The sequence below is a fragment of the Medicago sativa genome, chromosome 2, assembly GCF_051527215.1.
Source record: "Medicago sativa cultivar Bolivia chromosome 2, Bolivia_mono, whole genome shotgun sequence".
Classification (NCBI taxonomy): domain Eukaryota; kingdom Viridiplantae; phylum Streptophyta; class Magnoliopsida; order Fabales; family Fabaceae; genus Medicago; species Medicago sativa.
This window is the reverse complement of record NC_140750.1, coordinates 49,297,822-49,369,910: the sequence shown is the minus strand read 5'-3', so window position 1 is coordinate 49,369,910 and position 72,089 is coordinate 49,297,822. Positions and strand designations below refer to the sequence as shown.

General features: G+C 36.3%; 4 protein-coding genes and 3 pseudogenes across 4 annotated transcripts; 4 read left to right on the top strand and 3 right to left on the bottom strand.

Annotated features, from left to right (window-relative positions):
• The first annotated feature begins 26,930 nt into the window (after positions 1–26,930).
• LOC146947147 (uncharacterized) lies at positions 26,931–27,559 on the top strand (annotated as a pseudogene).
• Positions 27,560–28,071: 512 nt separating this feature from the next.
• On the top strand, positions 28,072–29,994 carry LOC146947146 (uncharacterized). The gene is made up of 3 exons (XM_085748395.1): positions 28,072–28,403; positions 28,749–29,736; positions 29,827–29,994. The coding sequence occupies exons 1-3, from the start codon at positions 28,072–28,074 to the stop codon at positions 29,992–29,994; spliced, it is 1,488 nt and encodes a 495-aa protein (XP_085604521.1).
• A 1,556-nt stretch (positions 29,995–31,550) lies between these two features.
• LOC146947145 (uncharacterized) lies at positions 31,551–35,094 on the top strand (annotated as a pseudogene).
• Positions 35,095–35,234: 140 nt separating this feature from the next.
• LOC146947144 (uncharacterized) lies at positions 35,235–36,979 on the top strand. Its single transcript, XM_085748394.1, has 3 exons — positions 35,235–36,193; positions 36,287–36,629; positions 36,734–36,979. The coding sequence occupies exons 1-3, from the start codon at positions 35,235–35,237 to the stop codon at positions 36,977–36,979; spliced, it is 1,548 nt and encodes a 515-aa protein (XP_085604520.1).
• Positions 36,980–37,693: 714 nt separating this feature from the next.
• Positions 37,694–38,212, bottom strand: LOC146947143 (zinc finger protein 6-like; annotated as a pseudogene).
• Positions 38,213–43,381: 5,169 nt separating this feature from the next.
• On the bottom strand, positions 43,382–44,119 carry LOC146947142 (uncharacterized). Its single transcript, XM_085748393.1, has one exon. It carries the CDS (start codon positions 44,117–44,119, stop codon positions 43,382–43,384), a length of 738 nt encoding a protein of 245 aa, XP_085604519.1.
• Positions 44,120–62,835: 18,716 nt separating this feature from the next.
• Positions 62,836–67,232, bottom strand: LOC146947141 (uncharacterized). Its single transcript, XM_085744802.1, has one exon. The coding sequence runs from the start codon at positions 65,167–65,169 to the stop codon at positions 63,757–63,759; it is 1,413 nt and encodes a 470-aa protein (XP_085600928.1). The 5' UTR covers positions 65,170–67,232; the 3' UTR covers positions 62,836–63,756.
• Positions 67,233–72,089: the final 4,857 nt, after the last annotated feature.

The following is a 72,089-nucleotide window of genomic DNA, read 5'->3' as shown; positions in this document are numbered from 1 at the left end:
ATAAGCAACGACTCCATTATTCCCATGATTAAGAAACCACAACCTAATGAACAAAGTATATAAACCTATAAACGCGTATAAAAGTGTGGCTTATGACCCCTTTAGGCAACGATTTTGCATATGTGGCCTAAAGTTTCGTTGCCTAATGTAAAAAATGTTGTAGTCAATAAAAAGGAACTCATTATGTTTAAGGTTGAGTTTGACAAATCTTCTGACTAAGTTGAATGGGAACACTTGGAAGTTGTCATGTTAAAAATGGGTTTTCCAGTTAAGTGGTGTAAGTGGATCATGGAGTATGTTAGATCAACAATAGCCTCAATTTTATTTAATGAAAGTCCAACTGATGAGTTTTGTTTAGGGAGGGGATTGCGTCAAGGAAATCAGTTATCCCCAATCTTGTTCCTTACTGTAGCAGATGGGTTGAACGTCACGTCAAATGCATCTATTCATGGGGGCATCCTTTCTGGGTATAATGTGGGGGCATATTCCATTTTTAGGATTTCCCACTTATATTTTGCGGATAATACGCTCCTTTTGGTCGAGAAAATCTGCGATAATATTAGAGCCATAAAGAAAAATTTGATCCTTTTTTAAAATCATCTTGGGTCTGAAGGTTAATTTTCACAAGAGTTTGTTCGTAGGCATTAATATGATGGAGTCAGATTATTAGAAGCATAAATGGTGTTGAATTGTAAAGTTGGTCAGCTTATGTTTACTTACTTGGGCCTTCATATTGGTGGAAACTCGCATCGGTTTTCCTTTTGGTACCATTTGTTGGACAACATTTGTAAAATATTATCTGGCCGGAAGGGAAAAAATATTTCAATGGGTGGTTGTCTTGTTTTACTTAAATATGTTTTGTCATTTATTCCGGTTTATTTGTATTCCTTCTTCAAGACTCCCACAAATATCATTTCTTTAGTTAAGTCTACTTTTAAATCATATTTTTTGGGTGGGAGTGAGGATGCTCACATAATTAATTGGATCTTTTGGAACTTAATTTGTTATGAGAAGGAGGTATGAGGTTTGGTGGGGTCAGTGATGACAAGTCATCTTACGTTATTCTTAGCATGTTTTTCTGTCATTTTTAGTAGGTTTTACAAGCAGAACAAAGGAGTATTAGAACAATTGCTTATGATTTCGGGACATCTGTAATATTTTCTATATTTGAATCTGTAATTATATTTCTCTCGAAACATAGAAATTTCAGAGTGTTTTGTTGTAATTCACGAAAAAACCATGCATATCAGCAAAGCAAGACATCTGAAGATTTGTGAAGTCCTTGGAAAGATGAAAGAATGAAGATGCAAGAGGCCTCAGAAGACGTTACCGAGGTAAGAATTATGTTGCAAAGTTCCAAGAAATCTTACATAGAAGAAAACACCCAAAAAGGCGAAGAAACATGCGTTTTCAACACTGGACAACAGACACACGTGCCCAACGTATAGAAGGAGGCATCAGACGCATGGTTCGAGGTGCCTGAGGCATGTTCCTTGCGGCCGAAGGCGTTGTTTTGTTACTTTTTGGTGCGAAAAGTCCGATATTAGCCGAAGTTCAGGTGGAAACTCTCCTTATAAATACCGCATTCCTCATTCATAATTTCTCATTCTTAACGAAGTGGTTCAAGAGGAAGGCAAGCACTATGAGTTTCAAGAGAGGAGTCTCTCTCCTTACTCAAGGTTTTTCTAGGGTATGTTTTACTTCTTTTTTAATTTGGTTTTAGTTACCATGGGTAACTAAATCTTATTAGGATATGGTTATAAGATAAACCACTATTTTGTTTGTTGGATAATTATTTAATTTAAAGTCTTTTATTCAGCTATTTTCAAGTTGCTATTTAGTGTTATTGTAGTGTGTAAGATTTGTCTCCTCTGAAGCATAACCCTGACTTAGGCACTTAGGTAGTGACATAGCCTAATATTGATATTTATATCTGTATAACCAGGAAGTAATTAATTAATAACTAGTGAAACAAACCGAAAGTGAGCGTATCCTGATAGTAAGTTCTTAGGGAGGTGACATACCTAATATTGATGAACATCTCCAGAAATCATGTAGTAACTAGTTAGTAATTAAGGAAACATGTGACTTCACGACTTAAACCAGCCTAGCAACTCCATTCTTCTTTCACCTTGATAAGGTAGACGTAGATAGGGCTTCCCATTTGTAGAACTACCGAGAGGGAGAGTGTGTAATATACTTCTAAGATTCATTGATGAGGGAACCTTTAGGAACACTAGGAAGTCATACCTTTTAAATTTTAGGAACTCTAATTTAAGTGTATGTTTCAATTACCCCTGAGCGAGTAAGACCCCCACGAACCGTCACGTGGATTAGCAGGTGCACCTAGACAAACAATGGGATAAACTTAGATCTCTGAGAGAGTAAGTCTCTACATGTGAAGATCACCGTGTCACCAGCAGGTGCAACTCGACAGCTGATTAGGTTATACCGTCCCAACGAACTAATCATTTAAATAGTCTACTTAGAATAATTGAACTAAATTTGACTGTTAATTAATTCCAACAAATAAATAGAGGGGATTCAAAGAGTCCTAACTGCTTCTAACATTCTGCAATCAAAACAGGTAAACTTTGCTCTGTTGCAAATAGATTAAATTGCAATATTCTAAACCCTTATCTCTTTTATTTTATTTTGTCCCCAAATAAGTAACGCGAATTGTTTGGTTGAAACGACAATCCATGCGGATACAATACTCTTCTTATACTTTATTACTTGGTAAACCATTTGATACACTTGCCTAATCCGACCATTAGTTAGGAAGATTAAGGAATTTAATTTGGCTTTGTTAGGAAAGTGGTGTTGAAGGTTACATATTGATAAAAGAGGGTTATGATACAAAGTTTTGGCGTTACAATATGTGGGGAAGAAGGGGAAGTATTAAAGGAGGGTTCAAAGGCATCGTGTTGATAGAAAAATTTATGTCGCATTCGTGAGGGTGCAGGTGGGCTTGAGAATGAGTGGTTTAAAAATGGGATGGGTAGTCGTTGGGGGAATAGTGAAAGCTCGTCCTTTTGGAACGATCCTTGGTAGGATGGAGAACGTTTACTAGTTACATTTTGTAGGCTTTATGATATTTTCATTGATACTAATATTTCAGTGACAGAGATGAGGAGGTTAAGATAGGTGGTTCAGGGAGATGGGTGAAGATAGAGATAAATGCTTTTTGTGTGGGAGGAGGATTCAGTTGTGGAATTTGCTCTTTATTAGATAATATTGTTTTGGAGGACTCTATGGCGGATACTTGGTTTTGGAAGCTTGACCCAATAGAAGCTTATTCGGTAAAAGGAGTGTACAAACTATTGATTTTTTTATTAACAACTACCTCAATCTTCTATAAAATACATCACATGGAATAAATATGTGCCTCTAAAAGTGTAATTTTTTGCTTGGCCTATGTTGAATAAAAGACTACCGACTAAGGATAATTTAGCTCGTCGCAAAATTATTTAACTTGGATCTCTATTATGTTTTGGGCGTTGTGGGAAGGAGGAGTTGACCAATCACTTGTTTTTAGGCTGTAATTTTTATGATAGTGTTTGGTATACATTATGTGGTAGATGAGAATTTATTCTATTTTTCCTTCAGATATAGGGTTGTTGGCTTCTCAGTTTGCAAGTGCCCATCTTTTAAGGAAGGATATTCGCATCTCTTTAGATATAACTAGATGATTGCTGTCTTTATTCTATTCGCACCTATTTAAACTAATCCGATACAAATATATGTGGTTTAATATGGATCGGTTTTTGGATATTCAAAATACAATATATATATATATATATATATATATTTACTTTTTTAAGAATATAATTTTTTTATTAAGATTAATATTACACAAACATAGTAAAATAATAAGTTTGATGCAAAATATATTAAAAAAATCAAATTACAATATGAAAATTATCGATTATTTTTGAAACATATGAAATAATAATAATATAGATTAAATTCATGCAATATACAAGATTAAAAACCAACAAGCAACCTAACAATGAAATATATAATACTTATAAAAGAATAAATAAGTATTAATATTTACTTTTGTGGTTCAGTTCGGGTTGGTTTGGTTTTGAAAAAGTGATCCGATCTGATCATCGAAGTTTTTTCAAAACAACATCCAAATACATACAAAAAATTCGAGTTTTTGCGGTTGATGGTTTTTGTTGGATCGGTTTGCGGCTTTATTTTGGATCGGTTTAGATTTAAACGTCCGTATTTAGGAGATAAGTAAAGTCTAACAAAAAATTGTTTCACTCATAAATTCAACTCGGGTTCTCTCAAATGAAGTTCATTATCTCAATCACTTGGTTTTTGGTACCTTTTATTGATAATGAACATCAATAACCATATATTAAACCATGTTAACCATATAATTTATTTTTAGGTTATGTTAGCCATATAATTTGTGTCACAATTTGTTATGAATTTTTTGTGTGTGAGCATCTGCACGAACTAATCTTTCCATATCATCACTTTTGCATTTCTAAAATTGGATTCAAACCACATATTTCTAGTTAAATTGAACCATCTTATCCGAGTGCTCTTTTGTGTGAAAATTTGTGTCAAAATAACCTAAACTTTTATTAAAAAATAGAATAAATCAATTTTGTCTTTAAGTTAATTGATTATTATTTTTTTGGTAGAGTGACAAAAGAAAAAGAAGAAAAGAAAAAAACCATAAAACTAGGCTCAGCCTGTGGCATCAAGCCTCAACACTGACTTCAACTCTGATGGGGAAGCATGCCAAAAAGTCACACCTAATCTTGAAGAGCGCCCGGGCTTGGCAAGAAATATGTGCAATGGTTGCCCTCTCGAAGCACATGTTGGAAAGAAATGTTAGGAATATGCTCCTTTAACCTAAAAATGTTCACAAACAAAGAAGTTTATACATGCATATGAGAGTGATCCGGATCTCGAAGAAGACAGATGACTTCTAAGGAATCTGTTTCTCAATTAACTCGTTGAATAGAGTTACTGATTACCAACATCAAACAATGGTAAACCCCAAAAAGATAAGCAAAAAGCGCATCCCCCTGCTCTCATTAGAAGAGAATTCAGCTATCCAATTTCCCTTGTTATCACGAAGAAAACCTTCAGAACCAATGTCACCGGAAGCACCACATGCATCCATCAATATTTATTTAAGTTAATTGATCAACAGCGAGAGGGGGAAGTGTTCCCGCCAATGTACTTAAATATACTTCTCCGCTTCCGACACACTTGAATTCACCATGAGTTCTTTTTTCATTACTTCTTCTTTCACCTTTTGCTCTATTGAACCATTAGAACCCTTTGTTGTAGCGCTCCGTTTGAATTTGTTGTCGTCTCCATACTTGCTTGAATCAAACCTATCTTGTCTTCTCAATCCTGGTTGAGCTGCTTTTCGATGTAGAGGTCTCATCACACACCAAGAACTCCCTCTCCTAGTGTTTCGCTCACCATAAAATCCCCATCCCTTCTGATGTATATCTCTTTCGGCAGCCAACGACGTGTCGGTGACCTGAGGCGTGACCGCCCTAGTTCGTCCACTCTCTCTCTCTCTCTCATGTTTTTCATCCCAAAAATTACTACGGAATAGTAGTACAAATATAATTAATCATCAATTAAACACAATTTATTATCATTTTCAATGTCATTGGCTACAATATTTAATGTTCGAATATATCTATAGGGAATCTACTATCATCCAAGTTATGTTAAATTATATGATTTTTAAGTATTTAAATATGGGAAATGTTAACGAGTGCCCCCAGACACTCTTTAAGCACTTTAAATGTTAAGTTTTTAATAAAAAGTTGTGTATTGAATGCATTGGAAATTGTAATAGTTGACTTTTTAAAAGAATAATTACTAAATTTGGAATGCTTAAAGAGTGCCCCTGGGGCACTCATTAACAAGACCCTTTAAATATACATCATATTGTGTATGTATATGGATTAGGAATTGCTACACTTCGATGTCTAAAATTTCACTTTTAATAAACAACAAATAAATATACGTTTAGTTAAAGGGAAATGTTAACTTGTGCCCTTGGGGCACAAGTTTAGAAACTATACATAGTAACTTTTTTTTGAAAAGTGTGCATTCAATGCATTTAAATTTTAAAGTTTTATCTTTTCAATGTAAAAGTTATCTTTTAATTCCTTTTTTAGCTTCTTAACTTGTGCCCTTAGGGCACAAGTTAACATGACCCTTAGTTAAAATATAAGTCAAATACCTCTTGTGATCATTTAAGTTAGATGTTTGTAATAAATTAGTTTAATGTTTTTTTTTTAAAGTTTTTTATACAACAAATTAGTCATTTGAATCATAAAATGTAAGCACCATACCCTTTTTCAATAAAGTCGGTTAAAAAGTGATATGTAGTCATTCAATTGGTAGTTTCAATTTTACCGCTCTCAAAACTGTGATTCATAAATGTATTATTCAGTCTTGATTTGAAACAAAATTGATTAATTACTTGATTTATAATGTTGTTAATAAACCTATTTATTATTGAAATTAGGTTTGGATTCAAAAAATATGAAGAAGAAAATGTGTGTAAGTAATATGTTTGTGTTATAAGCACTTTTTATACGTACCGCATCAATGTTAAATGGTCCACTAAGCACATTTTAACGGAGTTGAATGAAAAAAATGGTAGTAGTGTGGACATTTTATAACTTAAATAACCAATTCATTACATAAAAACAAAAAGGATCAATTTATTACAAATATTTAAACTTAAAAGATCGTGGGAGATATTTTACCAGTAATACAAAGAAAATCTACTTATTTTGAAGGATAAAGAAAATCTACTTAATCTATAAAAATATTAAAAATGTTAGAGTTAGTATCATGTTAGACAAAGATAATATTTCCCTAAATCATCCTGTTTTCATCATACTCACTCATCTCCTACATGCTATATTACTGGATTTTAACATCAAAGTGTCTCTTTCAATTACGTTTGAAAATTTGATTTAGGCTTAATGCGAGCCCAAACCTAAACTCTCTTTCTTACAATGCGACTTCCCTTGGTGCAATAAAATTATAATTTCAAAGATAAGGAACCAAATAAGCCTAAATTATGTTAGGAACCACCCAAATACCATGATGTCATATTTATGAAGAAAATTAGAATTCAACCACCAGCATATTTAATTAATAAGCTTGTAACCTTAAACTTACAAATCAAAGAAGGAAACCAAACTTTTGTTCCTACTCATATAGTATAGCCTTCAATTTTGTGAAAATAATATTCTACACGCAAACCCAAATTTAATAGTATGGCACCCACGTAGTTTCAATTTTGTGAAAATAATTTTCATATTACTATCTTCCTCTAGTTGATTATTGAAACCAGCAACTTTAAACTACAGTCTACAGTCATAAATAGAATGCACACGTAGTACAAATTTAATAGTATGGCTCCCACATAATTTCAATTTTGCAAAAATAATATTCCTCACGTAAACCCAACTTTAATTCATTGACTTCACATTTAGTTCTATAAATTGGAACAATTTAATTTGTAACCAATTCATTCCATGCAATCACACAAAATAAAAGAAAATCTCATTGATATAAGCTATGGCAAAATTCATCTCAGCTTCATTTGTTTTAGTTCTTCTTGTTATGGCAAAATCTCACCCAACTATGATGAATGGAACCTATAGTGCTGCAAGAGAGGATGATATGGAGCCGTTGCCGCCTACGGCTGTGGATAAACTTAAATTCTGTTATTTTTGGCATCAGATGTGTTTAGCTGATCCATGATCATTGTTAGTGAACATGGCGCGCAGGTGTGTCTTAATAATATATCTATATCTATATCAACTAGATCGTCTACCCATGCTACCGCACGGGTCATATATAGTTAAATGCCTACTTGCAACTCATTATAATATGTCAAACAAAATTATTACTTACTCTGACAAAACAATTCACAATCTCATGAAATATGAATTGGTCTTAATGTGATTTTTTTATAAAAGCAGTTAATAATCCATAAGTGGAAAATACACTTAGAAATATTATACATATGCAATCATTTTAGAAGTATATCCTATTTCATTTTCCATCTCATGAAATCAATTTCCAATCCGTGTCGTTCCGAATGGGTCATATAAAAATAATGACAGCAATATCCGCTAAACTACATAGTTTCCTTAAATCTATAACAATTATATATAGGACCTTTGATTTCATGTATCAGGAAAAAAGTAGATATTCTACTTCACTTAAACATAAGCTATTTAAAGAAAAAAATATTAACTTAACATTTGATCTTATAAAATGCATAACATTAAATCATAGTAAAGCCAATAGTAATTAAAGAAAAACATTAATGTGACTGCTAAACTCTACCAAGTCAACCTTAATATCTTGAACAGAGGAAGCATTTCCATTTTATACATGTGACTGAGAGCAACTACAGTGTCATTTTTGCTGCTATTTAACTCGACTGCATTGGCATATATGAAGCAATGCTTATTACATAGTATATGCTCGTCAACAATTATGTTCCACGGATGAAACTTATGTGGACCAACCCCAAATAACACCAGCTAGTTATAATACATTTTTCTTTGTGATCATCTAGTACTAATAATCATTGTATAATATATACTTACCACCATGGCACATCTTCAATAAAAAAACCATCACCTCCACTCACTGTCTTGATAAGCCAATTACTATTGATGGTTTGTTTCCTATTCAATTCAATTCCACACAAAAAGAGAAAATGTGTGTCAATCATGTAACCCAATAATTCGAAACTTGGTAAAACCATATGAAAGCTATAAAAACTCACATGTCACAACTATCTAATTCATCTCAACAACAAAACAAAAACGGATAAAATTATGATTTAGCGTAGAAAAAAATGGCTATAAGCCTACAAATGTAAATTGTTATCCGAACATCGCAACTAACAATGGATAAATAATTTTTTTAGGCAAGAAGACACATCCAGGAGTATCAATCACATTATTATTTATCTAACTAATTCATTAATAGTTGAATGTATTTCTTCCAGCAAAGTGAGACATATTACTTACCTACAATACTTCTCATCTAAAGAACATGTGAAGTTATTCAAACTATTTCAGCAACAGCTGAAAGCAAAAGAATTGTTCAATCTCATGTGCAAATATTAATACTTCAAACAAATAACCTTAAGTACAAAATATTTATCAAATGAACTACACCAAAATGGATTGAACTCAAGAGAAATGACAATGGAAATTTGGGTAGGAAAATAAACATTCAGTTTCGACTCAAATTTTGAATATACGATATATTGGAATGTCTATCCTTTCTCAGTCAAAATAGTGTTGAACAACCACGACAGCAACCCACACAAAAACACAGAGCACAAACAATCCTTAACCAAACACGGATGTGCGACAGAGGACAAACCTAATTACAGAGGCATGCCGATGACGAATCCAGAGAACCTGGTGAATGGAGAGATACACGACAAACCAACACAAAAGAAGGAGGATCAGACAAAAGCGACACAGTGTTGGGAGACCACCGTAGCTGCCACCGGCTAACAACCCTAAATCGGGTTACTATTCACAGAAGTCGTAGCCTGAAGAGAAACATAGAGGTCAAACATTAGCATTGTTTCTTTGGTAGATGAGAAACACAGAGATTGCCTTGGAAAGTTTGTAGCGAAACATAATTGCAATTGGTTCCTTGGAAAATAGAGGTGCGCCATTTTTAAGGTTTAGGTTATATAATCCATGCAGCCATACCTTGTGGGGAATATAAGCACATTTAATTCTTAGTTGAAAGCTGGATAGTGCTACAGGCGTGGCAATTAATCTGTAATGGAGGGATATTTGAATTTCAAATATGTGTTGTGACTTGTGCATATTTGGTTTGCCAAAGTAAACCTAATTAGGTGGTCCCAAAATTAAATAGTGTTTTGGCGCCTTTGAGATTAGGATTAGGGTTGTGCAATTAGGCTAACAATGTATGTTAGGATTAGATATAAGTAAGATAATAAAGTTGTGTGAGAGAGAGTACTATAATATCAAAATTATATAGCTAAATAACCTTTATGGGCAGGGCCTATTTGTATTACAGTGTCATGTTATAAATTACGTATATGCAATATTGAAATAAATTGTTATACTTTCTTGTGGAGAAATAATTTGGAATATATCTTATCTTATATTTTTTTTAGCTTATATTAAATTTCTTTTTGTACCGATATAATATTTCTTTTCCCATCCATTAATTAGAGAATGAAAGATCACAATTAGAACAAAAAAAAAAAAATAGATAAAGAAAGATGAGTTAAACTAGAGGTGGACTTGTGTTAGACATTTATGGTTTATATACAGATTACATATATTTTATATAAGTGCTATTTTCTTACAACATATTTTATTCCATAGAATTTAAGCCGTCAATATAGGTTGAATTGAATATGCTACTTTGTAAACTTGTATCGGCGGTTTTTTGTCAGTTTTAATTTTATACAAGTGTTGGATAGAATTTAACCCGTCAATCTAGGCTGGATATGCTAATTTGTAACTTGTATTAGTGGTTTTTGACCAGTTTTATTTTGTGTTTGATACTTTGTTCTTCTTCCTGTTAGACAAACATTATGCAATTGATAGAGATTTTTTTAATAAATTTTGTATTTGGTTGCTTCAAAAAAAAAATAGTAACGATACAATCCGACAACAAATCAAAAACTTGAGGATTAACCGTGTATATAACCGTTTGTAACTAAATATTCATGTCATGGGCTACCTTATTGGCCGTCCTTCTAGAGAATTCAACTAACGAGTTTGAACGTAAATGATGATAAATGTTGAAACTATCCACTATTGATTTTGCATCAAATATAACACTCTTAAGCCTCAATTCACCAATATATTTTGATAGTTTACACTAACCAAAGGTCACCAATATATCAAATTACTTTTTTTACCGATATAATATTTTTTTCCCCATCCATTAATTAGAGAAAGAAAGATCACAACTAGAACAAAAAAAAAAAATAGATAAAGAAAGATGAGTTAAACTAGAGAGAGTTGGTCAAGAGGAGGACTTGTATTAGACATATATGGTTTAGATTTCTTTTTTTTTTTAGGGAATATATGGTTTAGACTTAAATGCCCACTACTTTTTCCTTTTAATATACAGATTACATATATTTTATAAAGGTGGTATTTTCTTACAACCTATTTTATATTAGTGCTAGATAGAATTTAACCCGTCAATGTAGGTTGAATATACAACTTTGTAACTTGTATCGGCGGTTTTTGGCCATTTTTAATTTTATATAAGTGCCGGATAGAATTTAACCCGTAAATCTAAGTTGGATATGCTACTTTGTAACTTGTATGGTGGTTTTCTGCCAATTTGATTTTCTGTTCTTCTTCTTGTTAAACACACCGTATGTTTGATAGGAATTGTTAAATATATTTTGTCTTTGGTTGCTTCAAAAAATAAATAAATAGCGGCAATACAATCTGACATCAAATAAAAAACTTAGGGTGTGTTTGGTTGAGGAATGAAAGTGAAGGGAAAGATAGTGAAAGGAAAGATTGTATGAGGAAAGAAAAAGAATAGAAAGTGAGGGGATTGTTTATTTGTTTGATATAATAGAAAGTGGAGTAGAAAGTTGAAGGAAAGAAAGATCTATATATAATAATTGACATAAATACCCTTGATCCCTTGAATATAAATAATACATTATATATATATATATATATATATATAAACACGTTTCTGGAAGAAGAAAAAAAAAGTGAGGCTAGTTTAATTGCACGCCATAGACATAGAAACGGCACAAAAAAAAATTAGAAAATGAATGAATAGTGAAATAAATAAATTAGACCATGTGCAATGAGGGTGTTGAGATTGAGTTTCAACATGTTCAACCATTGCAAGACCATGTTGAAAATGAGTGGAAATATGATGTGGAGGAAAGAGGTGATGAATATCTTCAACTAGCTGAATGCTGCAAAAAGCTAGGGAGAGCAGGCCACTTGACGCGTTTTGGTTGGCTGTCTGAATTTATCTCATTTTAATAATTTGAACTCAATTATTTCATTGCAAATTATTTTTTTTTCAATTTTTTTTTACCAAAATTCATGATTTTTTTTTTGTCTATAAATAGAGACTTGGTTCATTTGATTTGGACACAGAAAAAAAAGAAAATTTTCAACTATCTTAATATTATTATCTTTCTAGTAGTTTTTATTTTGAAGTTTTAATCTTCTTTTAAGAATATAAAAATAAAGTATTTAAAAAAATTTGTTTTTACAAAAAACCGAAAAATAAATTGTTAAGTGTTTATTATTTTAATTTAATTATAATCGATAATTGTAATTTTATGTAATTATAAAAACAAAAATATAAAATTAAACAAGAATAAGAAATAAAAGGTGGTGGGGTAGAGTGTTGAATGAAAAACCATTGGAGAAGGTAAAAGTTGAATGAGTGTTGAATAAGAGAGAGAAAATGATGTGGAGTGTTGGGAATTGAAAAAGTGGGTGTTGAGTGTTGTTGAATGTTTTTCACCATTGTAAATGATCTTAGTAAAAAAAAAAAAGTGAAATAAATAAAAGTAACAAGAGTTGGGGGTGTTTTCCTTTCAAAAAAAAAAAAAGAGTTGGGGGTGTTTTGGACTTTTCCTACTGTATATGGGTGTTTCCCCATCCTTTCCGTCCACATATGGGGAAAGGTTTTCAATGTGGGTCCCACGAAATCCTTTCTTTCCTTTGCCTTTTAAATGAGTTTCAAACGAAGGAAAGTATTTCTTTCCCTCATCTTTCTCTCCTCACAATCTTTCCATAGAAACAAACAAAGTCTTAAGGAATAATCGTGCATATAGACACTTTAGCTAATTCATAGACTACTTTATTGAACTTCCTTCTAGAGCATTCAACCAACGAGTTTGAACATAAATTTGAAAAATGAAAGAAAACAAAACAATTTCTAATGATGAAACCATTGAAAAAAAATATTTCTAATGATGAAACCATTGAAAGCCAAATCCGGGCATAAGTTATTGAAGCTATTCACCATATTTTTTTTTGAAAAACTCAAAATAGGATATATTAACAACGGTATTGGGAACTCCTCAGTACAAGGTGTACTAGAGGGTCCAACCTGGAAAACCAACAATTACTAAGTATAATTACAAAAATAAGGTCAGTCGATACCCAAACAAGCTAAAGGGTTCGACCACCATCTCTGAGAACCGTACACAAAAGTGGTTTTATTGGCTTTCAGCCACCACATCGAATGAAATTTGATTTTATCTAAAAGCTGCTCAATAGGAGTTTCAGTGTTATTGAACTGACTGTTATTTCGTTCATTCCACACCAGCCATACACAAAAGGAGCCAGATTAATTGTAAGAACGATCGACGTGCCTTTGTGAAACCTGTATAGTGAATAAATTGGTGAAAATGCTCACCAATGTTATGTGGATCAACTCCCGAAACACCAATCCAAGATCTGATATGCTGCCATAACGAACCAAAAACATCACAATGAAGGAACAAATGAGACGCGAACTCATGTTTGCCGCACCCCGAAACGCACATGGTGTGATCTGCGGCCTGTATAATGCCACGTATTTGGAGGTTGACTTTAGTTGGTAATTTGTCCTTCAGAAGACGCCAAGCAACAATGGACTCTTTCAAAGGAACTTGCTTATGCCAGATAAGGTTTTCAGTAGCATCAATAGTGAGGGGAGGTCATGTATGTCAGATCATGATAAGCTCCTCTCACTGTATATCCGTCATGAATGTCTGGATCCCATTGCCACCTGTCAAAAACATTAGGCTGAACCACAATATTTTTTTTTTACACATATTACCTAGCATAGCTAGTCATCATATTCACGAAGAGAAAATATTAATATGGTGAATTGATTTAAAAATATAATATTTTAATACAAGAATGAAAATGATAAGTGGAGACGAAAAAATATGACACGATAAGAATGCCATATTTTATTTGGGTGGCACTTTTGACGTTTCAATCTTAAAGCAGGGGCAATTTCATAATTACCATTGAAGTATAGGCGCATAATTGGGAGAGAACTTCGGCGAGAGATAGAACTCATACAAGATAGAGACCTCAGATCCGTCCTCACCATCACCTCACCACCACTTAGACACTCTCACCACCAGGGGCGGACCTGGACTCCCAATATTGGTGAGGCACAACTTTTTATCAAATAATTAAATACCGAGCATGAGTTAACTACCGTTTGCAACGAGCAACAGATAACTTGCATCACAGTTATTAGAGTAAATTTTGGGTGTTAATGAGCAATTTTCAAAGTGAGAAGATTAATTTTCAATAACATGTGCAAATATGAGGCCCAAGCCCATAACAACAAACACATTTCTGCTTCTGCTTCTTTCTGCTTTCTGCTTCTTTCTGCTTTCTGCTTTCTTCAAACAGAGTGGCTGTGCTGCTTTCTGCTTCTTCTTCAACACATTTCTTCATCCTTTTCCTTTCTTACTTGAAGGTTCCATGGTTTCTGCAAGTGATTTCTTCTTCTTTTCCACTAGTACTTTGCTTGTGATTGAGGGATTTAGTTTCAGTTTATTGTTTCAATTCATTGTCTTCATATATTAAAAAAAAAATCAGCTTCGTTTGGTGTGGCACTTGCCACACCAGGACCTGTTCAGGTCCGCCGCTGCACTTTGTGTCCTCACCACCACCACACTGTCCTCATTACCACTACGCCATTTCTAATAACCACCATCATGCCTTTCCAATCCACCCCCGCCTCATCCCCATATGTTCATCATACTCACTCATCTGATATCTGCGAGCACACTATCTGATTTTGTCATCAAAGTGGTAAGTAATACTATTTTGTTGATAAAATTAGAGAGAAAGACCAAAACAATTATTTTGAAACTATTTTTGCTTTTTTAAAAATATCAATTATATCAAAATGGAGAGAGCCACAAAACAAACAAGAACTGATATGTTATTTAAACACACAAAGGTTGACATTACGTCTCAACTCCAAATAAAAATGAGTGTGGACTTCGGACATCATGAAAAAGAAAAGAATTACAAGTTAGAGGAAAAATTAGTGTTTATGAAAAGTTTCAGATTTTTTTGAATTTTTAGACGAAATGACAATTACTCCATAAAATATACATATAAAACTGAAGTCTCAAGTTCAAACTCAGATCAAAGCATCCGGTTTAACAATATCAACGTTTGACCAAATTGTATTTAAGGTGGCACAACACATAGGGATCTTTTTGATTATCAGTTGATGAGGAGAATTTAGGACCCTAACCTTGAAAATCATTATTTCAAAGATGGGGAACCAGATAAGTCTATATTATGTTAGTAATCACCCAAATACCATGATGTCATCATATTTAGGAAGAAAATTATAATTCAACCACCAGCATCTTTGATATATATTTTTTTAGGAAAGCATCTTTCATATATGTCCACCACAAACCTCAAACGTACCCCTAATTTGAGTATGTCATTTATATTATACACCAAATTAATTTAACATGCTTGCCAACCTTAAACCACAAATCAGAAAAGGAAAGCAGACGTAATAAATACTATTATTGTTCCCACCCCACTCATACAGTCTTCAATTTTGTGAAAATAATTTTCCACATGCAAACCCTTAATTTCTATGTCAACCTTATATTACTATATATTTATCTTCTTTCTATTTGATTAATTAATGGGCAATACTATATTTCTAGAAAAAAAACATCAAGAATTCTTCAAGAATAAAGAACAACCAATCACAATGCACTAATTGCCACAATTCAAGGAGGTGTAGCTGAAAAATAGGAAGTAGACAATTAAATCATGCAATTAAAACTTGCCACATGTGTCTTGAAAAATTCTTGATGCTATTTTTCTAGATAAATAGCATTTTCCTTAATTAATATACCAGTCAACCTTAAATTACAACCATAAAAGGAATCCACACATAGTGAATATTTTTTTTTTTTGGTACAATGAAAATTTAATACTATGGTTCCCACATAGTTTCAATTTTGTAAAACTAATATTCCGAATTAAATCCATTCACTTCACATTTAAGGTAAACATCAGTTCTATAAATTGGAACAATTTTGCGACCAATTCATTCCATGCAATCACACAAAATAAAACAAAATATCATTGATATAAGCTATGGCAAAATTCATCTCAGTTTCATTTGTTTTAGTTCTCATTGTTGTGACAACAATGATCAATGGAGCCTATAGTGATGATGTGGAGCACTTACCGCCTGAATTGCAGAAATTATGTGATGCTTGGTATTGGAAGTGTAACGATGATCCAAATTCTGTCTATTGTCACTGGTACAACAAAAGGTTTTGCTTATCCGAACCTATTAGTTGTGATTCTCCTCCTAAACCTGAAAGTACTCTTCCATGATCATTGTTAGTGAACATGGCTGGCGTGTCTATAATGATCATTGTTAGATATACTATCTATATCTATAATAATGTTGTGTGAATGTGTGAGTATTATAATATCAATATTATGTAGCTAAATAACCTTTATGGGAGGCTTGTTTGGAGTTTGGGTACGTTTGCTCAAGATATATAGTTTTACTTTTATATATGCTATAAACTATTTGTATTACAGTGTGATCATGTTATAAATTACTACTATTATACGAAGTATTGAAATAAATTGGTGCACTTTCTTGTGTAGGGATAATCTGAATATTATATTGTCTTATCTTTATTTTAATTTATATGATCAAATTTCTTTTTTTGTACCGATATCAACACAGTCAAGGTGGTTTATTTTTAAACTTTAATGTAATAAAACGGATATATCGAAGATTATTTTCTTTTCATGATCAACCATAATGTCCATCCACCAAAATTCTTCTCATTTCTATATTCTCTTTTGATCTCTTCTGTAATTGCCGATGTTTGATTCATTTGGTGGTAAAAACAAATGTTGCTATCGTTTCTCCATTATGTGAAAAAAAACCTCATTTAACTTAACTGTGAAAAAAGAAAACAGATCCAAACAAAAAAAAAAACCTCATTTATCTTAATTGTAACCAAAAAAAAATTGTGAAAAGAGAAAACAGATACAAACAAACAAAAATGACTGAAATTAAATTGTATATTTACAAAGTTATTGAAATGGATAAAATGAGGGGAGATTGATGTGTTCGGAAAATTATACGGGGTGTTTGTGTTATTTCAGAACATCTTAAGGGAAGTCAAAGTAATTTGCCCATTTATCATTAACGTCGACTTTATCATTAGTTTTTTTTCAATTCATATAGCATTGCAATGCGCTTTGATGCATTGCCCCTCCACTTAGAATTATCTCGTGCAGAGCACGGGTTTGTTGCTAGTTTGTATTGAAAATTGATGACATTTTTTAAAAGAGAAAAAATCAACCCAAAAGAGGTAAAAGGAATTTTTTTATATATATAGTATAGATTAATCCTTTTTACTCTCTAATCTCTTTATGCCTTCCGTGTTGGATCTCCAATCTACAAAAGTTTCATTATCCAAGCATTGGCCAATCGATACTTTCTTTATTCATTTGTCTCATTTTATTTCAATTATAGTAATCATAATTGTTTTTATTTTAATCGATTTTCTATAAGAAAAAAGATTAAGTTTTTTTTTTTAAAATAGATGCAAAGAGTATCAATTCATTAGATTAAACAAAAAAAAGAGTACAAAATAGAAAAGGGGGATTGTACCAAAACCTTTTCAAAAGGTGTTGAACCTGAAATTAGGTATGCCCAACCTATTCATAATGTACTCTCCTCTAATGAAATCAAGGATAGAAAGAAAGAAAAGAAAGGCCAAGGTTTGCAAGAGTATCAGCATAAGCATTAACTTCCCTATATATGTGAGACACCACAAATCTCATGCTTCTTAATCTAACTAAAAAATTATTCTATATGTTCCTTAAGCACCATGTAACCCTTGAGTTTGACTTGAAGGCCAAGTTAATTAGCTGTGAATCTGATTCAAGCCAAACATTTTGGAAACCTCTAAGATAGGCTATTTCAATTGTAGTCATGGCAGCCAAAAACAAAGAAAAGCTCAAAGGGTCAACTCCAACTGGTTAACCAAAACTGTTGTCTCTAAAATGAAGTCAAGTGGTGAACATAAAGTTAAACAAATCATGAAAGACATGAGGAGCCAGTATTCTGTTGGGGTCTCTTTTCATACAACTTGGAGTTCAAAGAAGAAGGCCACTGAAATTATAGAGGGTGATGCCAAGAAACAACAAACTTTACAGTGGAGGTATGCAACTGAATTAAGGAGGGTGTGCAATAGAAATATTCTAAAGATTAATGTAGAAAGAACCATGTTAACTAATCAACCAAGATTCAATAAGTTTTACTTTTATTTTGATGGATTCTTGGCTGGTTGTAGGTCATTTATTGGAGTGGATGGGTGTCCCTTGAAAACTAAGTATGGAGGTATATTATTGGTTGATGTTGGAAGAGATGCAAATGACCAATATTTCCCTTTAGCATTTGGAGTGGTTGATAATGAAACTAAGGAAGCATGAAGGTGGTTTTTGACATTGCTGCTTGAAGATATTGGAACAAACAAAAGATGGGTGTTTATTTCATATCAACAAAAGGTATTTTAGTTATCTCTATATATGATTATGAAGATATTTGTGTTTTAATTATTACCATGAATCTTAATTTCTCTGTATGATCCAGGGATTGATACCTGTGTTTGAGGAATGGTCTGATGAAATTGAGAATATGTATTGTCTAAGGCATCTATATGCCAATTTTAAGATTTTTTTTTTGGAGGAGGAACTTTGATAAGGGATTTGATGATGGGTGCAGCAAAGGCTACCTATAGATAAGGTAAAAACATAACATTATTAAAACGTAATTTTTATTTTATTTTTTTGGTAATTTATATAGAGATTGACTATCTTTATGTTTGTATTTTATTGCATAGCTTGGGTTGCTAAGATGGATGAGTTGAAGAAGGTAGATGTTCCTGCATGGGAATGACTAATGGGTCATGATCCTAAATTATGGTGTAAGCATGCATTTTCATATTATCCAAAATGCGATCTCTTATTGAATAACATTTCTGAGGCTTTTAATGCAACTATATTACTAGATAGAGATAAGCCAATACTTACAATGGCTGAGTGGATTAGAACATACCTTATGAATAGGATGTTAAAGTTACGAATAAGTTGAGTAAATGGCAGTTTGATATCATGCCAATGCCAAGGAAAAGATTAAACATTGAGATTGAGAAATCTGGAAACTGGATAGCAACTTGGGGAATAGCTGATGAATTTGAGGTTGAAATGGTAGGTGGTGGATGTTATACCCTGATTTTGGACCTAAAAATACTAATCAATTTTTCTTTTCTTGCATTATAAGTCATTTGAACTGTCTCTGACCAATTGCATCTTTCTCTGCACTTTATTTCAATGTTATTTGCAAAATTCACATGCAAGGGTATTTTAGTCATTTCCTATGTCAAAAGCTATTTCAGTCTTTTAAAAATTTGTTTGAGTCCTTTCAAATAGGTTGAATAAGTCTTTGTTTCATTCTATGTCAAAATCCAGTTCAAAATTTGCATTCGAAGTCATTTTGAGTCTATTTTTGCCCCTAGGGGGCATTTTAGTCATTTCAAGTGTCAAGTTACTGCTTTAATCCTAAAAATTGTCTCTGAGTCTTTTAACTTTGTTTGTATAGGCTCTTGCTTCATTTTTCCTGTTAAAAATCCATTTTAAATTTGCATCTGAGTCATTTTTAGTCGTTTTAGCCCCCAGGGGCATTTTGGTCATTTCACACGAAATTTCGGCAGAGAGGTACTTTAAAGTACCTCATTTAGGCCATTGGTTCATTTTAGTCCGTTTTGTCAAATTTTAGTCGTTTCGCTTTACGTTTATTTCAAATTACGTTTTTTAAATCAATTTTATTATTTTTTTTAAGTCCTCAAAAGTCCCAAAAATTGCATTCAAGTCCTCTTTGCTAATTCCAAGTTTTATTCTTTAAGTTTTTGTCTATTTCGTTTTTTTCCCTTTTAGTCTTTTTAAAATTTTATTTCCAGTTTGGTCCATTAGTGTCTTTGCAGAAAAGTCCTTAAAGTATTTTGAGTCCAAGTCCAAGCTTAGGGAACACGTGGCAGCAGGTTATTGGGTCAGAGTGTACAAGTGTCAGCTATAAAACCCTGCCAACTCAAGTCAAAGTCAGATTTTTTCCCAATTATTCAAGGACACATCATCATCAGAGAAACTCTAACAGAATTTCTCTCTCCAATCACCACCGTAACAGAATTCAATCACCACCGTAACAGAATCCAAAACCGCCACAACAGAATCAAAACCACCGCACAAATTCTCAATTTCGTACCAGTTCCACCACATTCATCATCAAACATACAGAATCAATATGAACTTGTGGAAAATCAAAACGGAGGCGTAAAATTCAACGAAGTTCTTTTGAGTTTGGTTCGTTCTCAGAGATTTTCTACGAAAATCATCATCATTGAACGGTTTTCCTTCGCTTTCTTGCAATTCAAGTCCAAAGGACGATCACAAGAAAATTGGAGGAAGAGAAGAAGAGAGATTGAAGAAGAATCAAACCAGTTCGAAGAAGAAGAAGATTGAATACCGATTTATTTTCGGTTTCAAAGCTTACCAGAGGGATCAAAAGCTCGCAAGGATCCACTTGTTCAAATCTCCAAGTAATTCAGGTAAAAACACAAAGAAACTTTCTCATAATCATCATCGAAACTTTGTGTTGAAAGATGAACGGTGAATCCAATTGAAGCTTGAAAAGATTCGAACAAGTCGAAAATTGAAACCCTAAAAAACACAAAATCATGAAGATTCACCGTCTACCTTTCAATTCAGAAAGTAATTTCATCATTAACGAATCAAATTAGGGTTTCAGTTCCAAGAAAGCCTCAAAATCCAAAACGCTTCGAACTTGCGAAGAATTAGGATAGAATCTGTTCGAATCAGTATGGTGTGAAACGTTTCAATTCAATTTTCCGCAAAAAAACATCAAGTTTAAAGAGATTCAAACAATTTCCTTCGAAAAATCTGGATCGAAACGTTTTAAACGGTGTTCTTCAAGAAGACACCAAGTTTAAAGCATTTCGAGTGGTTTTCTTGAAAAGTATCCAAATCGAAGCATTTCAAAACGAAAAGTATCCAGATCGAACCATTTCAAATGATTTTCGTCAAAAAGTAGCAAGAATCGAAACGTTTCATACTGATTCCTTGGAAAGACGCTTAGATCGAAACGTTTCAAACGATTTCCTTCAAAAAGCAACAACATCGAAGCATTTCGAATGGATTCTCTTCGAAAAAGTACCAAGATTCGTAAACGTTTTGGCCAGGCTATGTAGGTGTGTGGTTTTGTTCATTACACGTGTTTGGATCCATGAGTGATAGGAAGAAGATGAACGGCGCCGTTAGGGTTAGGATGAGAGAATGAGAGAACGAAGAGAAGAAGGAGAGATAGGGTTTAGAAATGAATTGAACCGGTTGAGCTTGCTTTTATACGGATGTGAACCGGTCTGGTTCATAGAAACCGGTTTGGTTCATTTCTAGACTTTATGTCAACCGTTGATCTTGCATTCAGATTAGATGTGTGGTCCTGATTCGTTCTTGCTGTGTGTCTATCTGAGCTTATCATGCGCTGCTTGTCCTGGACCCTCAGATCTAGGGCTTTGATGGATCTGGATCAATCCAACGCTCCTGATGCGTTTGGATATTCCATATCCATCAAGACTTTGGGCCTGGGCTTGTGTTTCTGCAGATTTCGTTTTTCTCATGCATTTTCGCTATTTCCTAACACTGTTTTGCTTTTTACACCTCTGTTTATGATCAAAATTACTTGAAAAATTCTACAAATTTTTGTACATGTTCTTGTTAATTTTTGTGATGTTTTTATTCATTTTGTTTACTGAAAATCTTGATGAAAAATACTATTGCATTTTCTTGCTTTACTTCTTTGTTTTTTTGTGAAAATCCATGAAAATCTTGTCTAATTCTATTTCAAATTCTTGATAATTGTTTGTGATACATGTTATATGATTTTGTGGGTTTATTGCTACTGTTTGTGTTTGATTTTACTGCATGTATGTGAATCTTGAGTAATTACTTAGCTTACAAATCATTGTGTAGTTAAATGATGCAAATATGCTTAAAATTTGTCTTAAATTGCCAAGTAAATCATGTTGCCTTAATTCCCATTCCAAGACTTGATTCTAAACCTTTAAAAATGTATTGGAATGTGAGAATTATAGGTCACTTGGTTCTTGCATTTTATGAACAAATTTTAGCCATATTTGCACTCATTTTGCCTTTATTTTCTATCCTTTGTGTTCTAGTGTTTCTCTTGCTTTATTTCCTTTGATATTGCCTTATGCTACTAACCTTTTCATTTCATATTTCATATTCATCATAAGCATCTCCATTTCATCCCATTTTCATCTCTATTCTTCTTGCAATTTAATTTGTACCAAAGTTAGAATGTAAACATCTAGGGGTTTTGTAATATTTTTTCCTTTATGCACTTTTAATTTGCTTGGCAAAGAGGCCATAGAATGTATCTAGGGTATGATGTAATAAGGACAATGGACTCTAATAATGTACACCGACACAAGCACCGACACATGCACACACACCACTTTAGATAAGTAGCTAGAATATGCATGTTTAGATGTATGTTTAGGATTGTATGTTTAGATGAATGCCTAGGATTTATATTTAGAAAAAACCAATTTTTCAAACAAATGTGAACAACTTCACTCAAATCTTTTCCAAATAAACCTTGGGATCCAACATCCCATTGTATTTTCTTTTCCATTTTCTTAATCAAATTTCAATGAAAATAATCAAACTTTGACTTCTTTTGCAAATCACTAATCAAACCTCACAATTTCCTAATCTCATGCCCTTGAGGCCTCTTTCTATTCTTCAAAATCCCATTTTCAAACTTAAAATCAACCAACAAAAACAAAAACATTTTTGAGAGAGAACTACGGTGGATTTGATCCCTTAAACGGGTACGTAGGCAAGGAACAAAATTCCTTCAATTCAACTAAAACAAAAATTCAAAAACATTCTTCTCCCTCCAATTCTTCACTTTGAAATTCTTAGGATTAAATAAACACTTTCAAATAGCATTTAAAAATAAAGCGCGCGCGTAGAAATTAAAGACGGTTCCTATAGGTTACTATAGTCGTTATGGGTGCCTAACACCTTCCCGTAGCGAAAACAACTCCCGGACCTCGATTCTCAAGGGTTTTGCTTACTTTTTCCCTTCCCAAGAAAAAATAAGATATCACCGGTTTAAAAGGTTCAAACGTAATCAATATTTGACACCCGAAAACCAAGATACTACAGTGGACATAGGTTTACTATGAACACTACAAAGAGGGCCCACAGTTGTAATTTTTGGGAGTTGGTAGGTATACCTTGTAGGCATATAGTTACAACCATGGGTAAGAGAGACCAAAACCCATAAGACTTTGTCCATTAGTGTTATTCTAGAAAGACTTATGAAGCTTGTTAAAGTTTTAATGTGAGTGTCATAAATGGTCAAGACATGTGGCCTGAGGTAGAATGTGAGGAGATGCTTCCACCAGTTTATAAAAAAGGGCCTGGGAAACCAAAGAAGCTGAGGAAGAGGAAGCCTGGTGAGGCCAGTCAAACACAAGGGAAGTATAACAGAGCAAGCACAAGATACAAATGCACAACTTGTAACAAATTTGGTCACAATGCTAGGGGATGCAAAAGTGAAACGGTTGAACCTGAAGCACAAAAGAGGAATGTAATATATTTCTTTGTTTGAATAATAATTGGTTTTTTAAACAACTACTTCATTTTATGATGCATTTTATGTTTCAATGATAGAGGAAACCACATAAAAAAACAGCAGACCAATAGCAAAATGAACGGCAAGAACAACAAATTCAAGGGCAAGCATGAGTTCAAAGTCAGGTTCAAAGTCAAGGGCAAGCATAAGTTTCTCAAGGCCAAACACAAGTTTCTCAAGGTCGAGCACAACATTCTCAAAGTCAAGCACAAGTTTCTCAAGTGCAAGCACAACATCAAAGCCAGACAACTCAAGTTCAAAGTTCTCAGGGTTCTGCAAGTTCTATGTTGGAGGGCGAGCAAGTTGAACCTGTCTAGAAGAAGAGAAAGCTTGTTAAGGCTCGTCTAGGCACTAATCGTAAATTCAACCCACCAAAACAGGCATACCCTCCAAAACAGCCACCCAAACCATCTGTTGCATTTATGAAAACCTTTGTTAAACCAACTTTATCCATACCCAGAACAAATACAAACAGACTTGCACCCCCCAAGCACAAACTGTCATTGAACCATCTGCATCAAATACACACCACAGTCCAAACTGGCAGGAACTCACAAACACTTGTAGCACCAGCTGCAAAAGTGCACACAGTTGTACAGGCTCATCCAAACACAGTTAACATTATTAAACCTAATGCAAAACTCTTAACCAATGTTAATACTAGAAACATCTCTCAAACAACTGTGAAACTAAAAGCTGATGTGAGTACAACAGTAAACACATCAACACACTCAAAAACTTATGTTAAATCATATACCATTGTGAAAACTATTTGTGAACTTGTGCTTAAATCTGTTCCACCCGAAACAAGCAAAGACAGAATCTAAGAAGCTTGACTTAGGTAAAGTGAGGAGAAGTGGTAGGGGTGGGAATAGGCTAGACTGAGATAGGCTTTGCAAGGCCTGAGCCTGACCTGCCAAATTTTTTGAAGGCCTAAATCTGGCCTGCAGCCTGTCATAAGCTTACTTTTTAAGCTTGATCTGACCTTCTAAAAGCCTGATATTGTCTGTTAGCCTGTTTAAAGGCCGATTTCATATGAACATCTTTAAATAAGAAATGTGATCTAAGTTTAAATAGACTAGTGAAATAATATATCAATTAGATTAAAATCTCTTTTCATAATCAACATGAGTTTTTAGGAAATTTGACTATATATTGTATCATATTTCAATTCTAGTTTATAATAATACATTTAAATATGTAAAAAATTAATAATACTAATAAGCATAAATTATTAAAAAAGTCAACAAATTTTTATTCAAAGTACAAAATATAATATAATAATAAATAAGAATATTCATATTAACTTAAATAGGCCTGTCTAATAGGCCTAAAAGTCTTTTTCAAAGGCTTATGGCCTGACCTTTTAAGCTAAATAGGCTTCTAAAAAAGTCTAGGGCTTCTCTATTTATGAAAAAAGTCTGTCCTGACCTGTCCTGTCCTGTCGTAGGCTAGGCCGTAGGCCCATGTAGGCTGGCCTGACCTATTCTCATCCCTAAGAAGTGGTAGGAATGTCTGGAGAGCCAATGCTAACAAGAAAGGGCTAGGAAAGAAGATGGATGACCCAATTGAGATAGATGATGATGCTCAGAAGGTTATTGGTCCCCCTGTCAAAGTTGTCCCAGAGGCAAAGCTTGGATCATGTCTAGGCCTCTTGAGAAAAGTTGACACAATCAAATATGTTTAATGTTTTGGTTTAGTGTGTTTTATCTGTGTATGAATCTTGAATGGAATTCTGCCTGGTTTAATGTTTTGGTTAAGTATTTTGGTTTAATGTTGGTTTAGTGTTTTGTTGCACCATCTGTTTAGCAATTTACTTTGACAGTTTATGGGTTACACCCTGCTATTATTATGTAATAGCTTGTCTATGCACAAGTTATGAACAAGTTATGTTGACATCATCTATTATTAATGTAAAATATTAATGCTTGCCTAATTCCATTTTATGTATATATGTTTTATGTATTTATGTTAACAAGTTCAATCACGATCACATTTAATTCATAAGATCAAATTTCATTCAACCAACACATTACATATTGTCACATTACAAATTGAAATACACTTTCATCACATTACATAAACATCACAAACATGGTACATATCCACAAACACATTACATTCACAATCAAATTACATTACTAATACGTTTCCTACTTTTCCACTTAATTCACTACTTCTTTGCATATGATACCCCAAAGATCACCCAGCTAACTATAAGAAACAACTTCAACCAGTCCACTTTCTTCTTCTCTGTTGACAGTTCGTCATATCACATTTTTAGAGTCTTTTTAATTAAGTTTTAATTCTATTTTTATTAGTTTAGTACTTAATTTAGAGTCCTTTTAAATAAAATGTCATGTCCTTATTTTTTGATTCAAGTAGTATATTAGTGCATATTATTATGATGGTCAATAGTTAGATGAGGTAATGAAGGTGTGACATACTTTGAAGAGCTGAACAGTGAAGAAAAATGACAATATCATAGTTGAATTATTCATTTGCTACATGACAATTATTGGGTGTGTGAATAGAAAGTCATGAGAGAAAAAATACATTGGGCTGAAGGAAAACAAAAGAAAGAAAAGCGTACAGACACCTGCTCTTTACCCAAATGATTTCGCTCATTCCCAAAGTCACGTGAGTTAAGTCACGCAGCGTGAGTTAAGTCACGCTAAGTGCAGTTTTTAGTTCAAAACTCAGCATGCAATCCCAAAACACCATTTTTTCTTTCCCTCCACCTCCAAAAACCCAAAAAGTGCGAATTTTTGGGTCATAATCTCAACTCCAAATCATTGCAAATCGTCAGGAAGCAAGTTTCTACGCTCATCAAGCATCAAAGAACAGGTAATGTATCACCAAAACTCATCCTATTTTCCTGGTTTTTCTGTCTGTCACGTCATTTTTGTCAGTAGGTGCTAGGGCTGAGCGTGAGTTAACTCACGCTAGTTGTGAGGTGTGCGCAAGTTAACTTGCGTAGGAAGATAACACTAGTGCAAGTTAACTCACGCTAGTGTGTTGCCCAGTCTGTTGCCCAAATTTTGAAATTTTGCGCCACTTTTTTTACTTGCTTTGCTTGCCGCACAAGTCATTTATTTATTTTTTCTTTGTATTTTTTTTATTGAGTAGACATTGAGTGGCATGGTGGAACATGTGGCAGAGGATGGCGTTGAGCCCAAACCGGGCAAAAACAAAGCTTTCGGTGAAGCTTCCGGCGTAGGCAAACCACCCAATGATGTCAAGTTTAAAGTGAAAATTCCTTTTCAAGTTGAAGCTCACATACTTCACAATCAAGCAAACCCGGTACCTACCGGTAACTTTGAAGAGAAGCCTAAACCGGTACCTACCGGTGTTCGTGTTATTGAAGAAAACACCAGTTCATTTTTTACAACAAACGAGAGATGGAAAGATTGAGAAGAATTGCATGGTTGGGTTCGTCGACAAGCGGCTAGGGCGGGATTTACTATTTCTATAGATAAATCTAGTACAATAGCGCGATACATGACGATGCAATGTGAGAGGAGTGGTGAATACAAGCCACCTAAGACGAGGAAGAAACCGAAGCTTGAAGGCACGGGATCAAGGAAGTGCAATTGTCCGTTTAGGTTGAAATGCTTCTTTGAAAAAAAAAACACAAGAATGGTGGATTGCAATGCTTTGTGGAGTTCACAACCATGAATTGGCGCCAAACTAATCCGGCCACCTTCTTGCGGGTCGACTAAAAGGGGAGGAGAAGCAAAAAGTTATCGACATGACAAAGAGCTTGGCAAAGCCTAGGAATATTCTCACGGATTTGAAGGAAAGAAACAAAGAAAGTGTGACAGGCATCAAGCAAGTGTATAATGCACGAACTAGATGGCGCAAGGGGCAAAGGGAGGACAAGACCGAGTTGCAATACTTGATTACAAAGTTGGAGAAGCATCGGTATGTCTATTTCACAAGAGCAAATAGCGAGGAAACCACTCTTGAAGATTTATTCTTTGCTCATCCGGATTCAATTGATATGCTCAACACTTTTCCCACCGTTGTGGTCATGGACTCCACTACAAAACCAATACATACCGAATGCCATTATTTGAGATTGTTGGTGTCACCTCTACCAAATTGACCTATTCGGATGCGTTTGCCTTTCTTTCCTTTGAAAGAGAGAATAACTTCATATGGACACTTGAGATGTTGGTTGGTCTTTTGACCTCAAAACAAAACATGCCTAAGGTGATTGTCACCGATAGGGACCCCACTTTGATCAAAGCCGTTGCCGAAGTTCTCCCTAAAACGGACCATGTACTTTGCTATTTTCATATTGAGAAGAATGTAAGATCTAGGTGCATCACGGATTGTAAAGTCAATGCCAATCCTTCGAAAGGAAAAGGAAAAGTTGTTGCCAAAGAAGCAAAGGAAGCGGATGATGACAAGCAATGTGAGCTTGTTAAGAAAATAGTGACTGCTTGGAGAGATGTGGTTAACTCTCCTACGGAGGATTCATTTGCAATTGCATGGTTGACATTCAAAGATGAGGTATGCAGACCGTTTCCATTGTATGTTAAATATGTTGAGGAAACCGTTTTGCCCCTTAAGAAGCATTTTGTGAGGGTATGGACGAATACATACTTGCATCTAGGGTGTAGGAGCACCAACATTGTTGAATCGACTCATGCACAATTGAAAAGATACTTGAGGAGTAGTGTGGGAGATTTGGCAACATGTTAGGATGAAATAGACAAAATGTTGAAAAACCAATTCGGTGAGATACATGGGAGTTTTGGGAGGAGCAAAACCGTCATGGTGCACAAATACAAAAAAAACAAGTTATTCTCCGAGTTGGAGGGGTATGTCTCTAAGGCCGCTTTGGGTTTCATCGATGAATAATATGAACGCTCTAGGAGATTCGGCTTTGCTAAAGAAGATTGTGGTTGTGTGCAAATGGCAATGTTCGGGTTGCCTTGTGCTTGTATTCTTCCCGAGAAGAGAAAGCAAAAAATGCCTATTCTTTTGGAAGAAATACACCCTCATTGGCGAAGGTTAAGTGTAATTGGAGAAGAGGTTGATGCCAATTTTTCCGTTACGGAGGAATGGGATGCCATTCAAGAACGTATCAAGAGGTCCCCTTACAAGATGAAACTCTTCATCAAATACAAGTTGCGTGAACTAGGATTTTCGGAGGAAACAATGTTGAAGCCACCTCCGAGAAAAGTGGCCACCAAGGGGGCACCTAAAAGGTTGAAGTCTACACCGAAAACGAGGTCCACCGGTCGAGTCCCCTCTAGGTGGGAGACTATTGATGCTCAAAATCCCGATAGTCAATGCACACATGGCAAGAGTAAGTCTCATAAGACTAAAGGTTCTCGTCTTGGCACTTGCTCTCGCTCACAAACTTCAACTTCTACTTCAAAAAAACAACCTTATTTGCAAATACCATACATGTCACAAATTCCAAATCTCATGAGACCATACGTTGAAGACATTGTGAATGTTAGAGGGGATGGTAATTGTGGTTTCCGGGTTGTAGCTAGGCACATGGGATTTCATGAGGATGATCATGTTTTGGTTTGTCATGCACTTATTAATGAGTTGAAAACTCACAAGAGTGACTACTTGCCAATATATGCTATCGAGAGCCGTTACAAACTTATCTTGGATGGTTTACACCCTCCAACAAGTAGAAGTGGTATTGCGCCTCCAGAGAAGTGGTTGACCACTCCGGATATGGGTCACATTATTGCTAATTGCTACAATAGAGCGGTTGTTCTATTGACTTTGCCTGAATTGGGTGGTTCATGTGAGACATATTTTCCAATCCGGAGTGCTCCACGACTTAATCCACATTCCAACATAATGTGCCTTTGCTTGATTCTGGACCACTTTCTTCATGTGAAGTTGAAATAAAATTGTCCGCTACCACCTCCTCCTAAGGAGTGGATAAATCACAAGATTGGTGAAGCGGAGCAATGGCTTTTTCAGTTTTTGGATAGAAACGTCGCCTTTGATGAGCTCATGTCAAAGGAGCCGAAGCCGCCAAAGAAACCAACAAATGAGCACAATCCTATTACTTTGGATACCCCGGAAAATCCAAAGCAAGAGAACGAAGTCATGGATGAAGATGGAGATTATGCACCATCACTAGTCTAGTTATATAGGTTATGACACTTTTGGGTCGGTGGGTGTTCGCCCTATTTTTTGGTGGTATTACACCCCGACATATTTTTTGGTGGCCTATTGTGTAATTTTGATATTTATGGCCAATATGTAACTAATATTATATAAATATATGAAAAGAATTATTTTGGATCGTTTACGTGTCATTAAGTGTGTTTAAATTATTACGGGTCATTACCGGCGTATTTGTAAAATTTGGACCGTTTGGATCGTTTATGTGTTATTATGTGATTGTGAGAAAAACGATGTTTTTAATTAATTTTGATCAATTATGTCGTATTATCCGATAAACTTCTTAAACTGGCGTAATTTGGTTAAGTTATGAATGTGGCGTGATTACAGGTCTTTCTAGACTTTTCAAAAGTCTGTTCTGTTACTGCATGCATGCATGCAGTTTCTGTTTCTGCTATGAACGTGAGTTAACTCACGCCAGTGCAAATGGCAGCGTGAGTTAACTCACGCACTCCATTACACTAACGCATGTTAACACGCGTTATTTTTTTTACTTATAACACCAGCGTATGTTAACATGCGCAGTGCTTTTCAACAAATAACACTAACGCATGTTAACCTACGTAGCGCATGTTAACATGCGTTAATATTTGTACTAGCGTAACTTAACATGCATAGGGGCAGTTTGGTCTTTTACTTTGGGAATGAGCAATACTGTTTGGGTAAAGAGCAGGATTCAAGCGTACATGCCATGAAGGCGAAATTGAAAAACTAGGTCACGCACCTATAAAAAGGACCAGACGAACAACACAAAGGAGAATCACGTTTTGGCAAGCAGTATCACACATTTTGGGGAACAAGAACAAAGAGTAGCACTTTGGAGATGGCATTTCTAGAGAAACATAAAGCAAGGTGTTAGGAGTAGATTCTTACCAAGATTTGTTGAGACATCATGAATCTTAGCATGAAATCTTCATCTTTTTTCATCCTTTGTCAAGATTGCATAGAAATATGTAGCTACATCTAATTTGACTTATTTACCCTTGCGTTACTTAAGTAACGCTACGCTACTTAAGTAACGCTGTGCTACTTAACTCACGCCGCGTGAGTTAAGTGACGCAGAGTTACTGTTTTCGTATAAAACCCATCAGTCCATACTCCAAGCACTATTTTCTTTCCCTCCACCTTCAAAAACCCAAAAATTGCGAATTTTTGGGTCAAAATTCTCATCCCAAATCATTGCAACTCGTCAGGAAGCAAGTTTCTACGCTCATCAAGCACCAAATATCAGGTATTGTATCATCAAAACTCATCTCATTTTGCTGGTTTTTGTGCTTGGTTCGTCTGGTTTACATAGGCAGTAGGGCTTGGTGCGCAAGTTAACTTGCGCAAGTGTTAAAGGTTGCGTGACTTAAGTCGTACACATGAGTTAATGTGTTGCGTGACTTAAGTCACGCCACTGTACAGTCCTGTTTTTTGAATATTTTGCGCCACTTTTGTTCTAGGTTAGCTTGCTCCACAAGTTATTTATTTATTCTTCCTTTGTTATTTTTTTTATTCAATAGATATATAGCGAGATGGTTGACAATGTCACGGGTGATTACGTTGAATCGAAATCGACCAAAAATGAAGTATCCGGCGAAGGTTCCGGCGATGTCAAACCAACCGTTAATGTGAAACCGTTTAAAGTCAAAATTCCATTTCAAGCTCACATTGGTAAAATTGAAGAACCTAAACTGGTACCTATCAGTGTTGTTTGCGAAGGTCGCGACACTGCCTCATTTTTTACAACAAATGCAAGATGGAGAGAGCGAGAAGAGTTACTTGGTTGGGTTCGTCGACAAGGGGTAAGGGCTGGATTTAGTGTTTGTATAGACAAATCCGTTTTAAAAAGACCATACTTGACGATGCAATGTGAAAGGATTGGGATATACAAGCCACCTAAGACGAGGAAGAAACCCAACCTTGAAGGCATCGACTCAAGGAAATGTAATTGTCTGTTTAGATTGAAAGGTTTCTTTGATAAGGATACAAATGCTTGGTGGCTTGCAATGCTTTGTGGAATGCACAACCATGACTTGGATGAAAAGTTATCCGGACACCTTATTGCGGGTAGACTTAGTGCGGAGGAGAAGAAAAAAGTTATCTGTAACACCCCGTTTTCCCAACGTAAAAATTTCATAACAATTATCAGAGTTTTTCATCACAAAACGGAATGTCACATTTCTTAAAAATCATAAATGGAATAAATTAATATTTATCTTTCAAAATTCAATCAACAATTAATTAATACTTTGCAGCGGAATTATTCATCATCTAAAATAGTCTTTGGCACGCAGGCCTCATCATAAAAGTCTCATAAATCTTAGTTCAAAAATAATTCTTAAACTTCAAAAGCAATACGTAAAGGAACAAAAAATAGTATTAAAATCCCCATCCCGTTACGTATCAGAGCACCTAAGGACACAATGAGAGATAGTCACCCACGACCGCAGCTAATCTTGATTACCTGCAAGTTACCCATACGAAGAGCAACATTTTCAAGCAGAAGGGGTGAGATTTCTCAAACAATAATATTAAGCTTATAAATCATAAATTACATTTAACAACTTAAATATCATCACATATCTTAACAATAATCATGTAACATCATAGGATTATCTAAACATAGTATTATCATACACATAACATTATCATAATCAACTTCATAATCAAATTCATAATCAATTTCATATTCGTTCAGCAACATCACTTGATAAATCGACTTAGCACTTGACTCGACAATGCAACTCAACTCGACTATGCAACTCTTACTCATCATAAATCATCTTGATATGCAAATGCATGTGGTACCAATCCAGGGCATCAAGCCCTCAACGTAATTGAGCGTGAAAAGGCTCCAGGGCATCAAGCCCCCAACATATTTGAGCGTAAAAAGGCTCCAGGGCATTAAGCCCCCAACATAATTGAGCAAAAGCTCTAGCGTATCAAGCCCCCAACGTATTTGAGCAAAAGCTCCAGGGCATCAAGCCCTCAACTTTGAATGAGTATGCATGGACTCAACATCTTACGTCTTAGAAACTTCATGAACATCTTACAACTCTTTGATTTAGACCGACATTTACAACTTAAATAAGATCAACAACAACATATGAAGCACTTATAAGTCACATCATATCAGCATCATAACATAACAGCATCAAACGATAAACATCAACATCTTAAACATCACATCAACATAAGCATCATAAATAACACATATAGTGCACATATAACAATGTCACATCATTAATAATCTTAGTCATCTTAACTTAGGCTTCCTGGACAGCTTCTAATAATCTAGGCATCCTTCCTTTCCTACTCCAAGTTCATCTTAAAACTACACAATCTTTAAATAGTAACACATCTTTATATAACACATCTTTAAAGCACACATCTTCAAATAGCACATTTCTATATAAACATCTTTAAAACACACATCTTTATATAAGACATTGTCAATCGACTCATTATTACACACCATCAATTAACACATAATAACACATAATTATTTATGCAAATTAAAAGAACTAACGAAATTAGTTATTCTCGGCTAATTAAATTAAGATGATTGGCTAAACAAACATGTTCCAAAAAACAATAATTTATCACGTGACTATTTTAGTTCATCAAAAGTAGCACTATCAATAATTTATTTAGAAAGAAATCATGTTTCCCTTTTTAATCCTCTAATCTAAAACTAATGGCTATTATCACGGTTGAAACAAAAGAGCAACAATTAAAATTCAATTATGATGAACTATTCTCCATTGAGTGTTTTTAAGTAACAAATCGAACAGCAAGTATTGGCCGTTTATAAATTAACAGAGTAGTGTATATATGGGTAAGCACAACACATACATCTAAATCAATAGGGAAGAAAACACAAAATGACACATTCCTCGGCAAAAGCGTTAACTAATAACAGTACTTGCTCAAACATTATTTGATTAAAATAAAGTAACTGATGTCATTATGGGTTTTCTCCCGTGGTAAAATATTTTGTCTCGTTCGTTTCAAGTTCAACAATTAAAAAAAATCTGCATCTAATGGATATAAGCTCAATCAACTACAAATCTAGCACATAAAAATAGTGAAGTCAGATATAAGGATATACCCAAAAGCACAATAAATTAGAGCATGAATTTAACATGAACTCATTAAAAGAAAAAAGATCATAAAAAAAAACAATGAAAAACAAAACCCTTCACTACCCATATGTTTATACAATCTTTATGATGAATATAGACTCCCCCTTACATCAATTCAACGGTTTTTCATCACCTAATCATCAATTCTCACTCAAACCCTAATTCTCATAATCTTACAAGACTCATCCTAAAACACGTTAGATGCAATCTAATGATCTACAGACTTAATATTAGTGAAAGATAGTCGCACCCTTACCTTAGATTGTTTTTCTGAAATCAAAAGCAGCGTTCTTCGTTCCTAGGGTTCTCTCTCTGAGTTATCCTCTTTCTCCTCTTTCTCCAAAAAGCGGTCTAACGTAAAAACTCTTTCTAACCTAACCTAAGCTTCCTTATTTATAATACTAATCGCTCTTCCTAAATCTATTTAGGCCCAATAACTTATTCTTCCTTCTATTCTAACCTCCAATTCTACTTACACTAATAATTCTCATATTCTAATAATTAATAGAATAATGCCACAAAATAAAATACTGACACCTCATATATATAAATAAATCACATAAATAGATTCTAACTTAATAAAAATAATTAAATAAAAGGAGGGCGTTACATTATCGATATGACAAAGAGCTTGACGGTGCCTCAGAATATTCTCACCAATTTGAAGCAAAAAAACAAAGAAGTGACAACTATCAAGCAAGTGTACAATGTGCGAACAAGACGGCGCAAGGGGGAAAGAGGTAACATGACGGAGTTGCAATACTTGATTTCGAAGTTGGTGGAGCATAAATATGTCTATTACACAAGATGTAATAGTGAGGAAACCACTCTTGAATACATATTTTTTGCTCATCCGGAGTCAATTAAATTGCTCAACACTTTTTCGACCGTTTTGATCATGGACTCCACTTACAAAACCAACAACTACTGAATGCCTTTGTTTGAGATAATTGGTTGAACCTCTACAAAAATGATGTATTACGTTGGTTTTGCCTTTCTTCACTTTGAACTAGAGGATAACTTTACTTGGGCACTTACAATGGTGAAAGGTTTTTGTCCTCAAAGGACAACATGCCTAAGGTGATTATCACTGACATATATGGTGCTTTGATGAATGCCATTGGCACAGTTTTCCCTGAAACATACACCATGCTTTGTTTTTTCCATATTGGGAAGAATGTAAGGGCCAAGTGCATCACGAATTGTAAAGTTCACCCAAAGCCTCCTAAGGGTACAAAAATTGACAAGAAAGAATTGAAGAAGAACAAGGTGAATAATAGAGAAGTTGTTGAGAAAGTCGTGATCACTTGGAGAGAGTTGGTCGAATCTCCTACGAAGGAATCATATGCAAGTAATTTATTGAAATTCAAAGAGGTATGCATGCCATTTCCGGAATTCATATCATATGTTGAAACCACGGTTTTGAACCTTAAGGAAAAATTTGTGAGGGCATGGACGAATAAAGTCTTGCATCTAGGGTGTAGAACCACCAACATTGTTGAATCGGCTCATGGAGTGTTGAAAAAATATTTGAGGGGTAGCGTGTGTGATTTGGCATCATGTTGGGATGAAATAGACAAGATGTTGGTCATGCAATTTGGTGAGATACAAGGAAGTTTTGGGAGGAACAAAACAGTCTTGGAACACAAATACAAAAACATCATGATGATGAGAGAGTTGGAGGGTTATGTATCTAGACTCACATTGAAATATATCTATGATGAATTGAAACGCTCAAAGACATACGCCTTTGATAAGGAAGATTGTGGTTGTGTGCAAAAGACATCGTACGGGTTACCTTGTGCGTGTATTATTGCCATGAAGAGCAAGCAAAAATTTCCTCTTGTCTTGGATGATATATACCCTCATTGGAAAAGGTTAAGCGTACAAGGAGAAGAGATTGATGATGATCTTTCCGTGGTGGAAGAGTGGAATGGTATTCAAGAACGTCTCAAGACAAGGCCTTACAATATGAAACTCTACATCAAAGAGATGATGCGTCAAATAGCTTTTCCGGAAACCACAAATTTGTGTCCACCTTAAAAAAAAGGTGGTAATCAAGGGATCACCTAAAAGGAAGAAGACTACACTCAAGTGTCATCAACGGGTTGAATCCCCTATAGGTGGGAGACTATTAATTTTCAAAATCCGGATAGTCAACCTTCACAACCCAAGAGGTCACTTCCAAAGAGGAAAGATGCACGCCTTGGCACTTACTCCCGCTCACAAGCTTCATCATCTACTTCAAAACCGTTTTGGAATATCCCATACATTTCACAAATTCTAAATATCATGAGGCCTTTTGTTGAAGAAATTATGAATGTTAAAGGGGATGGTCATTGTGGATTCCGGGTGGTAGCTAGGCACTTGGGGATGGATGCGGAAGATCATGTATTGGTTCGTCAAGCACTTATTCAAGAGTTGAGAATTCATAAAAGTGACTACATGCCGAAATGGGTGGTGTATGTGAGACATATTTCCCAATCCGAAGTGCTCTACCACTTAATTCACATTCCAATATCATGTGTCTTTGCTTAATTCCCGACCACTATCTTCATGTTATTTTGAAGGAAGGTTGTCTGTTACCACCGAGTTGTAAGGAGTGGATGAACAACAAGATTGGTGAGGTGGAGAATTGGCATTTTGCGTTTTTGGATAGACAACACGTCTTCAATGAGCTCATGTCTAAGGAGCTGAAGCCGCCAAAGAAACCAACAAATGAGCACAATCCTATTACTTTGGACCCTCCGGAAAGGGCAAAGCAAGAGATCGAAGTCATGGATGAAGACGAAGATTATGCACTATCACTAGTCTAGTTAGATAGGTTATGACACTTTTGGGTCGGTTGATGTTCGTCATTTTTTTTGTGGTTTTACTCCCCGACGTATTTTTTGGTGGCCGGTTATGTAATTTGGATATTTGTGGCATTATGTAACTAATATTATATATTATATAAATATATGAAATGAAATATTTTTTTGGTGGCCAGTTATGTCACACCAATTATTGCTCACATTACTTTGTCTCTAATCATTCAACTATTTATTTTATCTCATTTATCTCATATTTGTTTTTCATTATATTTTTGTGAAGTGAAACATGTCTGAAGATGCACAAGATCATAATTTCTTCAAACTGTATAAACCCAACAAATTGTTTTAGAATCTTCACCTCCTCTTCATAATTTTTTTTTATTGAAATAATTTTTTTAGTCGCATTTTCCGGAGCTTTTATACATAGCAAGAGGGAAAAAAGTACAATAGCAAGCCATATGATTTCCATCTTAAGTTCTCTTTAATTCAATCATCTCCAGAGGTTCCATTTATGAAAGTTTTAACGAACAATTATTTTCTTGATAACAAAATCAAATTTACAAATTTTACACAAACTTACATATAAGTAAATTAAAATCTAATTAAAAAACATACACAATTCACAACAACAAAATTAAGAGCAATTGCATATGTGGCAAGCTAGAGAGTAGGGCAAGTACTGAAAATGATATTATAATTTTTTGTCTAAATTCAACTTCATTCCCTTCCAAACTATTTGTCCGTAGCATTTAAAGGCACACAAGCTAGACTCAAATTAAGATCAACATCACCATCAATAATATTATTGTGTACTTGCATGGAAGCCTCATTATTTCTGGATGTAGCTGCATCAAAATGAACCTCATTAGGACCCTCTTCATAAGGTTGTGTCTCCCATGGTGATCCAGGTGGACAAAGTAACACTACTCTTGGTGCACCATGTTGTGCTATCATAGGATGATATGATGAAGATGGTACAAAGTGTTGATGATGGGGAAGAATAGAAAGAAAGTCTGCTCTTTGGCGTTCTCTCTTGTGCGCGTTTTGATGGCCTCCTAACGCTTGACAGTTGGTAAATTCACGACGACAAAAGTGGCATATGAATCTCTTGTTGTTAGAATGAAGAGTGTTGGATGGTGTTAATGAGAAACCAAATAGCTTTACTGGTGATGAGGGAGAAGATGAAGGTTTCTCCTCACTATTGTGCATAGGGTTTTTAGATGAACTACTACTCATGTTGATTTTTGTTTTTTAGGTTGATCTTTATAGTGTTAGCTGGATATCAATTTATATATGAATATGTGCACATATATAGCAATAAAATCACCATAAAGTTTAACATATTTTTCCATAACATAGTGTGAATGGATTTGACAATTTTCTAGCAAGCAAATCACATAAAACAAAGTGAGTGTAATAAACCCCCAACTAACTGTACACATAACGTTTAATGTAAACAATCTACACATGCACTCAATTATTTATTGGCATGTTATTTAACGAGTATACAAATCATGAAGGAGGGAAGTAGAAAATAATATTGATCCCTTTTTATTGAATTGAATTAAAAAAGGGAAAAAAATTAGTATACAAATCACATGTTTTTAAACTCGTTAAATGATATGACAATACATTATTAAATGTCCACACTCGTACTTTTTGTTTACATTGATAATATATATTTAGAAATATTGTTATAGATAGCTTATTTGATGAGTTAAGAGACGTTGAAGAGTTTAAATGAGGAGGTTTCATGCGCATTCCCGAAAACTAAAATCGTTAACATTTCTCTTTTAAAAAACTATATAGTTTTAAAAATATTCAAAAAGTTGTTTTTGTTTTGATAAAATAAAAATAAAAATTAGAATGAGGAGATGGTACCCGATCCAAAGCGGGGAATATCCTTAGGACTCAAATATAAAATATTCATCATTAACAATATATAGACAAAAAAAAAAAAAAACTTAAGTCATACATATAATTATTCATTTTCCATTGAACTAAGGACACCAACAACACTTTGGATCCTTGCCCGGGGTAAATAAACCTAACACCTCAACATACTGTCCGTGGTGGGTAAATGGTGTTGAAGCAATGAATATTACTCTCTCCGGTCTTATATATAAGAAACAATTGACCTTTTAGATTCATTGAATAATTTACGTATGTGGTCTATATTCTAGACCGGATACAACAATCAAATAATTTTTGGTATTAAGGCGAGTTGACAGAATTATGATGAACCACAACAATTATAAAAGATGTAAGTTTTGTCAAAAAGGAAAAAATAAATGTAATAGTATCATGTAAGTTTTGTAAAATAAATTAATGCATCATGTAGACATCTAATTATTACTTGTTCAAAATCTTACGATGCCGTTTTTGTTTTTTGTAGGAAAACTTTTTACATAAGTTTAGAATGATCATTTTTATGAGTAAATGACAAATTAGCTAATAGTTAGAATTTTTTTTTGTTACAAGGCTAAAATCAAAAACAAAAGGAGAGCAAAAACAGACAAAAGGAAAGAGGCTAGCGGCTCATAAAAAGAACTCCTAATTCATATGTCCTAAGCAGTGGCAGCAGGTCCTCTGGAGGAGAAGAGTGGAGAGACAAATCAACATCATTCGATGCTCCAAGCTTAGCCAAAAAGTCTGCACACTGGTTTCCCTCTCTGAGAGAGTGGTGAAGGTTGAAATTACGAGAACTCATGATGTCTTTGATGTTTTGGATGAGGACAACATAGACATGAAAATGATTTAAATCATCTTTAATGAGGTTGACAACAAGAAGGGAATCTGAGTAGTAAGCCAACTCTTCACAATTGAAGCTAAGCGCCAACCTTAACCCTTGATAGAGGGATGTGAGCTCTGCAAACAGAATGTCCTGAGAATGATTGATGTAGCCCGAATAGCCTGCTATGTAAGTTCCTTTGTTATTGCGAAAGACACCTCCAAAACCGGCGCGAATGGGATTGTAACAGCCCGATTTTTCGCTAGATTTATTTTATTATTTATTTAATTATTTTATTGTGTGTTATATGTGTTCTTATGTGATTAATTGCCTCTGTGTGTATTTTTGGTTGGGAATTGTAGAATTTGGTGTTAGAAGGGTAATTTAGTCATTTTGGACTCAGGGGTATTTTGGTCATTTTGTGAGTAGGGGTAATTTAGTAATTTTGATAAGGAATATTTTTAGTGCTTAGTGAGAGCTAGTATTATTTTACTAAGTGCTAGAGAGTTGTAGTGAATGGTTTTATTACCGGTAGGTAACCGTTAATATTACATTTTACCGTTAAGTGAGTAGTAACATTTTGGGTTAGATTAATAATGGGTTAGGCCCATTAAGGCATTGTGAGTTGAGCCCAATTAGTAAGAGCCTATATAACCACTATTCTTTGAGGAAAATAGGGTTTTACCAACATTTTTCACAATTGGGAAGAGATAGAGATAGAGAGAAGATAAGGGTTTGAAGAGGAAGATCTAGAGAGGGCTAGATGGAGCTAGAGATTCAAGCTTTGGGAGCTAAAGTGAAGCCCTAGTTGATTTTGTGAAGAATTAAGGTAAGGAGGTTAGACTTTAATCATAATTAATAGTTGTAGATTCTACCCTAATTCTTTCATCAAGTGGTTAATTTGAATTTAGTTGTAGAAATTCGTGCTTAATTGTGATGATATGATTATGTACATGAATTGAATGATAATTGTATTGTTGTTGTTGTTGAATTTGTATGTCAAAATGGGTATATATGAACATGCTGAGTTTTTGGTATGAAATTGATGATGAATAATGTTGTGGTTGTTAGATTGATGATGAATTTGAAGGTGAGAAAAACACAAGAAGGGGGGTTGAATTGTGTTTTGAAAAATTCTTCGTTTCTCCTAAACTGAACACACTGATCAGAAGCTAAGTGAGACAGCTTCTGAAGTGATAATCAAAATCCGAATGCATCGGATAAAAACAGAGAGAGAGAGAGAGAGAGAGAGAGAGAGAGAGAGAGAGAGAGAGAGAAGAAGAAGAAGAAGAAAGACACACAAGAATTATACAGGTTCCTTCCACAAATCGGAAGTAGTCCTGTCCCCCTTGCACTTCCAAGGAGAGTTCACTAGAATGTAATATCTGATTACAATTGCTCAAGCACACAGCAAGAGACTTCCTTTGCTCAAGCACACTTTGCAAGAGTCTTCCTATGCTCAAGAACACAATCAAGAGACTTCTATGCTCAAGCACAACTGCAAGAGACTTCTAAACAAACAAGATTACAAAGAAAAATGTTTGAAGTTGACCACTTGATATAAAATCAGAGGTGCTCACAATACAAATCAGATAAGACTCTAAGACTTAAGAATTTCTAGAATAGGACTTTGAGAAACAAAAATTCTAAGTGAATGCAGAACAATTTCAGCAGAGATTTGGCACTTGTAAAAATGTTGAGAGTCTTTCGTTCAGCATTACCAAATCTCTAAGTCTTCACTCCTTTATATAGAGGTGTGAAAGAGACGTTGTGAAATTGTCGGCACATCAAAAGAGTCGTTGTTGAAGTTTGATCAATCACCAATGATCTTTTGCCTGATTTGGTTGTTGTCCTATGAAGAACCAATTTGAAATCCATTCCCATTGTGAAGGAACATCTTTGCAGGCATAGCTGTTATTCTGGAGCTGTTTTCTTGTCTTGTAGCGTGGACACAAAACAGAGTAGTGGAGAAGGTGGTTGTACAGTTCGTACTTGTACAAAGTAAGATGTCTATGGGTGGTTGATCTAGAATTTCAAGGTCAGTGAGGTTGCTGGTTTGTCAGAAACACTAAGTGTTTGAATCTGATTGGGAGATGGGGGTTGAGTTTGTTCAGTTTCTAGGGTGGTTAGTTGTTGGGTAGGTAGTTCAGTTTCTGAGGCTTGAATGAAATTTGTTTGCTCAGGTGCAGTAAGTTCAGAAGCATCTGGGTCAGAAGTGGTTTGTTTAAGAACAGTAGGTTCAGAAACAGTTTGGCTAGAGTTTGTTGAGGGGGCCATTTGTGGGTTAATTTGTGTGTTTGGTGGTTGTTGTTGTGGTGATGAAGTCTTTTGTGGTTCAGGTGCTTGTTATTGGGGGTTTTCTAAAGCAACTTTCTCAGAAGCAACTGCTTCAGAAGCTGTTTCAGAGGCTTTCTCTGAGTTTGGGTTAACTTCATCAGGGACAATCATGTTAAGAGGTTGGATGACTTGTGGCTGAAGAGGATGATATAGTGGTAATCTTTCACAGATTTGGTTTCTTCTCTCAAACATTTCACCTATTTTTTGATAAATCAAATGACCAATAGGTTCATAAGAGCTTGTCTGAGAGGGCTTTTTGCTGATCTTGGTTGATGTTGATTGGCTTTTTGTAAGTTTTGGGAAACGTTGTCCTAGAGATATATCATCATCAGAATCATCAGATGATGATGATGATGATATGGATGAAGATGAGGATGAGAATGGGGAATCTGATGATACATTGACAACTTCTTCCGACTTGGCATCAGAGTCCTTCTGAACAGAACCGCTTGCTATCAACAATAAGTTCTCTGCTTCTGAGGTCACTTGGTGTTGAAGATCCTCAGTAGCTTGAATAACTTCTGTAGCAGCAGCAACTTCTTTACTGACAAAGCTAGATGCAGGAACTTCAATCTCTTTTGATAGATTCAAGGCCTTCTGAAGAGCCTGAGCAGCAGCTTCTTCCTCCTTTTTCTTCTTCAGTTCCCTTGTTACCAGATCAGTTGAGGCTTTCACACCTTCTACTTCCTCAACCACATAGGGAGATTCCTTAATTTTCCTTACTGCAGGCTTCCTCTTCTTCTTAGGCACTGGAGGTTGTTCAGGAGCTGTTACAGTTTCAGAAGCAGCAACTTTACCACTTCTGGTCTTCCTCTTCAGGACCACATTAGTGTCGAGATCCTGAACTTCTTCCTCAATTGATGGTAATCCAGAACCATCAATTTTTAGCTTGTCATAAGCTATATTCTTCTTTGACTTTCTGGAAGGTTTCTCTACTTCCAGATACTCTTCTTCTGACACTTCTTTTCTGTTCCTCTTTCTGCTTCTTTCAACAGGTAGCTTACTTCCTGGCATCTCTTCAGGAACTTCCTCTAAACCAATATACTCACCAGTTGTTGAAAAATGATCACTAAGAAGTGCCATTTGAACTGCAAGAGAGTCCTTCTTATAGATTGGGGGAAATCAACATTCAGTTGTGAGACTACCATGGATTCACTGATATCTGACTTCAGAGGTGTGAACTCCTGAATCAGGTTCATGCTCTTCAAGGTTCTTCCATTGATCACCTTGCCAACCACTGTATCCAGCATTGTATCAGTGTAGAACCTTCTTGAACTGAGTGCTGCAATTATTCCTCCTTGATGAAAGATTTCAGAAAGCAATCTTCCATAGGGTACCTAGAATCTGTTCTTGTTCTGACTCTTCCAAAGCTGATTCTCCATGAATTTGAAGATATACTTAGGCAGGTTGATTTTCTCCCCTTTGATAAGATGGTGAATGAAAACTTTATGAGCCAATAAAGGTTGTTCATTCCCACCACCCTTTGGTAGCAAGTTCTCATACTGGATTTTCAGAAGTATCTTCTTCACCATATCCAAGTCAGCATACTTATTTGGTTTTGTTGAGTTGAAGAGAGTCATGTTTACACTGTCATTCCAGAAGCTCTCTTTAGAACATGAAATCTTTATCCTAGAATATTTTCCAGACGCTTCTACACCAATCACTGAAGCAATCACCTCCTGAGTGATTTTTATGGGAACTCCCATCACCGTTGATCTGATTTCAGTTCTATTGAAGGGTTCCAGCATCATTTCTTCTCTTGTTTTCCCAGCAAGTTCTGGATAGCGTAGAACCAAATCCCTTTCTTCTGCATCTGCTGCTTTTCTGTCAAAAATAGATGCTCTTACCCAAAAATGCCTTACCAAGGCTTTGTACGTAGGACCATTCAGCATCCTAAAGTACTCCTGCCAGCCTTGAGTATTATAAAATCCCTTGATATTACACCCATGATGCAAAAGAGATGAGAAATCAACTGGATTTTCAACTTGTACGACCAATTGATACTTTTTAAGCTCCATGGTAGACCCAGCCATCAGATAAGCAACCCTTTCTGGTTGATTTTGATGTTGTTGCATGTTGGATGTAGATTCTGATAACATTTGTTGCGAGCTTGATGATGCCGTTGATGAAGATGATGATGATGATTTGGGTTCTAGGGTTGAGAATTATGCTTACTTCGCAAGAACAGGTTTGAAATAAGAAGTGTTTGTTGTGAAGTGACTAGTGTGTGGATGTTTTATCTTGGTTTTTCGGGTGTCAAACATTGATTAAGTTTGAACCTTTTTAACCTTTGATATCTCATTTTTTCTTGGGAAGGGAAAAATAAGAAAAACCCTTGAGAATCGAGGTCCGGGAGTTGTTTTCGTTACGAGAAGGTGTTAGGCACCCATAACGACTATAGTATCCTATAGGAACCGTCTTTACTTTCTACGCACGCGCTTTATTTTTAAATGCTATTTGAAAGTGTTATTTACACCTAAAGGTTTTGCTAGGTTAAGAATTGGAGGGAGAAGAATGTGTTTGAATTTTGTTTTATTGGACTTGGAGAAGTTTTGACTTCTTGCCTACATACCCTTTTAAGGGATCAAACTCCAAAATGTTTTTGTTTTTGTTGGTTGATTTTAATTTTGAAAATGGAATTTTGAAGAATAGGAGAGAGAGGCCTCAAGGGCATAAGATTTGGAAAATGTGAGGTGGAATTAGTTATTTTGCAAAGGAAGTCTAAGTATGATTAAAGTTCATTAGGGTTTTTGTTTAAGAAAATAAAGGGAAAATTCAATGGGTTCTTGATCCCAAGGTTTCTTTGGAAAATTATTTGAGTGAAGTTGTTCATATTTTTTTGGAAAAGAGAATTTTCTAAGTATCGTGATCCCTAAGCATAGATCTAAAGCATACACTCCCTAAACATACATCTAAAGTATCCATGTGATGTGTGTGCATGTGTCGGTGCTTGTGTCGGTGTACATCATTAGAGTCCATTGTCCTTTACATATGCCCTAGTTTACATTCTTTGGTCTTGCAAGAATTTAAATTGCATAAAAGAAATTACAAAATTCCTAGGTTATACATGCTAAGCCTTGGCATGGAAATTAAAGTGCAAGAAATAAAACTAAAGCTAAGGGATGGAAGGTGCTTATGGAATGCATGAAACGTGAAATGAGAGGGTTAGTAGCATAAGGCATAATAGAATAGAAATTATAAGCAAAAAGAAACACTAAAAAAGCTTTGACAAAAGGTCACAAAAATCTTAACATAAAAGTGGCAAAAATATGCCTAAAATTTATCATAAAGCCTAAACAAGTATATGACCTATAATCCCCATATCATGACAATTTTCAAAGGTTTTATTTCAGCCATAACATGAGAATCACAAAGAAATATCAAGCCAAGAGTTACGACATATTCATAGGCATATTTTTACACTTATTTTCACACTAGAATATTCATATAACTTGCAAAACAAGAAACTAACATTTAAACTCACAACACAATAGAAACAAGCACACATTCAGAGGTAAGAACATCAAGCAATCACATATCAAGTATCCATGTCACATAGCAAGGTATCATGACCAAAATATAGCAAGATTTCACAAAAGTTTTAACAAAGAAAATAAGCAAATGACAAGAGACATCACCTATATTTCTTACAGGTTATAACATGTAAAAACATCACAAAGATATCAAGAATGTATCAAGAAACACATAAAAATTTATTTAGAAATTTATCTTGAATTTTTAGGCAAGACAGGGGTGCAAACATCAAGCAGCAGTATGAAAATAGCAAGAAAATATCAAGGACGCAAGAAACAAATGGACCTAAGGCCCAAGCCCAAAGGAAAACGAATCTGGATCATCAGGGAAGCACAGAGACCGTTGGATTGATCCAATTGGATCAAACCTAGATCCAACGGTTGAGATGGAGAAGAGGTGAACCAGAAACAAACCGGACCGGTTCAGGCCTCTATATAAACACACAGAGGCCGGTCCAATTCATTTTTCCTCTTCTTCCTCTCTCTAAGACTCACCTTCCTCTCTAGCTTCAACGTTGCTCTCTTCTTCTCACCGGTTTCTGGAAGAAACTGGCCGGAGAAGATGAAGATCGGCCGGAATCTTCATGATTCCGCCGGAATCTTCATCAGATCCGCCGTGACTTCCAGATTCCGGCGAGGTCCATCTCTCGCCGTTTCAAACAAAACAAAACCCTAAACTAACATATTTTTCATGCTGATTTCAAATATGAGTTCAGATTTCGCAAATAAACGATGAATCTTCGTAGATCTACATGTTGAAGCTTCAGTTTCAAAGTTTTTTTTTAAGTTTTTTGAAGAAAACGATCTCAAGTTCACAGATCTACTTCGATTCACCGTTTAATTTTTCATACAAGTCTTCGATGAGGCCTTAAAACGAAAACGAAGAGGTTTTGTGATTTTTACCTGAGTTTAAACGGAGATTCGAGCGAAAAGATGAAGAAAGACTTCGTGAATCTTCTTTAAGCCTCTGGTAAGCGTTGAACCGAAAATAAATCGGTGATTTCCTCTTCTTCTTCTTCACTGGTTCAATTTTGCTTCGATCTTTCTTCTTCTCACCTCAAAACCTCTCTGTGATCGTCTAATTTGTTGCGTTTGTGATGAATTTGGACTTGAATTGCAGAGAGAGTGATTCGATGATGATGATTCAAGCTTGAATCTCTGAGAATCGCAATGAATTCATCAAATCGATGATGAATCTGATTTTTTGGAATTCTAGGGTTTGATATTTTTTCTTTGTGTTCTTGGAATTTTTGTGCTTTGATCGTAACTGAATGGAGAGAGAAAAAGTGGTTCTGTTTGTGATGATTTGGCACTGAATGATTGGGATGATTTGTGGCGGTGGCAGAGATGGCCTTATATAGGCTGCCATGTGTACTTGAGACCAATGATATGGTGACACCTGTACTGGGACCTATAACTAACTCGGCCTTGGACTTGTTTTAGTATTTGGGACCTTTTTTGCAATTTTTGGAAATTGAAGGACTGTTCTGCAATTAACAACAAAAAATGGACTGGACTGCAATTTTTAAGACTAAAGGACTAAAATGTAAATTGGAAAAGACCTAGAGGACTGAAATGAGAAAGGAAAAAAAGAGGACTAAAATGCAAATAATAAGACTTTAGGGACTAAAATGCAATTAAAAATAAAATTGGGTAAAAATGTAAATTGAAACCAACGTAAAGTGAAACCAATACTTCAAAGTAACCTCCCTCTGTCAAAATTTCATGTGAAATGACCAAAATTCCCCTAGGGACTAAACTGACTAAGAATATCTCAGATACAATTTTTGAAATGGATTTTGACATGGAATTAAAGCAAAGGTTTATACAAGCAAATTGAAAAGACTCAGAGACAATTTTTAGGGAAAAAAGAGTTTTAACACTGGAAATGACTAAAATGCTCCTTTTTTTTATGAATTTTGCAAATAATATTGAAATAACATGCAGAGAAATATGCAATTGATCAGAGACAATCTTCAAATAAATTGGAATGCAAGAAAGACCCTTTGGATGATTTGAAATGCAAGAAAACATAGACAATATTACAATTGAAAATTTTCCAAAACAAAGGCAGTAAAACATGCAGCTAAAACATAGTGAAATATCAGGGTAAACAATATCAAATTGGCAATCTCTCAAGAGTACTAGACACATATCAGAGATGAAAAAATATTTTGAGCAAATATTTTTAGGTCCAAAATTAGGGTATAACAGCTGCCCCTATTTAAGTTTCTTTGTCCGGAGGGTCAAGAGACGAAGTCTTTGATTTGACGGGACGAAGATACTTAAATATTAACATTTGCACTGTTTTTGGACATAAAAATACGCTCTCCCATTTTCAAAAACATGAATGCCATGCAACATTTCGATTATGAATGCATGACAAACAACTGGAGTCTACAAAGCATGTCATGTCATATCACTGGGGATATTGGTATACATTGACAGGGTAGACAAACCAGGGGAAAAAAGGTAGGTACAAGCTGTTCTTTGGATCGAACTAGCCACTTGACCATGTAATACAAACAGAAGATGAGTACAAGCTGTTCTTTCGATTGAACTCGCTGCTTGACTGGGAATAGAAATACAGGACAGGTACAAGTTGTTCTTTGGATCGAACTTGTCACTTGACCGGAAACATAGACATATAGGTAGATACAAGCTGTTCTTTGGATCAAACTTGCTACTCGATTGAAAACACAAACAGATAGGCAGGTACAAACTGTTCTTTGGATCGAACTTGCCGTTTGGCCTGGAGACATAGACAAAAGGCTAATACAAGCTGTTCTTTGGATCGAACTTGCTGCTTGATCACTATCACAACATATAGGCATGTGCAAACTGTTCTTTGGATCGAACTTGTTGTTTGACCGATAGCAAAACATAAGCCGGGTACAAACTGTTCTTTGGATCGAACTTGTCGTTTGACCGAAAACACAGGCATATAAGCAGGTACAAGCTGTTCTTTGGATCGAACTAGCCACTTGACCAATAACAAGACATATAGCAAGATACATTGGAGGTTTGATTTAACAAGATACAAATTGAGGGTAGACTGACATTGACTTAATTTGAAGATAGACATGACCATTATTGTTGGCCCAAAAGCAAATTGAGAGTGGATTAGCATTGATTTGAATTGAATTGAAAGTTGACATTGAAAGAGACATTGAAAGTTGAAAATAGTCAGAGACATAGGCATGGTATTGACATAGACATTGGATTGAGAGTTGAAATTGAATTGAATTGGAAATTGAGATTGAGTTGAATTGAAATCGAGATTGGAAATGCAACATGTATGTATGGTACAACAATATTATCAAATGTATGAGCACATAAAATGCATGATTATGCATGTATGAATGCTTGGAAGTGCATGATTGGTTTAGAGTTTGGCAGGAAAGTTTCACAGAGACAGACAAAATATTGGAATATTGGGCACTTAGTGGCTCGTGCTATAACATATACACACCAGAATCCTCTTTGGAGAGACCGTCGTTGAGACGAATCGAAACCATGGCTGAGGGCAATATCTCATATCACATACACAAAGCCTGCAGAAGAGGGAACCTTGGAAGATTCTTTGATACAGGTCGCCATTGTTAGGCGTGTCAGTGTTGGGTAAACATTGGATGTTCGCATCTGTGGTCAATGCTTTTCATTCTTTCATTCTTTCATTTTTCATTCTTCAATCCCATTTTTGCATGAACCGCCCTTTCGGGTTTTCGATTCACCGGGAATAAATTCTTTTCATTGCCCCATTTTTGCCTGAATTGCCTTCATAGGTTGTCAATTAGCGGGGTGCTCATTTTTGCCTAAGCCGCCCTTTCAGGTTTTCAACTTAGCGAGCTTTTCATTTTTATTTTCATTTTTCTTTCATTTTCATTCTGTTTTTTCATTCCTGCCATTGACCACAGATCATCCTGGGGAACCACCTGCTTGTAACATGTATTGAAATAGACATTGACACTCATTTATTCATGCATGTTTCACTGGAGTGTACCCAATTACTCAGGTTTGCTTTCAAAATAGACAGAAAAAGGTTTTTCAATTTTCAAAGATGTTTGCTTCAGACATTGACATTATCAAATAGAAAGAAAATATTATGTACACATCATTGAAAGTAGAAAGAAAATAGAGTTTCAAACAAAAGCACAGGCTCAAATTGATGTAGAAGAGTGAAAGTCAGCCAAAGACATAACTCCACGGATTTACAAAGCTTGGAAAATGGTAATTTTATTGGTTGGTGGTACATTGAGCACGATGACCACTATATTTCATAGAAATTTTGAATTCACAAGTACAGAAGCTTCTGATGAAGACGATCATTGACAGCTGCAGATGCCCCAAGGGGTGATGGTGATTTGCCAGATATAGTTACTTGTCTTTTATTATCAATCTCATTTTTGCATGAACCGCCCTTTCGGGTTTTCGGCTCATCGAGATGCTCATTCTTGCCTGAGTTGCATGCAATCTCAGCGAGCTTTTTCATATTCATTTTTTTTGTCCCTAACTTTTGCCTGGATCGCCCTTTCGGGTTTTCGATCCACCGGGAAGCGCATTTTTGCCTAGGCCGCCCTTTCGGGTTTTCGACCTACCACGTTGTTCTTTCCACATTTTTAGACAAAGTATTTCTTGACTATACCGGCATTTACAGGATTCGGAAGTTCAACACCATCCATGTGTGTGAGGATCAAAGCACCACCAGAGAAAGCCTTCTTGACAACATAAGGACCTTCGTAGTTAGGTGTCCACTTGCCCCTTGGGTCGGGTTGCTGACTTATCCTTCTTTTCAATACAAGTTCGCCATCCTTGAATTCACGAGGCCGGACTTTCTTGTCAAAAGCATTCTTCATTCGCACTTGATACAACTGTCCATGAGCCATAACATCCATGCGTTTCTCTTCAATTAAATTCAACTGATCATACCGACTTTGACACCATTCAGCCTCAATTAATTTTGCTTCCATAATCACTCGAAGAGATGGAATCTCCACTTCTAGAGGGAGAACTGCTTCCATGCCATATACCAGAGAAAAAGGCGTTGCCCCGGTTGAACTGCGCACCGTAGTACGGTAACCATGCAATGCGAAAGGTAGCATCTCATGCCAGTCTTTGTAAGTAGTTACCATCTTCTGAACAATCTTCTTGATATTCTTGTTAGCGGCCTCAACTGCACCATTCATCTGAGGTCTATAAGGAAAAGAGTTGTGATGTTCAATTTTGAATTCTTCACATAAAGCCTGCATCATGTTATTGTTCAGATTGGAACCGTTGTCAGTGATGATCTTGTTGGGAATACCATATCGACAGATGATGTTATTCTTGATAAACTTCACTACCACTTGCTTGGTCACATTTGCATAGGAAGCAGCATCAACCCATTTGGTGAAGTAGTCAATTGCCACTAAAATGAAACGATGACCATTTGAAGCTTTTGGTTCAATTCTTCCGATCATGTCGATGCCCCACATAGAGAAAGGCCATGGGGAAGATATAACATTGAGGGCATGTGGAGGCACATGAATCTTGTCAGCATAGACTTGACATTTGTGGCATCTCTTGGCATGTCTGTAGCAGTCACGCTCCATAGTCATCCAGTAATAGCCGGCTCTTAATAGTTTTCTTGACTTAGTGTGACTGTAGCATGGGTCCCAAAGGTGCCGTCATGTACATCGTGCATCAATTTCTCAGCTTCTTGTTCATCAACACATCTCAATAAGACCATATCATAGTTTCTCTTGTATAGGATTTCTCCGTCCAGAAGGAATCTACTAGCCCATCTCCTCAGGGTCTTTTTATCCCTATTGGAAGCACCAGGTGGATATTCATGATTATGCAAAAACTGTTTGATATTATAATACCAAGGTTTTCCATCATTCACATCTTCATTAGCCTGATCTGGCATATTTTCAATAGTAAACACGTGAACGGGTCTATCAAGACGATATACCTTGATTACGGGCACGCCATTCCAGTGATTCACACGAAACATGGAAGACAGCGTAGCAAGGGCATCAGCCATCTGGTTTTCATCCCGAGGGATATGGTGCAACTCAACCTTGGTAAAGTATGTCAACAGACGTCTTGCATAGTAACGGTAAGGGATCAGCTTCTCATGATGGGTCTCCCATTCACCTTTTATCTGATTAATGACAAGCGCGGAATCACCGTAGATATCAAGATGTTTGATTCTCATGTCAATGGCTTCTTCAATGCCCAAGATGCATGCTTCATATTCAGCCACGTTGTTCGTGCATTCAAAAGTTATTCGTGCAGTGAAAGGAATGTGGTGCCCCTGAGGAGTTACAATAATGGCCCCAATCCCTTTACCATAAGCATTGACAGCACCATCAAATACCAATCCCTATTTGCTATTGGGATCCAGCCCTTCATTGATCAGTGGTTCTTCACAGTCTTTTGCTTTTAGATACATAATCTCTTCATCAGGGAAATCAAACTTGATCGGCTGGTAATCATCAAGAGGTTGACAAGCAAGATGCTCAGCAAGGATACTTCCTTTGATTGCTTTCTGAGCTTTATACACAATATCATATTCAGACAACAACATTTGCCAACGTGCAATCTTTCCAGTAAGAACAGGCTTCTCAAAGATGTACTTGATTGGATCCATTCGGGATATCAACCAAGTTGTATGATTCACCATATAATTACGCAGGCGTTTGGAAGCCCAAGCTAAAGCACAACAAGTCTTTTCAAGCATTGTATACCGAGTCTCACAGTCGGTGAACTTCTTGCTCAGATAGTAGATAGCATGTTCCTTCTTTCCAGTCTCGTCTTGTTGACCGAGAACACAACCCATGGATTCATCTAACACTGATAGATACATAATCAAAGGCCTTCCTTCCATTGGCGGGACAAGGATAGGTGGTTCCAACAAGTATTCTTTAATGCTATCAAAAGCTTCCCTGCATTCATCATTCCATACAACAGGCTGATTCTTTCTGAGCAATTTGAAAATTGGTCCGCAGGTAGTAGTCATGTGAGATATAAATCTTGAAATATAATTCAGGCGTCCGAGGAAACCTTTGACTTGCTTTTCAGTTTGAGGGGCCGACATCTCTCTGATGGCTCGGACTTTGTCAGGATCAGCTTCAATGCCTCTTTGACTGACAATGAAGCCTAGCAACTTTCCAGATCCTACACCAAATGTGCATTTGTTGGGATTCAACCGCAGCTTGTATTTTCTCAATCTTTCAAACATCTTTTTCAAATACACGACATGTTGCTCTTCATGACTTGATTTCACAATCATGTCATTAACATATACTTCAATCTCTTTGTGAATCATATCATGAAACAGAGTAGTCATACCTCTTTGATAGGTAGCACCAACATTTATCAAGCCAAACAGCATCACTTTATAACAGAATGTTCCCCATGGAGTGATGAAGGACGTCTTTTCTCTATCTTCAGGCGACATTCGTATCTGGTTATAGCCAGAGAAACCATCCATAAAGGAGAACACTTTTGGATTGAGCAGTACTGTCAACGAGCACATCAATATGAGGCAATGGGAAGTTATCTTTCGGACTGGCTTTATTCAAATCTCTGTAATCAACACACATTCGAACTTTCCCATCTTTCTTTGGTACTGGTACAATGTTGGCAATCCACTCAGGATATTCAGCTGTCATGAGGAAACCCGCATCAATTTGCTTTTGCACCTCAGCCTTGATCTTAAGAGCCATGTCTGGACGAGACCTTCTCAATTTCTGTTTGACAGGAGGACATTCAGGTCTTGTCGGTATCCGATGCTCCACAATCTTGGGATCTAGACCCGGCATATCTTCATAGGACCATGCAAAGACATCTGGATAATCACGGAGAAGCTGAGTAATCTTCTTTTTCACTTCTGGCTCAAGTGCATCACCAACCTTGATCTCTCGCTTGTTCTCTTCAGTACCCAGATTGATAAGCTCAATTTCTTCCTGGTGAGGTTGAATGGCTCTTCTTTCTTGCTCAAGCAGTCGAGTGATCTCATACGGTATCTCTTCATCATCTTCCTCATCTTCAGCTTTATATACAGGGAATTCCAAAATTGGAGGAACCATAGGGTCACTGTGTTCAACGGGTTTATTATGGTTCAATCTGCATAATATGATTGGGATGATTTTAGAAAAATGTTTTTCATGCAGATTTTTGAAATTAATAAGAAAATACAGATGTTTTGGTTTTTTCTGGCATTACCATTATTTCCAAGAAAAAGGCACTAAAAAGTACAAAAACAAAGAGTCGCGGAAAAGACGACAACTTTTATTGATAACGGCAATGCCGAAACAAACATGCCCTTACAAGGTCATCACTTTCGCCTCGGGCAGAGCGAAAGGATTGTTATTTTGAAAACAAAGAAAAGCATGAGTAACAAGACACATTACATGGAAGCATGCATGACTAAAGGAACATCAATGGCCTCCCAATTTCTCACGGTGCCTCCTGGTACAACAAACGTAGGCACATAACTACTTTCAGCAGCATCTTCAGCAATAGCATTAATAAACCCAGCACTATGGAAAGTTCCTGTTGAAACGCCTGAGGTCGGGGATAACCCAAGGCCCTCTTTACGCTTGTTCTCCAAGATCTGTATCACTTTGCCCCAGCTAGCAACTTGCCCTTCTTGAACAGCTTTCTGGGCGTCTTTCAATGAAGCCATACTAGCACTAGCTCTCCGGGGCTCTGCACCTTCAACAGTCAAGCCTTGAAATGACGTCCCTTCAGCGGACTCTGCTTCAACACAAGAGAAAGATGACACTTGGCTAACCAGATACGCTTCTTCACCATGTATAGTGACAAGCTTACCATTCCTCACAAACTTGAGCTTCTGGTGCATAGTAGAAGTTACTGCCCCAGCGTCGTGAATCCAGGGTCTTCCGAGGAGACAACTGTAAGAAGCATTGATATCCATGACCTGAAAAGTGATCTGGAATGTCTCAGGACCAATGGTAATTGGCAGATCTACTTCTCCAAGAACATCCTTACGAGATCCGTCAAACGCCTTAACCAAGTAGCTGCTTCCCCTTAGAGAAAGTCCAGGATGACTCAACTGTCTTAGTGTAGACTCAGGCATTACATTTAAGGATGATCCAGTGTCCACCAACACATTGGATATCATGTCAGACTTACAGTGCACTGAGATATGCAAAGCTAAGTTGTGGTATTTCCTTTCTTCGGGGAGTTCATCATCACCAAACCCCAAGTTATTGCAAGTAGTAATGTTACCCACTATTCCATCGAATTGATCCACGGAGACTTCATGATCAACATAGGCCTGTTCCAGTACCTTCATTAACACTTTCCTGTGAGCTTCTGAGCTCAAGAGCAGAGACAAGATGGATATTTTTGACTTTGTTTGCAGCAGCTGGTCTACAATCTTATAATCGCTCTTTTTAATAAGCCTCAGAATTTCGTCCAGATTAGATTCTTCAATAGACTGGCCTGATGGGTCGGCGTTCTTGTCAACAGGAGGAGCAACTGGTGGAGTTACTGTGGCAACAGATGTAACCACCTTCTTTTGGAACAAGGGTGGACGGACCTTTCCGCTTCTCAGAGTTGTAATTTCTTCAGCAACGTTATCAACCGTAACTGGGGATACCAGAGGCACTTCTACCCCATTCTCAATCATAGTTGCATTATACTTGTAAGGGATTGCCTTAGTAGAAGCATAAGATACCGGGCCAGGTAACCTGATTACTAAGGGTTCAACATTCTTTGCCTGGGGCCCACTCACAGTAGGAGAATCATGAAACACTGGCACAATCACACAAACATCACTGGTAATCAAGTGTTTATCATCCATTAGGCTTTGTATATCATCCTGCACCACACAACAACCCATGGGATTTTGAAGACATTCTGGACAAGAAGCATGATCGTGATTAAACAAAGAAGCTTGGCAAAGTTTGACATGTAGCGGCACCAGAGGAGTAGCAACATTACAGACATCTAAAGTGGGAGCCTCTCGAGGGACACAAACTCCTTCGAAGGCCTCGATCATGTTAATGGCAGCATGGTTTGGAAGTGGATTGTCAAGAACATGAGGAACACTATTTTCAAAAGTCAACCGTCCCCTGTCTATCAAATCCTTTACAACGTACTTCAGAGCATATCAACCTTCCACATCGTGGCCTTGAGCGCCCTGATGGAATTCACATGTGAGATCCTGTCGGAACCTGGGAGGCAATGGCGTAGGCGGAGGCTTGCCTGGTCTAGTCACGCAGTGGCCCTTAGCGAGTAGATTTGGGAGCAGATCAGCATACCGCATTGGTATTGGTGGAAATAAGTCTTGGGCCGAGGACTCTGTTGTTACTGCTGTTGCTATTGAGCAGGAGGCTGTTGTTGTACCTGCTGAGCAATGGCATTAACGGGCACTGGTGGTTGACCTGGTGGCAGAGGATATTGCTGGTAGAATGGTGGGAAGAAAGGATGTTGAGAGTACTACATATATTGGTAGGGCAGAGGTAACTGAGCAGCAGCTGTAGCCTGGTTACCATATACCATCCCGACTTCGGATTCTTTCTTCTTATGGTGGCCATTACCATACTTCTTTGGCGTGCTAGCTGTGGACTCACCTTTTTCAAGAACAATGATACCTTCTCTGACAGCCTCCTCTAGACGAGTTCCCATAGTAACCAATGATTAAAAAAAAAAAGAAAATTGCTTTTCTGACAATGAAAACTTCATATTGACACAAGTAAAATACTAAAATGCCCCCAGTGGCAGTTAACAACCGTTGGGTAAAGCGCCGGCAGTTAACAACCGTTGGCCAATGTCGCGTCATTTTTCGGAGATCAAGGCTATTTGATTAGCTTTTGACTCACTAACTTATTTCACGACTGAACATTTAATTTTTTTAGAAAAGGGAAAAAAAGTTCAAACTACCCCATTTTGAAAAGATTTAGGGTTCGGGGGTTAGTTACATAAAGGGAAGGTATTAGCACCCTTTATGTCCGTAGTACTCTACGGGAACCTCTTGGTTTCATTTAATTAATGTGCTATAACTTGCTTGTTTTGAAAAAATATGGAGTTTGAAATGATAAAAATGAAAGACCTAATTATCTACATTTTATTGATTTGGAAGGACGAGTGTCCTCTGCCTACGTACCCGTGAGGGATCAAAACCTCGTAGTTCGGGGTAAAAATTGACGTTTGATTGGTTGAGTGTTTTTTATTAGTTTGAAAAAGGTTTTAAAATGAAAAGCCAAGTGGCAAATGAGTATTTGTTTGTGTTTTTTATATTAAAGAAAATGGACTCAAAATAAAATTAAATTGATTGATATTTGATTAAGAAAATAAAATAAAAAAGACGTCACTTGATGTAGGATCAAGGTTTATTTAAGAAAATATTTTTGTGATTTTTGGACTATTTGCATGTTTTTGTTGTTTTTGAATAACTAGAATAAAATTAAACTAACGGAGCATAAGGAAATAAAAGCGTAGGGACCTCATGGTGGCGTTGGACCACCATAAGGGCCTTTACCTAAACTACCAAGCATAAAAGTAAACATACACCCACTCACGCACACATGCACCTAATCTATTACAAAAAAACCTATTATACATGCTATGGTCTGCGAGAAAAATATAAATAAATTACATTAAGGCCTAATTTATACATTCTAAAATATGCGAAAAAATAAACATGCATGAATCATTTACATCGAGCCTACATATACATTCTAAGTTCCGTGTGGTAAGAAATAAACGACAAAAAAAACATGTATGCAATAAATAAATGAATTTTAAATACGTAACCTAACCTAATAGATATAAGAGTAATAAAAAGCAAAAGAAATTAAAAAATGCAAGAGAAATTAAAAATGCATGAATATAATACAAAATGATGCAAAAGGGGGGGTGCGTGCAGCAGGCAGGGGTGCAGAAACAGAACAAGAACGGAATTGGGCCTAGAGGACTACTGGGACGCTGGGCTGTCTGGACTGGCTTAGACCGGTCCGGTTCAAGCCTGGTTTGGGTCCAGGAGAACCGAACCGGTTCAGACGGAGTATATATATGTTGTGAAACCGGTTTTCACTCATTTCTCACATGCATATCTCTCTCTTCCTCCTCTTTTCTTATTTCTTCTCTGTTCTCTCTCCTCCCTCAATGTTTTCTTCTCCGACGAGATGGGATGGTCCGACGCGGCGGGCCGACCACCTTAGGTGGCGGCGCCGCCGCTAAAAACTTATTTTATTATTTTTTTCAAATTTTTTTGTTCCAATCTCCTCTACTCTTCTTCCTATACTCGTTTCCACACTCGAAATTCCCAAATACAAACCCTAAGTCCCTAGATCGAAAAAAAAGAAAGAGAATTACCTTTTGCTTGATGTTTTTCGAATTGGCCGCTGTATGGTACTGATGTGGCACCTTCGTTTCCTTCTCTTTGATTCTAGGTCGGCTCCGTCGTTGTTGTTGCGTTGATTGTTCGGTTCCGCTTCGGTTCAGTTCGGATTTGTCTCCTTTCTACCCTCTTCTGTGCGTGCTTTATCGTCTGTGTGTGTGTGTGATTGTTTGACTCTGATGAATCGGCTTGGAGAGAGGGTGTGGGTTTGGTATTCGGTTGTGTGAGTGACGATTGGAATGACGTTGTTGTCGTCGACGATCTGAAATTGGCTGCTGAGGATTTGATGTTGTGTCGATGGAATTGGGTTTTGAGTTATTAGGTTTGTACGATTGGGATTTTGATTGGTTTGGGGTTGTGTTTGTGTGAAAATGGGTTGATTGAAATTGTGTTTGAAATTGGGTGAATGGTGTATCGCAGTTCTGCTAGTTGTTTTTGTGCAGGTCTATGTGTTGCGATTGGCCGTGAATTGGTGTGATGTGAATTTCGGCCCCTCTGAATGTGTTATGCGTGCCTCTGTTGCAAGTGAATATGTTGTGAAACTGATGTGCGATGGGTTTTGGTTAATGGATGTGTGGCGGTTATGTGATTGTTTCGGTTGATGAGGATTGGATTTGAGGTAGTGTTAAGGTTTTTGTGATGTTATTGAATGGGATCGTTTTTGCTGTTTTGCAATTTGACTTTATGCAGGTTAATGGGTTCAATTTCGGTCCCCCTTGACTGTGTGTGCAGGTTCCAATTTATAGTGAAGATCCTGATGCTTGGGTTTGTTGAGAATGAGCAGAAATTCAGTAACTTGGGGAGGAAAGAAAGGAAACGCGCATGGATTGGGATGAGGAGCAAAACGTGAATGAACTTGGACATGGATTGAAGAAACGTTTTGGACTGGATTCGGATTGATTGATGAACGCGTATGAACTTGTGACAACTTGCATTTTTTGGACGATTTGAACTTATCACATAATAAAAAATAAATAATAATAATAATAATAATAATAATAATAAAGAAAAGATAACTATGCATATTTTTTTGGGATTTTTGACTTATCTTGAAAAAAGAAGTAATTAATTAAAAAAGAAATGAATGACTAATTAAAATAAAAATAGACTAATTGAAATTAATTGATTAAAAAAAGAAAATAAAAGATGGAAATAAGGACTAAAAAAGAAAAAGAGAGAAGAGGGCCCGACTCGGACAAAACATGAGGTATTTTAAAATACCTCTCTGTCGAATTTTTTTTACTGAAAAGTCGGAGATTACTCAGGGTTAAACGACGCGTGTCAGTGGTATCTTAGGTCAAAAATTGGGGTATGACAGATGCCCCTATTTAAGTTTCTTCGTCCGGAGATTTGAAGATGGAATCTTTGATTTGACGGAGCGAAGAGACTTAAATACAAAGTACACCAATTTTGGACCTAAGATGCTATGAATGCTCGTGAAATGCTTGTATGGATGTAGGACGACAAGGTTGACTTGACTGAGGCAAGAAACAACGACGGGATAACCAAATTCGTTGAAGAATGGGATCCGACTCCGCTAGGGAGAATGTAGTTTCACTGGGGAAAGATTGTATACTACCGTATTGGTTTGGTATGAAGACAAATGAAAGGAAACTTTTTAGTGACAACTCTTGACCAGACGTACTGAGGATGACACTGGAGAAAAATAAGATGTGATTCCAAACTAAAACATGACGAAAGGTAAACTCAAGCGGTCCGTTGTTTAGGACTGGCAGCTTGAAACAAGATAAAAAAGACTCAAGCTGTCTGTTGTTTAGGACTTGCCACTTGAAACAAGATAAAGGTAAACTCAAGCTGCCCGTTGTTTAGGACTCGCCACTTGAAACAAGATAAAGGTGGACTCAAGCTGTCCGTTGTTTAGGACTTGCCACTTGAAACAAGATAAAGGTGGACTCAAGCTGTCCGTTGTTTAGGACTTGCCACTTGAAACAAGGTAACGGTAAACTCAAGCTGTCCGTTGTTTAGGACTTGCCACTTGACATAAGATAAAGGTAGACTCAAGCTGTCCATTGTTTAGGACTTGCCACTTGAAACAAGATAAAGGTAAACTCAAGCTGTCCGTTGTTTAGGACTTGCCACTTGAAACAAGATAAAAATAGACTCAAGCTGTCCGTTGTTTAGGACTCGCCACTTGAAACATGATAAAAATAGACTCAAGCTGTCCGTTGTTTAGGACTTGCCACTTGACATTGGATAAAAATAGACTCAAGCTGTCCGTTGTTTAGGACTTGCCACTTGACACAAGATAAAGGTAGACTCAAGCTGTCCATTGTTTAGGACTTGCCACTTGAAACAAGATAAAGGTAAACTCAAGCTGTCCGTTGTTTAGGACTTGCCACTTGAAACAAGATAAAAATAGACTCAAGCAGACTCAAGCTGTCCGTTGTTTAGGACTTGCCACTTGACATTGGATAAAAATAGACTCAAGCTGTCCGTTGTTTAGGACTTGCCACTTGAAACATGATAAAAATAGACTCAAGCTGTCCGTTGTTTAGGACTTGCCACTTGAAACAAGATAAAGGTGGATTCAAGCTGTCCGTTGTTTAGGACTTGCCACTTGAAACAAGGTAACGGTAAACTCAAGCTGTCCGTTGTTTAGGACTTGCCACTTGACATAAGATAAAGGTAGACTCAAGCTGTCCATTGTTTAGGACTTGCCACTTGAAACAAGATAAAGGTAAACTCAAGCTGTCCGTTGTTTAGGACTTGCCACTTGACACTGACGGGTGACATCTCTTGACCAGACACATTGGGGATGACACTTTTGATGATGAGAAGGTAAACTTGCGGCTTGACACAATGATAAATAGAGACCAAATTGAAAAGACATGACCGAAACAAGATTTTGGTGACTAATGCAATCATGTATGAATTGATATGTATGAATGTATGAATAAGCGAAAGTATTTATGTATAATTGTATAAATGTATGATTGTATGGATGTATGAATGTAACTTGTATGATTGTATGAACTATATATGACAGACGACTCGATGAAACGAGATAAAATATGTAGGATGGGAGGCGGACTGACATCGCAGTACAAACACTCGGCAAACTTCCTTGGAGATGATATTATTGTGAACAAATTGAGCCATTGACGGTGTAAAACCTGACACAAGGTAGCAACTGATGAATAGCGACTGATGAATCTTGGGGAGAAAGCCCATTGTTTAACCAACAGCCTGGAAGAAGTCGCCATTTGTAAATCAGCGTGGAATGCTTTTCCCTTGTCATGCTTCGACAGTCATTTTTGTATTTTCTTTGAAAATCCCTAACTTTTGCCTGGACCGCCCTTTCGGGTTTTCAGTCCACCGGGAGTATATTCCTTTTTTGTGCCCCTAATTTTTGCCTGGACCGCCCTTTCGGGTTTTCAGTCCACCGGGACGCTCTCTATTGCCTAAGCCGCCTTTTCAGGTTTTCAACTTAGCGAGCATTTATTTTTGTATATTTTTTTTTTGTATTTTTTTTTGACTGTGAAAGCATCTTGCTCGAAGCAGAGGTCCTCTTCATTGTGCTTAGCCATGTTTCTCTTTCGGAATGTGACCGTTTTCGAGGGTGATGTTGATGTACGCTTCAACTACTCATGAGTTCAAAGAGAGTGTGTTTGTTGTTCACACTTTTCAAAAGATGTAAAAAAAAGTTTTTGTATTCTGAAAATTTTTGCTTCAAGTATTGCCATCAAAAATAGAAGAAATTTTGCAAATAGAATAAATGAGAGTTCCAAATAAATGGGCACAGGCTCGAATTTGATGAATTGAGTGGTGGCCTACCAATGGCATGGCTCCACGGATCTTTGAAAAATTTGGAAAATGGTAAATATATGGGAAGGTACATTGAACACAATAACCGTTATACTCCCTAACAACTTTGAATGCCCCAGTTCCGAGTCTTTGATCTGCAGATGCTTCGAATCAGAGGTTCTTTTGACGACTGGATGCCCCAAGTGGACTGTGCTGACTGATGCAGTTACCTGTCATGATCCTTAACTTTTGCATAGATTGCCCTTTTGGGTTTCAATCTATCAGGATAATCATTTTTGTTCATGTCTCTAATTTTGCCTGGACCGCCCTTTCGGGTTTTCAGTCCACCGAGACGCTCATTTTTGCCTAGGCCACTTTTTAAGATTTGCGACCTATCGAGCTGTTATTTTTTTGTATTTTTGACAAAGTATTTCTTGACTGCATCGGCGTTCGCAGGACGTGCTAGCTTGTCAACATCTGTAGTCACAAGAGTCATTGCACACGAGCCTTCATAGTCGTCCACTTGCCCCTTGGAGTCTGATTGGAAGGTAGTACAAAGTTCCATTCTTGAAATTCATGGGGACAAACCTTTTTGTTAGAAGCTTGTTTCAAACCTCTTTTGATATATTTGTACAAGGTCGTCATGCGTTTAAATTTGATCAAGCTTGGACTTTAGCAGAACTCTTATTAATGGGACTTTGACCTCCACGGGAAGCACGACCTCCATGTTGAATATTGGGGAAGGAGGGGGGGCTGCCCCTGTTAAAATGTGTACTGAAGTATGATATTTGAGCAAAGCGAATGGTAGCACGCCGATCCAGTCTTTGTAATTGAATGTCATCTTCTGGACAATCTCCTTGATATTTTGTTTGCAGCTTCAATGGCTAAGATGCCCCAATATGTGAGAGATCTCGTCGGGAATCTCTTCATTCCCTTCTTCAGCTTTGGACACAGGGAACTCAAAGTTGGAAGAGAGTACATGGTTAACGTGTTCAACGGGTTTATTAATGCATGATTTGATTATTGATTTTGACAAGTGTAAGTTATGATTATGCAGATATTTGAGAATGATTATATTTTTTTGGTTTTTTGTATTACCATTTTTCCAGAACAAAGCACAAAATAAAAAACAAAGTCGGGATCAAAACGACCTTTTTATTAATGATGAAAATGCTTAAAGCAAAAAGCCCTACACCAGTTCACTTTCGTCTCGGGCAGAACGAAAGGGTTTTTTTTGAAAAGCAGCAAACAACAAACCAACGCATTATTTGAACAGATAAGTAGTAGAAGGAACATCAAAAACGACCCAAATGTGGCTTGCAAGTCCGAATTCAATCTTCGAAGAGCAATATATTGGCTTCAATCAGCTTCTGGACTTCAATCTTCAAAGAGAGACAGTGCTCAATGTCATGGCCGGGTGCTCCTTGATGAAAGGCACAGGAGAGGTCAAGTTGATACCCAACCGGCAACTCGTCGGGCACTCGGGGAGGCTTTCTAGTTTGAACAAGGTTCTTCATTAGCAAGATGGGAAGCAGCTCCGCATACGTCATTGGGATTGGGTCAAACTGCATCTTTGGAGCCTGTTGTCGAGGCTGTTGTTGATGTTGGCGTTCGGGCCCTTGCTGGAACTGCGGCTGCTTTGATTCGGCCTGGAGCGTTGTGATCTCTTGTTCAAATTGATACGTTCACTCTTTTTGTTTGCACGAGTGTTGTAGCTGCGAGTCGACTTTGGATGAGAACAGTCGGACCACTTTGTGACACGGGTTGACCTTTTTATAAAAAAGGAAAATTTGTGAGACTCGGAATTGAGATTATGATATGCAAAATGATGCATGATGCTTATGCAAAAATAGACACTTTTTTTTTATCGAAGGACTTATAAAAGCAAATTTGTAAACATCATAATTGAAAAATTCATTGAGCAATTAAAGTATTATAAGATAATTCCCTTCTAACAAAACTGAGCCAAGGGATAGACTCCAAAGTTCATCACAAAAGCTAAAAAATAACATAAAGTGGTGAAACATCTGGGAAACTCTTGAGTTCTTGTAGTAGACTACTCCTCAAAATCTGGGTGCGCCCCTGCGAAGAAATCCATGCACTCCTTCTTGCTGATAAATTGCGCAAGCGTCGCACTTTGGGCTTGGATCTGAGCATTTTTCTCGATCAATTGTCGCTCTTTGTTAAGGAGCTCATGCTTGAGTTGCAGTATTTCCACATCTTTATCCCCTACTTCAGACATAGCTTCTTCATACTTCCTTTTCCAAGTAGTACACACACGGTTTAAGTCAGCCATTTTCTCCTGGTACTTCTCTTGGGTACTGAGGGGTAAGGGTAAAGGTAGTTCTGGGGTAGTTGATGACAAGTACCTCGGTAGAGGGTAAGGCATCCTATGCTTAGCAGCTCTGTCGATAACCCATTGGGTATAGGTTTCATAAGTGAGGTCTGACTTATCCCCTAATTGATTGCTGTTTTTTCTGCGGATGGTACGCCAAGCTTTCACGAACTGGTCTCTCATACCTTTACTATCGGTGAGGTTGAGATAGAATGTGCCCTCAAGTGCAATGTTGCAAGGCTTTTCTTTCATAGGATACCCGAACTGTCGTCTAGCTAGGATAGGGTTGTAGCTGATTCCCCCATGAATACCGAGGAGAGGCACATTACCGAAGTCTCCACATGAGTCAATGATGGTTCCGGTGTCGTAAGCTGGGTTGTACCAAACTACATCGGCTGGAGCAAGGGACATGATTTTCTCTGAGTATATAGCTTTGTCTTTGGAGAGGTAGAATTGAGGTAGGTGTGAGATGTACCACCTATAGAGTAAAGGTGCACAGCAAAGAATGGTTCCGCCCTGCTTATCGGTTCTATGGTGGATGGAGTGGTAAGTATCAGCAAGGAGAGTAGGGACAGGGTTTTTGGTGAGGAAAATTTGGATGGCATTAGCATCGACAAAACCATTAACGTTGGGGAAAAGCACAAGGCCATAGATGAGCAAGGCCAGGATAGATTCGAAAGCAAGGGTATTCTTTGATGTAGCAAAAATGTTGGCTTTACTGATTAGGAATTTGGAAGTTAGCCCCTGGATTTTCTCTTTCCCTTTGGTAGTGAGGTTATCAGTTATGTCGGATATCTTGAGGTGAAGGGCTTTTGCAATATCTGATGCCTTAGGGGCCCCCTCGAGACCGCTGAAAGGTATTTTGTCAAGTATTGGTAAGCCGACCAAGTAGGAATACTCTTCAAGGGTGGGGACAAGCTGGTAGTCCGGGAAGGTGAAGCAGTGGAGGAGAGGATCATAAAATTGGACCAAAGTCTTGAGGATCCCTTCGTCGAACTTTGTGTTGAGAATCTTGAGCAACTTCCCATGGTGAGACTGAAAACCTGCTGGATTGGTGATGACATCTCCTAAACTCCTCAAGCTTTCCAGATCTTGGCTTTGGAAGCTATACTTCTTAATACTCCTAGTAGTCATATCTACAATGTTTACAAAAAAACTTGTTTAAGTCCTTCGATATATTTTTTTTAATGAGAAAAAGAATTTGTTTTATGAATGAATGCATGTATGCATGATTATGCTAACACAAATGGTGAAATTATGGTGAGGTTAAGTCACATGTTGGAGTCAAGGGTAACAACGTCATTAGGTAAGGACTATGGTTTCATTTGTAATTGTAACAAAGGTTCTACCAAGTTCCCAAATTACAACTAATCTTATGAATATATCGGTGTATAGGAATGCTCCTAGTCCAATAACATCCATAAGGTAGTCTAGTTTGAGCGTAGTATCGCGTGACAACTAAAATCAAGAATGCTCTTGGTTTAGCCACCGCACTACGTCCTAAAAAGGCCAAGATGGGTTAAGGGTTACTAAGGTCCACGGCTTCGACGGACACTCACATTGAAAGTAATAACGTCGACATGAATGCTCATGACAACAAGAGTACTACCTTCCGCGAGGCCTCCACCGAGTAGGGTTACCACATGTGCACATGGTCCAAGAATGCTCTTGGTATGACACTATGATTATACCCCGTCCTATCTTATATTTCTCTCAAGTCCGGGTTAGGACTTATCTCACCACTCACGTTAAAAGAAGGGAGAAAGAAGGAGAAGGGAGAACATATATATACAGGTATTTCCATCTTATATTTTTGATTTTTTAAGCAAGTTATAGCACAAAAATTAAACAAGACCAAGTTAGGCTCAACCCTCTTAGGACATTCCCCAGTGAAGTCGCCATTTCTGTCGCGTCATTTTTCGGAGATCAAGGCTATTTGATTAGCTTTTGACTCACTAACTTATTTCACGACTGAACATTTAATTTTTTTAGAAAAGGGAAAAAAAGTTCAAACTACCCCATTTTGAAAAGATTTAGGGTTCGGGGGTTAGTTACATAAAGGGAAGGTATTAGCACCCTTTATGTCCGTAGTACTCTACGGGAACCTCTTGGTTTCATTTAATTAATGTGCTATAACTTGCTTGTTTTGAAAAAATATGGAGTTTGAAATGATAAAAATGAAAGACCTAATTATCTACATTTTATTGATTTGGAAGGACGAGTGTCCTCTGCCTACGTACCCGTGAGGGATCAAAACCTCGTAGTTCGGGGTAAAAATTGACGTTTGATTGGTTGAGTGTTTTTTATTAGTTTGAAAAAGGTTTTAAAATGAAAAGCCAAGTGGCAAATGAGTATTTGTTTGTGTTTTTTATATTAAAGAAAATGGACTCAAAATAAAATTAAATTGATTGATATTTGATTAAGAAAATAAAATAAAAAAGACGTCACTTGATGTAGGATCAAGGTTTATTTAAGAAAATATTTTTGTGATTTTTGGACTATTTGCATGTTTTTGTTGTTTTTGAATAACTAGAATAAAATTAAACTAACGGAGCATAAGGAAATAAAAGCGTAGGGACCTCATGGTGGCGTTGGACCACCATAAGGGCCTTTACCTAAACTACCAAGCATAAAAGTAAACATACACCCACTCACGCACACATGCACCTAATCTATTACAAAAAAACCTATTATACATGCTATGGTCTGCGAGAAAAATATAAATAAATTACATTAAGGCCTAATTTATACATTCTAAAATATGCGAAAAAATAAACATGCATGAATCATTTACATCGAGCCTACATATACATTCTAAGTTCCGTGTGGTAAGAAATAAACGACAAAAAAAACATGTATGCAATAAATAAATGAATTTTAAATACGTAACCTAACCTAATAGATATAAGAGTAATAAAAAGCAAAAGAAATTAAAAAATGCAAGAGAAATTAAAAATGCATGAATATAATACAAAATGATGCAAAAGGGGGGGTGCGTGCAGCAGGCAGGGGTGCAGAAACAGAACAAGAACGGAATTGGGCCTAGAGGACTACTGGGACGCTGGGCTGTCTGGACTGGCTTAGACCGGTCCGGTTCAAGCCTGGTTTGGGTCCAGGAGAACCGAACCGGTTCAGACGGAGTATATATATGTTGTGAAACCGGTTTTCACTCATTTCTCACATGCATATCTCTCTCTTCCTCCTCTTTTCTTATTTCTTCTCTGTTCTCTCTCCTCCCTCAATGTTTTCTTCTCCGACGAGATGGGATGGTCCGACGCGGCGGGCCGACCACCTTAGGTGGCGGCGCCGCCGCTAAAAACTTATTTTATTATTTTTTTCAAATTTTTTTGTTCCAATCTCCTCTACTCTTCTTCCTATACTCGTTTCCACACTCGAAATTCCCAAATACAAACCCTAAGTCCCTAGATCGAAAAAAAAGAAAGAGAATTACCTTTTGCTTGATGTTTTTCGAATTGGCCGCTGTATGGTACTGATGTGGCACCTTCGTTTCCTTCTCTTTGATTCTAGGTCGGCTCCGTCGTTGTTGTTGCGTTGATTGTTCGGTTCCGCTTCGGTTCAGTTCGGATTTGTCTCCTTTCTACCCTCTTCTGTGCGTGCTTTATCGTCTGTGTGTGTGTGTGATTGTTTGACTCTGATGAATCGGCTTGGAGAGAGGGTGTGGGTTTGGTATTCGGTTGTGTGAGTGACGATTGGAATGACGTTGTTGTCGTCGACGATCTGAAATTGGCTGCTGAGGATTTGATGTTGTGTCGATGGAATTGGGTTTTGAGTTATTAGGTTTGTACGATTGGGATTTTGATTGGTTTGGGGTTGTGTTTGTGTGAAAATGGGTTGATTGAAATTGTGTTTGAAATTGGGTGAATGGTGTATCGCAGTTCTGCTAGTTGTTTTTGTGCAGGTCTATGTGTTGCGATTGGCCGTGAATTGGTGTGATGTGAATTTCGGCCCCTCTGAATGTGTTATGCGTGCCTCTGTTGCAAGTGAATATGTTGTGAAACTGATGTGCGATGGGTTTTGGTTAATGGATGTGTGGCGGTTATGTGATTGTTTCGGTTGATGAGGATTGGATTTGAGGTAGTGTTAAGGTTTTTGTGATGTTATTGAATGGGATCGTTTTTGCTGTTTTGCAATTTGACTTTATGCAGGTTAATGGGTTCAATTTCGGTCCCCCTTGACTGTGTGTGCAGGTTCCAATTTATAGTGAAGATCCTGATGCTTGGGTTTGTTGAGAATGAGCAGAAATTCAGTAACTTGGGGAGGAAAGAAAGGAAACGCGCATGGATTGGGATGAGGAGCAAAACGTGAATGAACTTGGACATGGATTGAAGAAACGTTTTGGACTGGATTCGGATTGATTGATGAACGCGTATGAACTTGTGACAACTTGCATTTTTTGGACGATTTGAACTTATCACATAATAAAAAATAAATAATAATAATAATAATAATAATAATAATAATAATAATAATAATAATAATAATAATAAAGAAAAGATAACTATGCATATTTTTTTGGGATTTTTGACTTATCTTGAAAAAAGAAGTAATTAATTAAAAAAGAAATGAATGACTAATTAAAATAAAAATATACTAATTGAAATTAATTGATTAAAAAAAGAAAATAAAAGATGGAAATAAGGACTAAAAAAGAAAAAGAGAGAAGAGGGCCCGACTCGGACAAAACATGAGGTATTTTAAAATACCTCTCTGTCGAATTTTTTTTACTGAAAAGTCGGAGATTACTCAGGGTTAAACGACGCGTGTCAGTGGTATCTTAGGTCAAAAATTGGGGTATGACAGCCAACAACTGCAGTTAACTGCCGCTACGTGCGTTCTAGGATGCACCGTCCTTTTCATCATTCAACCTCTTTTTTCATCATTCATTCAACCTATTTTTTCTATATTCAACCTATTTTTTCAACATTTTTCAACATTCAACCTATTTTTTCTACATTCAAACTTTTTTTCCATCATTCAACCTCTTTTTTTCATCATTCATTCAACCTATTTTTTCAACATTCAACCTATTTTTTCTACATTTTTCCCCTATAAAAACTCTCACATTTCCTCACATTCTCTCATTTCCTCACATTCTCTCCTCCTTACTCTCATTTCCTATCATTCTCTCCTCTTTACTCTCATTCTTACTCTTTCTTGTACAAAATGTTGGTTTGTCATCATTCGGCTTTCATTGAAAATTTGAAAATTTCAAGAGGTTTCTTTGAATTGGTTTTACCCCAGGATTTAGGGTTTAGGGCTTATGGTTTGTGGTTTTTTGCCTTTGTTTTAACCCAACCGGTAGTTAAATGTATTATTAAACAACAAGAGTGCAAATGTGAGGAACAATTTTGGGTCATCTTGGTGTTGTCTTGTATGAGTATCTTGGAGAAGAGTATCCAGAAGATGACTCCACCAATTAAGAAATAAATGTACGACGAAGATGACTCCACCTATTAAGGAATCGACGAAGATGTTATTTTTAATGTTATTGGTACGACGAAGAAAATTTAGTTTTAACCCATTGTAAATGTATTATTATATTAATAAAATGTAATTTTATATCTATTACTTGTGTTCCTTTATTTTAGTTTTTATTTGCATTTATTTATATGAAATACAAAAATGGTGATGGTGATGGTGATGGTGGAGTGAGTGTCTGGATTATGGCTACTGACTTGAACATATCACGAACACAACGACAGTTAACTGCCGCTGGAAGCCAGCGGTTGTTAACTGCCAGCGCTTAGACCAATGGTTGTTAACTGCCGCTGGGGGTAAAAACGTCATTTACTTATGTCAATAGGAAGTATTCATTGTCAAAAAATCATTGTTTTATGATAAGACAATGGTGAGGAAGTTGTTGCTTTGGTTGTGTTGGGTACCTTTTCAGTCTCTTTTTCTTTGCTGGTATAAAGTGGTAATCAAGGCTCATGATAGTAATACTATTAAATGGTGCATAAGAGCAATTCTCAATCCATATAAAAAAATTGTTTGATTTTTTTTTTAGACAAAAATCCTTGATATAATTAGTTTGTATCATCATGAGAATAATCCAATTCATTTTTATTTTGACAGGGACACTATAACTTTGGATTAGAAAAATGAACTTCCATTACTTTTAGGTTGACACAATAGCCCTTCCAAATACTACGTATTTCATCTGCCAAATTTTCATGATAGTGAGAAAAATCTTGTCTAAACACCAACTACCTTAGATTCTTTTGATGTTTTTCTGATATAGTAGCAAGTGAAATCAATTATTTCAGGCCTGTGACAAATTTGTGTACATCCGAATAAGACGATAGCATTGATGAGAGCAATGTAAATTTTGAGATGAAGGAGGCTTGATTTTAATGAAACCATATAAGTGGTAGACATAAAACAACATACATAAAAAAGATAAGCCAAACCCTAAAGACAACATAAAAATATACGTAAAACAACATGCATAACAATGATAAAGACAAAAAAGAAGACTTGACAAAAAAAAACTCAACCACAACTGCTAATGTCAATTCCTGGTGGATGTTCATTTAGTTTCTTCAATTTTCACACACTTTTCGGCGCTTTAGTGACGGATGCATCTTCACCATCAATATCAATTGTTGTAATTTTTGTATATTTCAAAAGTTTTATAATATATAGTTAATAGAAAATTATTATCACATTATTATTATTTATTATTTTGACTTGGTCTTATGCCCATGTTTTAATTCAAAAAAATTTGTAACTGTCTTTCCATTATATCTCTTGAACGTGGCATTAATACAGCTTGGTCATACCTTATATTTCTCTAAAACAAAAACGGTCACTTAGCTAAGCTTGTGCCTATTTATATTGTTTTAGTGGCCATGCTATAATGTGGCATTTCTCACACCTATCCTTTCAGAAATATAGAATGTCGTTTTTATTTAATTATGATTCTTTCTTCTTCTTATATTCACGTACAAAAGGAAGAATTGTTTCACCTCTCTTCAAAATCATTTTTCTCTCCTCCAATAGATTGAGTTCCTGATTACACCATTCCAGTGATTATCAAATTCAAGCTGTTCTGTCGCCTCTGATATGATTCATATCAGGGAAGAACATGTTGTATCCTGGGAGGATATGCGCTTATGAGGCGTATAAATCCTTAAGATTGTTGAAAAAGTTAGGAATAAATTATCTCTATAAAAAATAATCATAAATAAAAGCATCAATTAAATATTAAAGAGCATAAACAAGAGGGATATCAAGTAAACTTATCTGTTCTTGAAATTGCGGTGATTTGACGTCGGCAAAATCGAAGTAAGCAAACACGAAACAATGAAAAGAGATAACCTGCCAAACAGTAATCCATTATATAACATGAGGCGTGACAAAGTCACTGTCCTTAAGGATTTTATCCGCCTCATTGACATTAGATGTCAAACTCCATGTGGTAAGTTCAGAATTTTGAAAGGTTCATTCATGTATATTCGTCGAACTTAACACCATCATCAAATGATATGTTTTACAACATAATAAAGGATAGTAGAACAAAGACATAGTAAAACATAATAAACACAGAGTAAACAATAAAGGATTAGTGAGGAGATCATCAAATGAACCTTTTAGCTAGGAATCATGAAATGTGCAGACATTATTCAGCTCTTCCTACTCAAAAATAAAATCTCAATCAAATTTAAATAGGGAAAAATCAATTACAAAGGTTAGCATTAGAATACATGTCCATGTGTTTTAAACTTATATCAGCTGCATTCATTTTTAAGCTCTTCAACGACACCATTTTTCTATCTAAGCTCTTAAAACACCAAGCAGTGTGAGTCTTGAGGAGCATCACACCTTTCTCAAGTTGCATTTTACTATTGTTACTAAGATGAATAAAATTATATTTAGCAATCCAACTCACAAACATTGTACTTTAAATTACACACACATAAACAAATTAGCAAATTCTCAACCAAATCATTCCATTTCAAACTTAAAATTTAAATGATCTCTTAAGAAAGATACACGAATGCAGAAGACAATCATCATCGATAACCAAATGA

Bases quoted from the DNA above. Each gene is read 5' to 3' on its own strand.
- LOC146947142 (XM_085748393.1), bottom strand. From the start codon at position 44,119: ATGCAACAACATCAAAATCAACCAGAAAGGGTTGCTTATCTGATGGCT.
- LOC146947141 (XM_085744802.1), bottom strand. From the start codon at position 65,169: ATGACTACTAGGAGTATTAAGAAGTATAGCTTCCAAAGCCAAGATCTG.
- LOC146947146 (XM_085748395.1), top strand. From the start codon at position 28,072: ATGCCTAAGGTGATTGTCACCGATAGGGACCCCACTTTGATCAAAGCC. The intron at 28,404-28,748 runs GTATGTTAAATA...TGAACGCTCTAG, and splicing joins GTATGCAGACCGTTTCCATT to GAGATTCGGCTTTGCTAAAG. The intron at 29,737-29,826 runs GTGAAGTTGAAA...TGGCTTTTTCAG, and splicing joins TTCTGGACCACTTTCTTCAT to TTTTTGGATAGAAACGTCGC.
- LOC146947144 (XM_085748394.1), top strand. From the start codon at position 35,235: ATGCCTAAGGTGATTATCACTGACATATATGGTGCTTTGATGAATGCC. The intron at 36,194-36,286 runs GTGTCCACCTTA...AATCCCCTATAG, and splicing joins TTTCCGGAAACCACAAATTT to GTGGGAGACTATTAATTTTC. The intron at 36,630-36,733 runs GTGAGACATATT...GTTATTTTGAAG, and splicing joins TGCCGAAATGGGTGGTGTAT to GAAGGTTGTCTGTTACCACC.